Source organism: Euleptes europaea, chromosome 1 (genome assembly GCF_029931775.1).
Source record: "Euleptes europaea isolate rEulEur1 chromosome 1, rEulEur1.hap1, whole genome shotgun sequence".
Classification (NCBI taxonomy): domain Eukaryota; kingdom Metazoa; phylum Chordata; class Lepidosauria; order Squamata; family Sphaerodactylidae; genus Euleptes; species Euleptes europaea.
In genome coordinates, this window is record NC_079312.1 from 20229873 (window position 1) to 20301740 (window position 71868).

General features: G+C 47.9%; 1 protein-coding gene across 1 annotated transcript; it reads right to left on the minus strand.

The window, feature by feature from the left end:
* Positions 1-35897: 35897 nt before the first annotated feature.
* Positions 35898-38668, minus strand: LOC130493519 (regulator of G-protein signaling 4-like). Its single transcript, XM_056867278.1, has 3 exons — positions 38564-38668; positions 36781-36947; positions 35898-36090 (listed from the first exon to the last, which is right to left on the minus strand). Exons 2-3 carry the CDS (start codon positions 36880-36882, stop codon positions 35899-35901), a joined length of 294 nt encoding a protein of 97 aa, XP_056723256.1. The 5' UTR covers positions 36883-36947; positions 38564-38668; the 3' UTR covers position 35898.
* Positions 38669-71868: the final 33200 nt, after the last annotated feature.

Consider the following 71868-nt stretch of genomic DNA (forward strand, 5'->3'; position numbering starts at 1 on the left):
TTGTTACTGTTCCTTTGCACAACGTGACTAGTTAGTGTAGGTGCTTCCTCCTATTAAACCTCCAGGTAGTGGCTGGAGATCTCCTGCTATTATAACTGATCTCCAGCCGATAGAGATCAGTTCCCCTGGAGAAAAGGGCCGCTTTGGTAACTGGACTCCATGGCACTGAAGTCCCTCCCCTCCCCAAACCCCGCCCTCCTCAGGCTCCGCCCCAAAAAACCTCCCACCAGTGGCGAAGAGGAACCTGGCAACCCCACACATATTCCGTATACCATATACCAAGCTCCATCCCATAAGCTGCTGGGTTGCTGGGAGCCTGGCTTCGCCAGGTTGATATCTGCACTCAAAATATACGAGAGACTTATACTAACCAGTACTACAACAACAACCCAATATACCAGTTGTTTGAATAATTGAGAATAAACTTTACAACGTATTCACTTACCTGGTTGGGTTTTAAACTGTTTGTATTTGCATTTGTTCACATCATTGTATTTCTATATATGTGTGCAGACTTAAGAAAAGGTTTTAACTAACCACTGATGAAGGCCCCAGAGACCGAAACACGTTTGGGGTTGTGGTTATAGATATCAACCTAAGTTTTGCCATTGTGCTATTTTAATGCTTTTAAAGAAATTTAAATTTTGCATAGCGCTTCTAATAAATTATATTTGTGATATTTCTACATAGACTTATATAAATCTTCCTCTCACCCAACCTCGGGTACCCACATCCTGAGTTACAAATAGTATGTATGTTTCTTGAGAATTTCAAGGGAACTTCCGCAGTATGTGGCATAAATGGATGACAAAACAGCCTCCCATATGTCCAGGATTATGAAAATGATGGGTAGAGGCAGGTTTAGAATAAACAACTTCAGATTGGATTTGGTTAAAATCTAGTTAAAGGTCACAGGTGGGAGAGGATGAAAGCGTCTGGGACGCACTAAAGCCTAGAGTAGTTACGAAGAAGTTATTGGTTATGGGGCTGAAACTTTTTTCTCGGTGAGGCCCTCACTGACCCACTAAAGGGTCAATAAAGGAAGCCACAGCCTTCAGTTTGCAAGATCTGAGCAAGGCTGTCAAAGATAGGACATTTTGGAGGACTTTCATTCATAGGGTCGCCATGAGTCGGAAGCGATTTGACGGCACTTAACACACACAGACACCTCATTGACCCACTTATACGGGTTCCTGTTTTTCTCTCGGCGTTCATACTGAGCCTTTAACAGCAACTGGATATGCAGAAATTAGGGAAGTGAAGCTCTGCGTGACGTAGCAATGACTGATGCAAAATGCAGTGTGGTGTAGTGGTTAGAGTATGAACTGAGGCAACCCGGGTTCCGATTTCTTCTCTGCTATCAAGTTTGAAGGGAGTCTTTGGCCAGATGCCTTGCAGGTTGTTGTGAGGATATAATGGGGGAGAGAATGACGTTAGCCACTCTGGGTCCCCGTTGCTTGGGTTGCTGACCTCCAGGTACTAGCTGGAGATCTCCTGCTATTACAACTGATCCCCAGACGATAGAGATCAGTTTACCGGGAGAAAATGGCTGCTTTGGCAATTGGACTCTACGGCATTATACCCCATTGAAGTCTCTCCCCATACCCCACCCTCACCAGGCTCCACCCCCAAAATCGACAAGGATTTTCCCAACCTGGAGCTGGCAACCCTACCAACTGGGCATAAAGGGGGGGTATAAAAGAAGTAAATAAATCTGAACAATTATATAGGTAAATTTTATACACACCAAGTACAACAACATAAAGATCACAATAATGAAGATGTACAAAACAAAACCATCCAACATAACTGCCACATAATAATAAAGATAATTATAAATAAGAACAATGTAATAATAATAATATAATATTGATAAAATTAATACAATGACAAGAAAAATGGTTTATTCATACAAGTAGAGAACAACAAAAAGAACATAAATATCAACATTTGTACAAAAAAGGTGAGGTCCCGGGTATGACTCATTGAAGTACCAATTGTAGTATCTTCTTCAGTTTGAACAATAAAATGTCTTCCTACATCCAAATTGTGAGGAGAGAAAAAAATAACCAACATCCTGTACAGGTAGGGTTGCCAGGTCCCTCTTCGCCACCAGCGGGAGGTTTTGGGGCGGAGCCTGAGGAGGGCGGGGTTTGGGGAAGGGAGGGACTTCAGTGCCATAGAGCCCAATTGCCAAGGCAGCCATTTTCTCCAGGCGAACTGATCTCTGTTGGCTGGAGATCAGTGATAATAGCAGGAGATCTTAAACTAGTACCTGGAGGTTGTCAACCCTACGCAGAGGTGTGGCAGTTTCTTTGTTATAGATCTTACGGGAGCAGAAGACCAAATATTAAAAAGCTAGGGCAGGTTCAACAGACTTGCGACGCCATCGACTCATTCCAGTAATAATATGGAATTATCTGCCGTATGGGAAAAAAAACCCAACATGTCCTCTGACCTCTCAGTCAAGGTTAAACAAATTTGTGGCCAACCCATTTGGGACTTTCTAGGCGTGGGGGAAGAAAAGCTCTGGGCAAGAGAAGGGGAAAGCAGCCCCATCATGACGAAAACAATAAATCCCCCACTACCGGGAGGGGAGTTCCCCAAAGATTTGAAAGAGGCCATTGAACAGCTTGGAACGGGGCAGGGAAGTGAGTGGTAAAGACTTACTCCAGAGGGATGGGCTAGTAACTTCTCGTCCGCAGACATTTTGGGATCAATTGGTAGCTGCGATTTTTTTGTTGAATAGTTGATGTTTCCTTCAGATGAAGGAAAGAAAAAGAGATGTAGCGATTGTTCTAATTTAGAGACACATCCTTATACGTAGGATGCATACACATCCTTAAAAGTATAAATCCTGTGTATTTAACAGGGTTGCCAACCTCCAGGTACTAGATGAAGATCTCCTGCTATTACAACTGATCTCCAGCCGATAGAGATCAAGTCCCCTGGAGAAAATGGCTGCTTTGGCCATTGGACTGTATAGCATTGAAGCCCCCTCAAACCCCACCCTCCTTAGGCTCCGCCCCCAAAACTTCCCACCGGTGGCGAAGACAGACCTAGCAACCCTAGTCTTTAATAGTGGTTTCATGTGTGGAAATGGGCAGGTGAAACTTCTCATGGTATGGAGGAAAGTGATATCAACTGGTGAACCACATCCTATTAAGCCTCTATGAAAGGGACAGGATGCTTTTCTCCATGCTGTTGGCGATGGAACATAGGGGGATATACTTGCTACTTGAGATGGCTGGGAGGAATCCCCTTCTACACCCATGCCATGGCAGGACACCTCCTGCCTGGCAGTCCTGGTTGCTTGCCACCCCTCCGTAGAGTGGGGTGGTGGTAGTAATGGGGAGGAATAGATGTTGACATCACCTCTGGCATGGACCCGGAAAGGGTGTCATCACATTGAAGCAACACTCAGGTTTCCAGCCAAACTCCTTAGTAAACCAATTGTTTGGGGAATCATAAAGCATTCTGCCAACATAGGGACATCTGTTCTGGATATGGCTGCCAACCTCCAGGTGGTGGCTGGAGATCTCCTGCTATTACAACTCATCTCCAGGTAGGTTTGCCAACCACCAGGTAGTGGCTGGAGATCTCCCACTATTACAACTGATCTCCAGTTGATAGAGATCAGTTCCCCTGGAGAAAATGGCTGCTTTGGAAGGTGGACTCTATGCATTATATTCCATTGAAGTCCCTCCTCGCCCCAAACCCCACCCCTCCTCAGGCTCCACCCCCCAAATCTCCAGGTATTTCCCAACCCAGAGCTGGCAACCCTTTCTCCAGGTGACAGAGATAAGTTCACAGGGAGAAAATGGCTGCTTTGGAAGGTGGACTCTATGGCATTATACCTCATTGAAGTCCCTCCCCTCCTTAAACCCCACCCTCTTCAGGCTCTGGACTCTCTCAGCCCCACCTACTTCACAAGGTGTCTGTTGTGGGGTGGGGAAGGGAAGGCAATTGCAAGCCGCTTTGAGACACCTTAAAGGTAAAGGTCCCCTGTGCAAGCACCGGGTCATTCCTGACCCACGGGGTGATGTCACATCCCGACGTTTCCAAGGCAGACTTTGTTTGCGGGGTGGTTTGCCAGTGCCTTCCCAAGTCGTCTTCCCTTTACCCCCAGCAAGCTGGGTCCTCATTTTACCGACCTCGGAAGGATGGAAGGCTGAGTCAACCTTGAGCCAGCTACCTGAAACCAACTTCCGTTGGGATCGAACTCAGGTCGTGGTCAGAGCTTGGACTGCAGTACTGCAGTTTAACACTCTGCGCCACGGGGCTCCTATGAGACGCCTTAAAGGTGTATAAAAACCCCCAACTCTACTTCAAAACAATTAAACAAATGTGCATTGAATGACACAGCATTTGATCAAGTAGAAGGACTAAGTGCCTTCCCTCATTCCTCTTTCACCAATATTCTTATAGTTTCTCAGGCTCAGGATGTCCTGGTCTCCCAGCCCAGCTCTGCCCAAGGCACTGAAGGCGGCTCCGTCACGTTGCATTGCTCTTACAACTCTACCTCCAAGCCAAAGGTTGGTAGCTTCTGGTGGGTGAAGGATCCGGGCCTTCAGGTCAAAAACACCACCCCAGAATTCATGGGGAGGGTGAACTGCTCCTCCGACCAGCACTTCCTCTTGGACAGGAGAGCAGATGTAGAGATACGGGATCTGAGACATTACGACTCGGGGATATACCGATGTGTGGTGATGGTGAAGAACTTGAGTCTTCGGGAAGCCACAGGGAACGGGACTCAACTTCGAGTGGTGAGAGCAGCGGCAGGTAAGATGGTCGGGTCCGGCAGAAGGAGAACAATTGGTCAGAGTAAAGGAAGGAGCTGGAGAACCAATGCGGCGTAGTGGTTAAGGGTGTCAGGTTAGGCTCTGGAAGACCCAGGTTCAAATCCCCACTCTGCCATGGAAGTCACGCACTCTCAGCCTTACCGACCTCACAGGGTTGTTGTGAGGATAATGGAGGAGAGGAGAACGATGTCAGCTGCTTTGAGCCCTTTTCCGCATGCTCGAGTTCCGCATGGCTCCTGATTTCCTTGGGAGCCAGTCCACAAGCATTGGGATCGGGTTGGGCAGGGTCCTTCCGCACGTCTGCCCTCCTATGCATTTTTCACTGTTGCGGAGTCAGTTTATTTTCTTCCGCATGTGGGTTAAATAATGAGGGTTTTCAAGGGGGGGTGCTGTTGTCATCGGTGTCCTTGTTTGTGGCGTCACACAGCACACAATGGAATGACGTCGCTTCCAAACTGGTCCTACTGCTCTAAGAGTGTTACTTATGCCCCCTCTCTAGAGATCTGTTAATGGCAGGTAGACCCGACCCTGCTAGGGTTGCCAGCTTCAGATTGGGAAATACCTGGAGATTTTGGGGATGGGGCCTGAGGAGAGCAGGGTTTGAGAAGGGGAGGGACTTAAATGGGGTATAATGCCATTGAGTTAGGGCTGCCAGTTCCCTTTGCTCCACCGACGGGAGCTTTGTGGGAGTGTGGCTAGGGGCGTGTGTCACACGTGCGCGCCCTATGAGATGACCGCCCGAACCCTGCATGATTTACCCGGAAGTGATGCCGGCGCTCTAGCAATCTCCATCAAAACTCTATGGTTTTCATAGAGTTACTGTGGAGATTGGTAGAGCGTCTGCAGTGTTTCTGGGTAAACCTGGAAGCAATGCCGGTGCATCACGTGGGTTGCATGCACGCACCTCGCGCGCCTCCCCCTCCCCATGGCTGTCCTTTGCCCGCTGACCCTCAGCTGGTCCGTGGGCAGCCTGGGGATTGGTAGGGTTTTGCCCGCCCCCCAACGGGCAATTGACAAGCCTACACAGAGTCCGCCTTCCAAAGCAGCCATTTTCTCCAGGTGAACTGATCTCTGTCACCTGGAGATCAGCTGTAATAGCAGGAGATCTCCAGCCATCACCTGGAGGTTTGGAAACTGGCAAGGGAAGAAATCAGTACAATAATGCAAAATGTGTATATTGTGTTTCAAAACATTTCAACAAGTACAATGGACTACAACAAGTGACAATAAACAATATATACAAAATATACAAAACGTGTTTGATGCAGTCTATGAATAGTACAGTCTATAAATAGTAGAATCTTCTTAGTATATAGAAAAGTATTTTAAAAGTCCATCAGGTACATGTATAAATGATCACAGAGTCTTCATTAAGCATGATGGGTGGGAGTATCCTACGGGAACTGGTGAACTGGCTTCATGATGATATATAGAATCTAATTAAGCTTGGATACTTGATTGGAAATGGGGCTGAAGAAATTTTGAAACGGCCGTCCCCCACCCATCATGCTTATTGAAGACTCTGTGATCATTTATACATGTACCTGATGGACTTTTAAAATACTTTTCTATATACTAAGAAGATTCTACTATTTATAGACTGTACTATTCATAGACTGCATCAAACACGTTTTGTATATTTTGTATATATTGTTTATTGTCACTTGTTGTAGTCCATTGTACTTGTTGAAATGTTTTGAAACACAATAGACACATTTTGTATCATTGTACTGATTTCTTCCCGTGCCAGTTTCCAAACCTGACGGTAATAGCACGGAGGTGCTCTTTTCTTGTTTTGCTAATCACCTGGAGGTTGGCAACCTTAGACCCAGCCCTTAGAAGCCTCGGCTAGAGGAACCTTTAGCCTGATCCCACCGTTCTTATATGATTGTGTTCCCTTTCTTAATTTTTTCTCTCCCGTGTTTGGGATTGCTCAGGGCCCAGAGATGAGCAGCTTGGAGACAACAACATGATTCTCGTATGGCTCTTCCTGCGTGGCTTTCTTTATACCGTGGGGATCGCCGTAGTGGCTTTGTTGACGCGTCTGCATTACAGAAAGACAAGTAAGCCTCCAGACCCCCTCTGGCTCCTTCAGTGATGGAGAAGCCAGCGTCTTCCAACCCAGAAACTCTTGGGAGGGGAAGAGAACAAGACTTCCAAAATCAGCCCTCAACCTCTAAATAGCAATGAAGTGCGGTTGTCAAGTCACCACTGACTTGCGGCGGTTCCTCCTGGGGTTTGCAAGGCGAGAGAGAAACAGAGATAAGAACATAAGAAAGGCCCTGCTGGATCAGACCAAGGCCCATCAAGTCCAGCAGTCTGTTCACACAGTGGTCAACCAGGTGCCTCTAGGAAGCCACAAACAAGACGAGTGCAGCAGCACCATCCAGCCTGTGCTCCACAGCACCTAAGATAATAGGCATGCTCCTCTGATACTAGAGAGAATAGGTATGCAGCATGACTAGTATCCATTCTAACTAACAGCCACGAATACCCCTCTCCTCCATGAATATGTCCACTCCCCTCTTAAAGCCCTCCAAGCTGGCAGCCATCACCACATCCTGGGGCAGGGAGTTCCACAACTCTGCCATTTCTTGCCTCTGTGTAGCAACCCTGGGCTTTCTTGGCGGTCTCCCATCCAAGCACGGACCAAGGCTGACCTGCTTAGCTTCTTACCGGTGATGAGTTCAGGCTAGACTGGGCTATTCAGGCTTAGGGTTGCCAGGTCCCTCTTTGTCACTGGCGGGAGGTATTCAGGGTGGAGCCTGAGGGAGACGGGGTTTGGGGGAAGGGAGGGACTTCAATGCCCTAGAGTTGAATTGCCAAAGTGGCCATTTTCTCTAGGTGAACTGATCTCTGTCGCCTGGAGATCAGTTGTAATAGCGGGAGATCTCCAACTAGTACTTGGAGGTTGGCAACCCTATAGGTGACCCTGGAGATCCCTTCCAACGCTATGATTCTATGATTTAGGAAGGAACTACTGGCTCATACCTCTCTCTCTCTCTCTCTCTCCTTCCTTATTCTAGTTCCCCAGGAAGTCCGGAAGAGGCAAAGTAATTATACAGAGAACGAATATAGAACAGCAACTGGGAACTACACCAGCAACCTCCGCTCGAGCAGGTGCACCCAGAAACCTCAGCTCCCCACTCCGAAGGCCCGAACTAGACGAGACCTTGCGAGCTCCGTACCTGGAGCGCCCTCAATACCTTTTAAATGTAATGATCAGGTGCCGCAGGGGGCCCAGTTCGACCTAGGACTGTGGCGTGATGAGAGCAGGGGCTTAAGCTTCTCGCCGGGTTCTTTCCCCAATCTAAAACGGCCACAGTGAGCTGCCGTTCGCCCCAATGGACCTGATAATTGAATTTTTAAAAGCATTGGCGCTCTCGACAGGTCTCTAATTTGGCAATAAGCCTCTTTCTCCTGTGAAGAGCTGAGGAATCCAGCCTTCACGCAGGAAGCTTTTATTAAGAAAAGACTCTGAATTATTTGAGTTGTGGGGATGTGATGGAAAGCATGTGGTGATCAAACCCCCGGCAATTGCCCCCTCTGCCCGCCGACCGCCTGAGCGTTGGTGGGCAAACGTGCACGCATGCGTGCATACCGCTCGCCGCACTTCCAGTTTAGAAGCGAAAGTTCCCCTTTTACCTCTTAGTCTGAGTGGCAAAGGGTTTACCACTCAAACTAGTTTACCACTCAAACTAAGAGGTTGCGAGGCGGCACTTCTGGTTCTAAACTGGAAGTGTCGTGCGTGCGTCGGCACACGCACGTGCACGCGTGCACACGCTTAAACACGAAAGCCTCCCGCCAGAGGAAAAGAGGGACCTGGCAACCTGACTACTTCACCAGGTTGATATCTGCACACAAAATATACGAGAGACTTATACTAACCAGACAACATATTCACTTACCCGGCTGGGTTTTAAACTGTTTGTATTTGCATTTGTTTACATCATTGTATTTCTATATATGTGTGCAGACTTAAGAAAAGGTTTTAACTAACCACTGATGAAGGCCCTAGAGGCTGAAATGCATTTGGCTTTGTGGTTATAGATATCAACCTAAGTTTTGCCATTGTGCTATTTTAATGCTTTTGAAGAATTTTAAATTTTGCATAGCGCTTCTAATAAATTATATTTGTAATATTTCTACACAGACTTATATAAATCTTCCTCTCACCCAACCTCGGGTACCCAACCCTAAAAGCATGCCATCAGCCATCTTTTCAACAGTTCAGTAAATGTCAACTTGTTGTCTCCCCCCCTCCCCTTTCCAGGTGCCAACGCAATAAAATAACCAACAAGCACGCAGTACTTTATTTAAAAATTTCATACCGTTACGTTTTATTTCATTAGTACTCTGTGCAACCGAATGCTTTTCGAACGCATGAGGTCATTTAACTAAAGGGCTGCCTATCGCCACTGAAACCTGCCAGGCAGTTAAGACCTTGTTTAGAAACCCATCCCTGAATGCCCCCACCTTGGGTAAGAGGTGGCTACCAGGGGCAGGGCCTTCTCTGCGGTGGTGCCTCATCTGTGAAACTCGCTCTCTCCCCATGCTCATTTGTTTGATGACCTGTCAATGCCATTTTCTTGGTCACCTTGTGGAACGGAACTGGTTTGACTGCTCTTTTCAATTGCTGGTAGTTGTGCTCAGTTTTGATTTGCCGTTTTCTCTTACACATATTTTCATTGTTTGTTTTATTCCATTTCTATCCCGTCCTTTCCTGACCACGGTTAGGCTCAGGGCGGCTAACATGAGAAACGCAGACCTTCATTAAACAGACTATTAAAACCTACTGAAAATAAAACCATCAAAACCATCTATTTGTAGGTTTGCATTGGTTGGTAAATCGGCTTACGAACTATACTTAGTAGGCAGGATGCAAATGTTTCTAAATAAATACCTAGGTTTGTGATTCCGGCTGTTCCGTACTGATGATTTCCCCTCCTCCCTTCTGGTATGTTGTGCAGTTTCCTCACCACAACATTTCTAGCTATGGATCTACGATAGACAGAAAAGGAACTATTTTGCATAGCAGAGAACATGCAGCCAGGGTGGGACCGGTGGAGTTCTGCCACTCTCGAAGCACCCTTTTGGCTTGAATGTGTAAAGTGCCATCAAGTGACAGGCCTTTTGTGCAGGGGCCTTTCCCCGTGGTCGCCCCCACCAGCTGCTTCGGGGCTTCCTTTTGATTATGCACCCCTTTCCTGACCATCAGAGGTCGCCTCTCTCCCCCCGTGCATTTCGCCCGTGTTTTCCGGATGCTGTTTTAGCCAGAATCTGGAAAATCTGGGCAAAACGCGCCGGAAGAGCAATCTCTGACGGTCGGGAAAGGCATGCTGCCATGGGAGGCAAAGTCATATATACACACAGAGAGGAAGTCCAAATGCAGGGGAGAAGAGGGGTAATTTTAAAAATACACTGGGAAAGAGAAGCGAGAGTGAGAATAACAGCAACAGTGGGTCAGCAGCCGCTGAGGCAAAGTTATATTTCTCTGCACAGCCAATCAGATCTCCTGGTTCCAACCTGTTTCTACCCACTCTCTTCAAACACTTTGTTGGGTACCAGGTAGGTGTTGGCAGGTGCCATTGCGCCCACCAGCATCACATGGAGGACCCATGCTACTGGGGCAGGATGAAACAGGAGTAAGCAAAGATGCTCTCAACTCTGCCTGCAGCCTACAACAAGAGAAGAAAAAGGCAAGAGAATTTTTGGAGTGTGAGTCACAAGGACAAAACCTTGGTTTACGTGTAGGGTTTTACAGATATCGAGGACCTCCAAAAAGACAAGCAAGGGGTCCTAGATCAAATCAAGCCTGAACTGTCCCTCGAAGCTAGAATGACTAAACTGAGGCTATTGTACTGGGGTCACATCATGAGAAGACAAGAGGTACCCAGTAGGCTTCATGAGGAGGAATGGGGAATCGAACCCAGTTCTCCAGATTACGCTCCACCGCTCTTAACCACTACACCACGCTGTTTCTCTACATTTTCCTTACTTCTCTTCTTTATCTGTTGGGTTTGGTTTTTTTCTCTTCTCCCTTTTTATTCTTCGGCTTTATATATTTACCCCAGATGTTTGTGTACACTTCCCCCGGACAAAGAACAGCAGAGTTTTGGGGTAGTTTGGAGGACCCTTTTCTGGTCGAAAGGCAGACTGAAACATGAAAACCAACTTGCGTCGGGACCAGGCCGGTCACGAACGATAGCAAAGGCCTCTGCACATCCCCTCCCTAGCGGCATCACGTCACCCTCGCCGTCCCACCGCTTCTTGAATTCAAATTGCAAAACCTTTCCGGTTCTGTTTTCTTGAAGTAAAAAAAAGAAAAAGCGAAGGGTCGGCTTTCCTTCCATCAACCTGCCTCCGAGGAGAGAGAAGAGGCGAGGCAACCAGTCCCTAACCACTGCAGCCAACAAGGCTTCCGAGTCAAAAGCTGGGGGTTCGAGCACCCCCGTTTCGAGGGGCAGAGCTGTGGCTCAGGGGTAGAACACACAATTTGCATGCCAGGGGGCTTAAGTTCAGTCACTCTTCTCTCGAGCGTCCAGTGATGAAATCTCAGTTAGCAGAAGGCCGCTTCCTTGCCTCTGGCCCTGGAGAGCTGCTGATGCAAGGGTCTGACTTGTAGAAGGTGGTTCCATTTTTTCATGCAAAAAGTGTCACCATCGTAGAAAATGCAAACACCTTGGCCCTCCACCGCCATTGTAGCTAGCCCGCCCAAGGAGTGCTTCCTCCACCCTTGGAGGCTTTTAACAGCTGCAGGGCAGACGGAAATGCCCCAGGCGACATTTTTCGAACATAACACCTTTTATAGGGGAAAAACTCATGCCAGGTTAAAGTTTCTGCCACCTCAGAAAGGTGAAAGCAGGAAGGGTTGCATCAGTGTCTGGCTCTTGTGGCCCTTTCTTACATGCCCGGGGTTGTGCTGATTGCCACTTTGGGGTAGGGTTGCCAACCTCCAGGTACTGAATTAATTGATACGTGCGCTGTATAAACACTAGTTGAAGAAAATAGCAGCACCAAGGCTCTCATACTAAACACAATATTTATATGAACAACAATAGATCATAAGCAATGAAAAACAAAGATACAGACTAAGGTAAGTACTTAACCTGCTTGTAACGTTCCAAATTGGTTACAAGGACATCAAACTAATCCACATAAGCATGAATGAAAAGTCCCAGTGCCCGGTTACTCCACCTGTCAGCACATGATGTTGTAGTTAAGCACAAGGTCCTTTGTGAAAATCCAATTCCACAGTCCAGTTGGTTCAATATAGGTACCCTATACAAAATATCGAGACGGAAAAATATAAACTAAGAGGTGACAATAATCAACTGAAGAAGCAACCGGATTGCGAAACGCACACGAATCCGGAAGTGTTGTTTTGATTTTGTGATTTTTGTTCTTTAGAATTGACTTTTGGTCTTGACTTATTCTTGAATATATTGGACCTTGGATTGGCTTTGGAATTGATTTATATTGAACCAACTGGACTGTGGAATTGGATTTAACTACAACTTAACTACAACATCATGTGCTGACAGGTGGAGTAACCGGGCACTGGGACTTTTCATTCATGCTTATATGGATTAGTTTGATGTCCTTGTAACCAATTTGGAACGTTACAAGCAAGTTAAGTACTTACCTTAGTCTGTATCTTTGTTTTTCATTGCTTATGATCTATTGTTGTTCATATAAATATTGTGTTTAGTTTGAGAGCCTTGGTGCTGCTATTTTCTTCAGCCTCCAGGTACTAGCTGGAGATCTCCCGCTATTACAGCCGACCTCCAGCCAATAGAGATCAGTTCACCCGGAGAAAATGGCTACCTTGGCAATTGGACTCTGTGACACTGAAGTCCCTCCAATACCCAAACACCGTCCTCCTCAGATTCCACCTCAAAAACCTCCCGCTGGTGGCAAAAAGGGATCTGGCAACCCTACTTTGGGGTCAGGAAGCAATTTTCCACCAGGCAAGATTGGCTAGGGATCCTGGAGGTTTTTTTTTTGCTCTCTTCTGGGCATGGAGCTGGGGTTACTGGAGGTGTGGGGGGGAGGTAGTTGTGAATTTCCTGCCTTGTGCAGGGGGTTGGACTAGATGACCCTGGTGGTCCCTTCCAACTTCCAACTATGACTGCCACGGTGCCACCCACCTTCAGCTTAAATCCACCCCAGAGTATTTCCTGCCATTCCTAGATATATCACGCAGTCCCCCTTTGAGGGTAAAAGCCAGGGTTGCAAAAAATTATGTCCCGGGGTGTTTTTGGACATGTGGAAAACCCCTTGGCCTGTATCCAACCAGGTACACAAGACAGAGTTTTCACCAGGGCCGGTCTTCACTCCCACGCTTAGCCACACTGTTTGACCAGGATCCTTTTGACTGTGGTTACCAACTCTGGGCTGGGAAATTCCTGGAGATTTGGGGTGGAGCCTTGAGAGGGAGCTCAGCAGGGATGTGATGCCCTCTGAAGTGCCCATTTTCTTCAGGGGAATTGATCTCTGTAGTTTAGAGATCAGTTGTAATTCCTGGAGAGCTCACAGCTCCCTTCTTCAGATATTGATAAGTAATCTCTCAGCCTGACCCACCTCACTGGGCTGTTCTGAGGGTAAACCAGAGAAGAGAAGAACTATGGATAGAGCTCTATGGAAAGTGGGAGGTAATAATAGATAGGAAAATATCGAAAAAGAGATATTTCTTCTAGCTTTACATCTCTGGATTTTGGCAGATGGTCCACGTGTGCGTGTGTGTTAAGTGCTGTCAAGTCGCTTCCGACTCATGGCGACCCTATGAATGAAAGTCCTCCAAAATGTCCTATCTTTGATAGCCTTGCTCAGATCTTGCAATCTGAAGGCTGTGGCTTCCTTTATTGATGGTCCACACAGGATGTAAATTCTGGCTGGGTTCGTCAAATTGAAGCTTATTTTCTAAGCTTCGATCCTGTGACCCCCTCCTCTTTACGAAGCAAGGAGCTCTGGTCCGCTTTGTTCTTGGAGGAGCCGCGATTTGGCCCCTTCCTCCTTGCACCGCTGTGGGTGATGTGGTTGTCTGGCCCAGTGGAGCAGAACATTCATCCTGCCAGGTGCGGGACCACAAACTCTGGCCTTGTGAGCGCCTCCCTGCTTAACTTCCGTCCTGCGAGATCTCAGCTTGTAGAAGCGCAGGATCCTGCCCTCCCACACCTCCTCCTCCATTTTCTAAACCCCACAGCACTGCCCAGCTCACATATTCTGAAGGATTTCATTGGGGTGGGGTGGGAGATTGACATTTTTCAGGGTGTGGTTGCCAACCTCCAGATGGGGTCTGGGGATCTCCCAGAACTATAAGGGATGTCTGGACTCCAGAGATCAGTTCCCTTGGAGTAGATGGCTGCTTTGGAGGGCGGACTTTGGAGGTCGCCGGCTTCCAGGTGGTTTCTACAGAAATCACAGCCTCTATGGCCATACAATACAGACAAAAGAAATTATTATTATGTGAAGTTCAAGTCCATAAAGCAGTCTTACGTTTGTGTTCAACGTTTATATAATTTTATTAACCTATCTAGATCCCTATTAAGCTAGCCTAACTAATATCAAAACCATACAGGTGGTGGCAGGTGATCTCCCGCTAATTTACAACTGATCTCCTAGCGACAGAGATCAGTTCACCTGGAGGAAATGGCCACTTTGGAAGGTATGGCATTCTACCCCCATTGAAGCCCATCCGAGGTCGCCTCGCTCTCCCCCTGCATTTCCCTGCGCTTTGTCTGCATTTTGAAATTAGAGATAAAACAGGTCCCTGAAAACACAGGCAAAAAGCGGGGAAATGCAGGGGGAGAGCGAGGCTTTCCTCTGATGGTCGGAAACGGCATGTATAATCAACACAAAGACCTGAAGTTGTCAGAGGGGTGACGGCGAAGGAAACAGCCATGCCCCAAAGGCCGTAATTTCACAGGTATACTTCTAAGATAGCTAAAGTTGGCTGTGGGCTGCCTGCTAAGCATACTTTGGCAAGCTAGCCTGAGTTTGTTGCTGTATGATGTATGAAATGCCCCTTAACATAGTCAAGTTGGTGGGCAATCCAGTGGCATATATGCATGTGTGAACTAAAATTTCAGAATGGCTACCTGTATGTGGTGATGAGCATCCAAATGCATGTCATCTAGATCAAACCAATGAAGCCACCCACTTTCCCCTGGGGCCGTCATTCAAACAAAACAGGACCAATATTAACCCAGTTTCCACCCTGCTCCGGCTCACGACTTCAGAACGAAACCTGCGTTACAGCGGAGATAGCATTCAGGCTCTTGTGGCTGGGCCCCCGGCATAGGGTCGCCAGGTCCCTCTTCGCCGCCGGTGGGAGGTTTTTGGGGCGGATCCTGAGGAGGGTGGGGTTTGGGGAGGGGAGGGACTTCAATGCCATAGAGTCCAATTGCCGAAGAAGCCCTTTCCTCCAGGTGAACTGATCTCTGTCGCCTGGAGATCAGTTGTAATAGCAGGAGATCTCCAGCTACTACCTGCAGGTTAGCAACCCTACGTTTTCAGCCCCAGTTCTTTAACACTTGTGGTTGAATGGAAACAACTGCTGTTTCATTTCTGGGTTGAGCGACGGGCCTGAATTTCCTGGTGGAAGCAGAAGTTGCCGCTCACTGTTTGTTGGCTGATGTCTGAGAGCAGAGGGTCTCAGAGCAAAAAGGGAAGACGGACCGCGGAGGACGGATGCCTGGGAACGGGGTAAGGCGAAGGCACCGATAAGCCTGCCTATTGCTTGGGGGTCCAAAAGCTGAAGAAGGTGAGAACTCTCCGTGCAGAGAATGCTTAAGGTTGGCCTCAATTAAGATATATTAGCAGGATGTAGTAAAGATTATGCCGTTAAGTTCTTCATGTTTGTTGATGTTATGCACATCCTAAAATGCTGGACACCATACACAAGGTCAATTGTAATTGGAAATTTTGGATAGTTCTAAGGAATGGGAGGGTTGTTAAAGAAAGAATTCTTTTATGGGTATGATGACTTAGGTTTTATTTTATTTTTAATTATTTCAACCCAAATGTGAGCCATGAGCCATGTTTTAAGGCACATGGACAAACTATTTTAACATAAAGCCACACAGAATATAAGGTAAACATGTAATTTCATTTTTTTTAAAAAAAATTAAAATAATTTTTGGTTATATTATTTATTAAGGTAATACTAATTAATTTTACCCCTCTGTTTTCTCTTTCCAAAAGGTTTTAATATATATATATATATATTTACCTTGTACAACATATGAGTCAGGGTGTGCATTGTAAAATTGTGTATGTATGACCACTGAGGAAGTCCTGCAAAAGGCCGAAATGTATCTGGTCATTTTATGGTCATTTTATGTACTAACATCAACCGTTTCGTGTTGGTAACACTTGTTACTATGTTTGTGCTTTTAGGAAGCCTGTATACTAGGCTCTGTGTTTTTAAATACAATTGCGCACAATATATAATAAATATAGTTTTAGTGGTTGCTATATTAGATAGTTTCTATTGACCCTGGGACCTGCCTGGAGCAACTATGCTGAGAAGGGTGGAGAGGGCGGGAAAGTGGGAAAGGCGAAAAGAGACATACTCCTGAATTTATATATATATATTTATATGATTTTTATATGAATTTTTATTTATTTATTTATTCATACTTTGAATTCAAGCAACAGAGAAGGGGGAAGGACTGATTACTCTTTAACTGGTCCTCAGTTTACACCAGCTTCTCCTGGTGACTTCACTCCCCTTGAAGTATAAATTTAGCTGCTTTGGATGGGCAATCCGATGCACTAGATGAAGTGAGTTCTGACCTGCGAGAGATCATTACGCAGCTATAAATTTTGTTAGTCTTCAAGGTATTGTTGGACTTCTGTTTAATTTTATGCTGAATGTCCTCCTGGTGGGGGCAAAGAAATTGACTCCTGTGTCAAAAGATTGTCTGAACAGTAGTACAGGGGAAGAAAAGCATGCCCTTCTTAAGCACCTTTCATAGCCTAGAAAACGGGACATATGGGATTTTCAAGACCATATGAGGAAAGGTTGAAGGAGCTGGGTATGTTTAGCCTGAAGAGGAGAAGACTGAGAGGGGATATGATAACCATCTTCAAGTTCTTGAAGGGCTGTCACATAGAGGATGGTGCCGAGTTGTTCTCTGTTGCCCAAGAAGGTCGGACCAGAACCAACGAGTTGAAATTAAATCAAAAGAGTTTCCGTCTAGACATTCGGAAGAATTTTCTAACCGTTAGAGTGTTTCCTCAGTGGAACAGGCTTCCTCGGGAGGTGGTGAGCTCTCCTTCCCTGGAGGTTTTTAAGAAGAGGCTAGATGGCCATCTGTCAGCAATGCTGATTCTGTAACCTTAAGCAGATGATGAGAGGGAGGGCATCTTGGCCATTTTCTGGGCATGAAGTATGGGTCACTGGGGTGTGGGGGGAGGTAGTTCAGAATTTCCTGCATTGTGCAGGGGGTTGGACTAGATGACCCTGGTGGTCCCTTCCAGCTCTATGATTCTATGAAAACTGTACATACACGATGCAGATTTGTGTAGCATCAGAGAGATGCAGGGATTTTTAAAAAGCTAGAACTGCCATCCTAAGCAGAGTTGTATCTTTCGAAGTCCACTGAATTCAATGGGCCTAGAAGGGGATAACCCTACTTAGGACTGCACTATAAATGTGTAAACAGGGCGTGGGTGGGTAAAACAGTATGTCGCTAACTATCCAGGTGACCACAGATGAGGTATTGTTCTCTCAGGACCTGCGCTCCTGCAGGCTGCAATAGGAAGATAACACTATCGGCCTGCCTAACAGGGCTGTTGTAATGCTTTGCTGAGCAAACCCACGTGAAAAGCTTTGAACGTTGTTCTTCAAACTGAGGAGCCTTGGTTCTTCAATAAGGTCATCAGTCAAGGCGGACGTGGTTTCCTGACTGACGGCCACCACTCCTGATCTCCCCCAGGAACAGTTATGGGGGGGATTCTCTCTTGTGTTCTCAGAGGTACGCTCAGTACGCACAGAGGGTAACGGGGCAGCCCAGAACACCTGCAAGGATGTGCCTGGTATTCCATGGGAAAGTGGCAGCATACTTTATTCAACCTCATTCCTTTGCCGTGTGGCAGTTTTCTATGTGTGGCAGATCCTCAGCCTCGAGAAGATGGTAAGGCAATACTTCTCCACTGGAAGAACATCTGAAAACCAATTGCACTGTACGTAAACACGAACTGTTGTTAGAAAAGGGCCTTAGACTTCTTTCCTTCTGTTTATTAGGTTTTGATTCCAGATCATCTCATCTCTAACGTCGGCAATGGTTCTTAGTCGATGTTACTACGGTAGCCCTAATGGAAATAAATATAACCGAGGTAGGTAAAACAAGTCAATATTTCAGCCCTTTGTGTGACGCATTGACATCTAGATTAGACTGCTGATATGCGCTGCATGTTGGGGTTGCCCTTGTAGAGTGTCCAGAAGCTGCGACCCGTATAGACGACAGAGATCAGTTCACCTGGAAAAAATGGCCGCTTTGGCCATTGGACTCTATGGCATTGAAGTCCCTCCCCTCCCCCAATACAGTTCAAATTATAAAAATCAATTAAAAACACATAAACAAAACACTAGAAGGAGGACCAATAACTGTTATTGGGGGGTATACCAGAGTACCAGACCAAACCCAAAAAGTCTTTACCTGCTGGTGGAAGACACCAATAGAGTGACGAATCTCCCTGGGGAGGGAATCCCAAAGTGAATATCCCTGACAAGTCGGTACCCGGCCAGTACTTAAAGACCTCCAGTGACTAAGAATCCACCTCCTTGTGAGGGAGACTGTTTCAATACTGAGCACCCTTCACCATCAAGAAATCCCTCCTTAAATGTAGACGAAACGTCCTTTGCTGTAGTTTATACCCATTTGTCCGAGTTCTGTCATCCAACATGAACCAGAGTTAGGCTACCAACCGTGGCCTTTTATGCATGGCTGTTTCCTTCACGGTCACCCCTCCGACGTGTGTGTGTCTTTGTTTTGATTATACCTGCCATTCCCGACCGTCAGAGGTCGCCTCGCTCTCCCCCCGCATTTTCAGGGACCTGTTTTATCTCAAATTTGAACACGTGGCCAAAATTCAGGGAAATGCAGGGGGAGAGCGAGACGACCTCCGGGAACGGCTGGCATAATCAAAACAAAGACCCCAAAGTCATTGGAGAGGTGACCGCAAGGGAAACAACCATGCATAAAAGGCCTGTGTGTGTGTGTGTTGGCGGGGGTCATGATGAATGTGGTAATGGGAAATGACGGATCCGGAGTGTACAACCCAGGCCTGATGCTGCAACATCTCATTGCAGAGGATGAAAACGAGTCTGGCTTTTGCGTCGCAGTATGGCAACTGGGCGCCGCAGCAGCTCTTGGCTTCGTAATGCTGGTGACGATACTTATTCTCAGCATATGTCTTTGCCGGGTCTGCAAAAGAGGTGAGTAGAATTGTGGAACTCCCTGCCCCAGGATGTGGTGATGGCTGCCAGCTTGGAGGGGAGTGGACACATTCATGGAGGAGAGGGGTATTCATGGCTGTTAGTTAGAATGGATACTAGTCATGCTGCATACCTATTCTCTCTAGTATCAGAGGAGCAGGCCTATTATTTTGGGTGCGGTGGAACACGGGCAGGATGGTGCTGCTGCAGTCGTCTTGTTTGGGGGCTTCCTAGAGGCCCCTGGTTGGCCACAGTGTGAACAGACTGCTGGACTTGATGGGCCTGGGTCTGATCCAGCAGGGCCTTGCTTATGTTCTTATGCTGTTGAAGGGGGGGTGTTATAACGAAAGGCAAAATGTGAACCCGTTTCAGCGAGGGTCAATTAGTGGGGCGAAGCATCTCGAAATGAGGGGCTTACCCCTTTCTGCTTTGAAAACGGAATAGACATTTTTAACGGAGAGTTGTGCGAGGCATATGCATCACGGTTGGAAGATGTCTCGATCAAGGGGACATTCCAGTATGAGAAATGTTCTGAAGTCAGTCACGTTTCTGAACAATTGTGTCTATTAAGGTGGCTGACCTTCAGGTGGGACCTGGCATTCTCTTGGAATTATAATGTATCTCCAGACCACAAAGATAAGTAATCCCCAATCTAAAACCTCCCGACGGTGGTGAAGAGGGACCTGGCAACCCTATGGACAGCACAGCACCCTGTCCTGATAGGGAGGTTGCTACATGCTAGGTTTATTAGCGCAACTCCCTCCTGAACTGAAGCAGCCGCTGCCTGGGTTCCACGTATACCACCACTCTGTATCTGCCAGTGACTTGAAATCAGCCGTCATGCTACCAGGAGTCATGAGACTAGTCCTTATGAAGGCAGTGCCTGGAGAATGCATCACGATATTGTACTCTAGCTTTCAGGAAAGGTGATATTCCTGTACCAGAAATGCCACCGGAGCAAGATATGGGAAGACAGTATGCTGACCAAAGGAAAACGCAGGCATATTTAATTCACCAACAAGTCACCATCACAGAAATACCACCTGGGTTCTCAGCTGAATTGTACATTTCCCCATTGCCTTTAGTCCTGTGATATGATTCCTTTTGTTTCCTTCGCAGCAAAGAAGCGGAAACTGTCAGGGGTAAGTAGGATGTGATTGAAATCAAGTTGGCAGAAGATGGTGTACTAGTTACCAGACCATGCCTGGCAGTGGGTGGGGAGATGTGTGTGTGTGTGTGTGTGTGTGTGTGCATAGGTGTGTGAGCCGTGACATCACTTCTAGAGAAAACCAGAAGTGATGTCATGTTGCTCTAGGAATCACTCCAGCAATTCCTACGGCTATGTTACATCATTTCTGTTTTTCCCTGGACATCGTAGAGCACAAAATGCCAAAGTTTAATTTTTTTTTTTCCTGCTGCCACTTGGTAGGCAACACAAGGTACTGGTGGGAAACCTCCCACCATAGCTGGAGGCCTGTCAACCCTAATACTGGCAGGGAGAGAAGGATTATAAATCCAACGTAGAACAGCAAAACCCTGAATACAAGACATTTCGATGTGTTTGTATTATTTACCTAAATAATTTTAATTAGAATTAACTTTAATAATGTTTAAATAGCAAGCACCAGGTAGGAAAATAAATGCCCAGGTGACCACAACCAAGCTGCTCAGGAAAATAATCTGTTCTCAGACTAGCCCTAAAAACTGTGTCCACAATTTTGGGCTCCACAATTTTGGGCTCCACAATTTAAGAAGGATGTTGACAAGTTGGAGCGTGTCCAGAGGAGGGTGACCAGAATGGTCAGAGGTCTGGAATCCATGAGCTATGAGGAGAGACTTAGGAAGTTGGGTTTGTTTAGTTTGGAGAAGAGAAGGTTGAGGGGAGACATGATAGCCATGTTTAAATATTTGAAAGGATGTCATGTTGATGAGGGAACTAGCTTGTTCTCTGTTGCTCCAGAGACTAGGACACGGAGTAATGGATTTAAACTAATAGAAAAGCGATTCCACCTAAACATAAGGAAGAACTTTCTGACGGTGAGGGCTGCTTGACGGTGGAATGTGCTGCCTTGGAGGGTGGTGGAGTCCCCGTCTTTGGAGGTCTTTAAGCAGAGGCTAGGTGGCCATCTGTCGGGAGCGCTTTGATGGTGGGATCCTGCATGGCGGTGGGAGGGTTGGGGTCACCGGGGATGTGGGGGGGAGGTAGTTGTGAATTTCCTGCATTGTGCAGGGGGTTGGACTAGATGACCCTGGTGGTCCCTTCCAACTCTATGATTCTATTATTCGAAACCTGAAAAATAACATAGGATAAAGCCAGTATGCTAGAGCGCTTTGGAAACGTGGCTTGAAAGCTGGGCTCAAATGTGGATTCACTCTGCAGTTTTAGGGAAATTATTGTGTATAAAATTGGAAGGATAATGTAACTAGCCTAGTAGGGTTATTTTGAAGGTGACCTCCCTCTCCATAGGAAACCACTTTGCACATAAAACGGGTGATAAAATAATAGCCCTATATTGTATTATTCTTGTTGTGGGGAAGCCTCTGCCTCTGATTGGCTGTGCTGGCGTTATGTCATGGAATGTTAAGCTGCTCAGGGAGCTCAGCAGTTTGAAGTCATCGGTTCTGCTCAGATTAAAGTGATAACAGGGCCAGGTGAGGACCAGGAAGAGGTCTTAGGAGGTAGCGAAGCTAACGGACAGGGAAGAAGAAGAATAGTTGATTTGTATACCCAGCTTTTTTCTCTACCTTTAAGGAGTCTCAAAGCGACTTACAATCCCCTTCCCTTCCCCTCCCTACAACAGACACCTTGTGAGGTAGGTGGGGCTGAGATAGTTCTGAGAGAACTGTGACTAGCCCAAGGTCACCCAGCAAGCTTCATGTGGAGGAGTGGGGAATCAAACCCGGTTCAGATGATCAGAGTCCACCGCTCATGTGGAGGAGTGGGGAAATCACACCCAGGAGTTAAGAGTCCAGGCCGAAGGAAAACGTCAAGGTTGCGGGGAGGTTGGCTGAGAAAGAACAACTGGGATGAGGCCTCGGAAAAAAGACACAGTAGTTTGATGGGATTTTTTTAAAGGACATTCATTGATTTAATCCCTTATACACATATGTTAATAAGACACAAACATGGCTTTGCATGAAAATTGTAAGATTAGATAATATAAGAATTTGTTAATCGAAATATAAGAGGATTAGTATTGTTCGCAAAGGTATACACAATTTATTCTAAGATAGAAGAGAGTGAGGGGGAAGTCAACTTTTTCTTTTCCTATTGTTATTTTTAATAATGTTACATGTTTTTAATTGCTTTATATTAACTTTAGTATTATTTATTTACATGTTACTATATTAACTGAAAAACAATAAAAATTTATTTTAAAAAAAGGAAAAAAAGACACAGCAGACAGGGAACTGAGGGGAAAAGGGAGGCGGCTGAACGCTGTGTATTGAGCTGAACTAATCATCTGATTCTTGGGCTGCAGTCTTCCAGTACTTAATAACCTCTTGCTCAATCCTTTCCCATTACCAGGTTATCACCGAGAATCCCCAGGAAGCCGAACTGCATTACGCTGAATTGCAGAACCTTCCAGATTCCGGTAGGGGCCAGTGCGACGGAGGGGCCTGCCCCGCACCTCCTGCAAGCCAGATCAGCGACTACGCAACTGTGGCCGAGTTACAGGGATGCAACGGGGAGGGCGGCTGCAGCCAGGTGGAAAACGAGGACAGTGGACTGGGTGACGGGCAAAGGGAAAATGACCCACTTATGGAACAGGAGTGAGCTTCTATTGGATTGGGGTGGGGGAATCAGCCAGCGGGAAGGAGCGTCAATACCCAGGACTGTGTGCTGAAATTCTGTAACCTAGGAAGCAAAATTCTGCAACCCAACAGCAATGTTCAAATCCAGTAGATCTGAATATATCTTAGCTTTTTTTTTTTGGTGTGTATTTTATTCTGTTTCCCATCATTAGGGTTGCCGGGTGGCTTGGAACCCATCGGCCGGTGCACAGCAAGGATTGTGAGTGTGCGCCGCCACGAGCAACACAATCTTGTCACGTCCGGTTTACTTCCGGAAGTGCTGCAGCGTGAAGGGACGATTTACCACTCAAATGGTAATTTTATATGTGATCCCCACCCCCAAAATCTCCTGCCGGATGAGAGTGGGGACCTGGTAACCCTAAAGGTAAAGGTAAAGGTCTCCTGTGCGAGCAGTGGGTCATTCCTCACCCATGGGATGACGTCACATCCTGACGTTTACTAGGCAGTTTGCGGGGCGATTTGTCAGTGCCTTCCCCAGTCAGCGTCCCTATACCCCCAGCAAGCTGGCTACTCATTTTACCGACCTGGGAAGGATGGAAGGCTGAGTCAACCTTGAGCCGGCTACCTGCAACCAACTTCCGTCGGGATCAAACTCAGGTTGTGAGCAGAGTTTGTGAGCAGTACTGCAGCTTACCACTCTGCACCACTACCGGGCTCATCTGGTAACCCTACCCATCATATAAATTTTCACACAGTTTGTATTCTTTTCAAAAGAGAAGGGAGCGCAACGTAGAGAAAGTGTGGAGCTACTTTGCACAGGCAGTGGATGGCATGGTGAGCTTTTCTCTGTTGACAGTTTTCTTTTTCTTAAAAAAAGTTTGGCCTGACAAAGAATCTGGTTACATGTCTGTGGTACAAAACCTGCAACTTATATGTTGTGATGACCTCGCCCCTTACTCACTGGTAACTGGGGGCTTACTGAGGTCGTTGTCTTCGTAAATACCTAGATGCCACCTCCTATTACTATGAAGTCTTGACCTTCCAAGCACTCATAAGCCTTTAATTAGCAAACTTAGAAAAAGATTTGCAAAAAAAAAGCTTATAAAACAACAATGTGCAAGATATTTACAAACAAGTCTCCTCAACTCTTCCTCACCACCGATCTTGAGGACAGCTTCCAGCTTGACAGCTACAGCCAGCTCTCTTCAGCAGCTCAGCCTTGAGATAAAATTCCTTGCCTGATTTAGTCCAAAAGGTAGTTCTTACAACTCCTCTGGTTCTCCAGGCCTCTTTCTGGATAACCACACCAAGTGTGATCCCAGCCAGCATCCCAGGCTAAGCCAAGACCAAGCTCTCTCTTTCTGCTGTGATCCTACTCTTTATATACACCTGGCCCTATTGTTAATTACCCACTAATTACTTAATTACTTTCTTGATAAGTTAACAAGCTTAGGCCAACCTTCAATCTAGATCACCAACTGTCAAACATTTGTTACCATTGACACCATGTAGATCTTGGGGGTTACTGCACTTGTATTCCCAGCAATGTATTAAGAGTTTGAAAACGTTATAAAAAATACTGTTCGCACTTTGTTTGGCCCCTTTAGCTGTGAAGACGTCTTCCAACCATTAACAAGCTGTGGTATCCAAAAACCCTGGCTGTTACCACACTAGGTATTCCCAGCGATGTATTAAGAGTTTGAAAATGTTATAAAAAACATCGCTTTAAAAGGGTTTTTGGATGCCATGGCTAAAAAATGGTTGGAAGACATCTTCACAGCTAAAGGGGCCAAACAAAGTGCGAACAGTATTTTTTATAACATTTTCAAACTCTTAATATATTCCTGGGAATACCTAGTGTGGTAACAGCCCCTTTTAAAGCAATGTTTTTAAAAACATTTTCAAACTCTTAATACATCGCTGGAAATACAAAGTGCGGTAACCCCCCTTCTCCTGTCAAAGTAACATTCTGACAGTTCCCAGCTGAATTACTTGAGGCTAGAACTAACATACAGGTGCCTAATTATGCTCCCTAAGGACAGATCCTGAGACACTTACATACAGGATTTTAACTCAGAATTACAATATAATCTCTTGACATAGGCCTTCAGCAACATTTTACTATCCTGAATGATTCTCAGTGGGGGTGGAATGGAGCACAGTGGTGTGCACTTGGATGCATGAGCAAGCACGTCCCTACAGTCAAGATGTATCTGGCCCATCGCTTCGGAGATTTTTCTAGAGACCCATGCAAGGAGCAGAAACTCTAGTAGAATGCGCAGAATCTCTCCCATGGGTGAAAATAGGAGCAGTGACCAGATGCCAGAAAATAAATCTCCAGGAATTACCCAACTTGGAGTTGGCAACCCGAGCAGTTAGTGAAGCTGTGATTCAAATCAACTATCTGCCTTGGGTCTATATCTCTATGGGCTTCTGCATGTTGAATGGGTTCCTGATGCCAACGTATTGTTCATAACCCATCACTTCAAACTCTCATTCTTATCTACACTTTCCAAAACCCATTCAAAGGCTCAAATTTGAACTTTTACTAGTTCCTAAAATGTCGTGACTTAAGAGATCAAGATTTGGGGAAGGAAGATGGGTGGTTGACCCTTGTCAGGCACTGTGTGGCTTGAATCAGGAACTAAGTTGTTTATTTAGGGTATCTCGAAGTTGCCTTTCCACATACAGTGGTCAGCCCTCATGCAGCTTCAGGTGTGGCGGCCGAGACAAAGCTGAAGAAACTAACTGGGGGCCAGACTAGAATTAACGTTTTTCGGTGAATTGTGTCTGGGTTCCCCTGGTCCAACTTGTGCTCCCTGCAATCACACAGCAGCTGCAGGAAACGCCTTCTTAAAGATCAGAGAGGGCTTTTCTCGGCTTGGAACAGTGGTGCTGCAGCTGGAGGGTGAGAGATTCAAAACAGATAAAAGGAAGTATTTCTTCACACAGTCATCTTGTTTGTGGCTTCCTAGAGACACTTGGTTGGCCACTGTGTGAACAGACTGCTGGACATGATGGGCCTTGGTCTGATCCAGCAGGGCCGTTCTTATGTTCTTAAGGCTGAGTCAACTTTGACCCGGCTACCTGAAACCGACTTTCACGAGGATCAAACTCAGGTCAGGAGCAGAGCTTTGACTGCAGTACTGCAGCTTACCACTTTGTGCCACAGGGCTTCTCAAAATGAATACCTAGGTCAGTGATGGCGAACCTTTCAGAGACTGAGTGCCCAAACTGCAACCCAAAACCCACCTATTTATCACCGAGTGCCAGTGTGGCAATTTAACCTGAATACCACCCCCAGAGGGGGCCCAGAGGGAGAGGCTAGGGTTGCCAAGTTCCTCTTTGTCATGAGTGGGAGGTTTTTGGGGTGGTGCCTGAGAAGGGCAGCGTTTGGGGAAGGACTTCAGTGCCATAGAGTCCAATTGCCAAAGTGGCATTTTTTTCCAGGGGAACTGATCTCTAGTGGTTGGAGATCACTTGTAATAGCAGGAGATCTCCAGCTAGTACCTGGAGATTGGCAACTAGTTGCTTAGTGTTTTCTCTCTACATATCAAGACAAATGGAAAGGTGTTTGGAGGATGGCTTGTGGGCATTTCAAAGGTGGAAAAGGACTGCACACCCCTCCTCCCGCACTGACCCAGAGGGCGCCGAAGAAGCCGCTGGAGGGAAAGAAGGAAGGAAGGAAAGAAGGAAAGGGAGGGGGAAAGGGAAGGGAGGGAGGGAGAGAAAGAAAGAAAAAGAGAAAGGGAGAAAGAAATGGAGCGAGGCAGAGAAAGAAAAGTAGGGAAAGAAAAGAACGGAGAAAGAAAGAGGCCACTCAAGCATGGGAGGTTTTGCCTTGGATTTGCCACTCTCCAGATGCACATTTTCCCCCATCCGGGGCAGGGCAGAGCCGGAAAGGCCAGCGGCTTGGAGGAACCGCACGTGCCGGCAGAGAGGGCTACGCGTGCCGGAAGTGGCACCCGTGCCATAGGTTCGCCAACACGGTCCTAGGTGAAGCAAAATGGCTCTGCCGTCTCCTGCCCCTCTCCCCCTGTTATCTGCCACCACCTTATTTCCAGGATTTCCAGAAGCCATGTTGGTAGAAACAGAGTTTGGTGATAAAGAAAATTAGGTGGCAGAGGGTCCAGCTCCCTTTGTCCACACACCCCTTTCGATGTTTAAGCGAGACCCCCTCATCTCTGTTTTACTTATGAACAAGAGACAAAAAACAAACAACCATGGACCCGATATGGTGAAATAAAATGGCTGCCGTCCTCATGTCTAGTTTGGCCCTCAGGTCACACCTGGAAGAACTGTGCTGTGATTGCAAGGGAAGGCAGTGGTTGGAAAGATACAGCCATCGGGATTCTCAAGAACAAATCAGCAAGTGAATAGAGTCTAGTCAGGAGGAAACAATTACTGTTGAAATGTTCAAGATAATCCACCAGTCATAGAGAAGGAACTTCTGTCCTTTTCTTGGTAAGCTGCTTGTCACCTCACCCTTACGAAGAAAAACTCTTCACTTTTTTAAAAGGAAACTTCTGCATTTCCCTTCTCTTCCTCAATACAAGCAACTTTTGGTTATTTTTTTTAAAAAGAAGGAACCTTTCTGCTCCTCATTGTTCACTCTCCCCCCACGCAAAGTCGCTAAAAAGAGCCCTCGATGAATCAATTGTTGATGGTCTAGAAGGGATACAACTGTTGCTTCCTCCCCACTACCCATCAGCAGCCAGTAACCCCCATAGCTAAATGGAACCTCAATGTTCAGAGGCAGTGTATCTTTGAACACCAGTTGCTGAGGGGATGGGCAACAAGAGGGAGATGCTTTGTGGCCTGCTGGTAGGCCTTACCCAGGCACCTGGTGGACCAATGGGGCAAATACCAGGCAGACATGGACCATTGGTCTGATCTAGCAAGACTGTTCTGAACCATACAATGGAGCAAACAGGGAAGTGCCAAAACCTCACTCCCACCCCAAGAAATCCCATGCTTAGCAAAACCTCCTTTGAGTTTTCTTGAAATCCCCTCGAGTCGTCATTGCCCTCGAAGTTCCCCTGCCTCGCTTTGTTGCTGATGGAGGCACAAAATGCAAAGAGGGGGAAGGGCCGTGGCTCAGTGGCAGAGCATCTGCTTGGCATGCAGAAGGTCCCAGGTTCAATCCCTGGCATCTCCCGTTAAAGGGGATTAGGCAGGTAGGTGATGTGAAAGACCCCTGCCTGAGACCCTGGACTGGAGAGCTGCTGCCGGTCTGAGTAGACAAGGCTGACTTCGATGGATCAAATGTCTGAATCGGTATAAGGCAGCTTCATGTGTATATCATGGGTCCTGTTTCTCATCACGTCACTGGGAAGCAGGAGGAGAAGCCACAGCGTGTCCATTTTCAATACCGGCCCGCTGTCAGCAGCCTGAGGTTGGCAGATTGGTGGAATCTGCCAACCTCAGGTGCTCAACTGCTGGATTCTTTTACTCCCAGTTGGAGGAGGAGGAGACGGCAAAGGCAGCAGGGGAGCGGATGAGAGGGCAACGATAACGAAGAAAGGGGAGAAAAATACCCATCTTGAGCAACTTGCTGCAGGACGTCTTTTTCTCCGGAAAACAAAATAACACAAGACTACAATGTATGGTGAAGTAATGATGTATGATAACACGAATCATATGTACACATGGAACACCTCAAAATCTCAAGTGAGTGTTCTCAGATAAGAACTCACAGGGAAGTATACAAAATCAAGTTACAAACAATCACAACAGTCGTGTACGTATAATTGGTGTTTTTATAAGAACATAAGAAAAGCCCTGCTGGATCAGACCAAGGCCCATCAAGTCCAGCAGTCTGTTCACACAGTGGCCAACCAGGGGCCTCTAGGAAGCCACTAACAAGACGACTGCAGCAGCACCATCCTGCCTGTGCTCCACAGCACCTAAGATAATAGGCATGCTCCTCTGATCCTGGAGAGAATAGGTATGCATCAAGACTAGTATCCATTTTAACTAGTAGCCATGAATATCCCTTTCCTCCATGAACATGTCCACTCCCCTCTTAAAGCCCTCCAAGTTGGCAGCCATCACCACATTTTGGGGCAGGGAGTTCCACAATTTAAGTATGCGTTGTGTGAAAAAATGCTTCCTTTTATCTGTTTTGAATCTCTCACCCTCCAGCTTCAGCAGATGACCCCGTGTTTTAGTATTATGGGAGAGGGAGAAAAACTTCTCCCTGTCCACTCTCCAAACCATGCATAATTTTATAGACCTCTATCATGTCTCCCCTCAGCCACCTTCTTTCCAAGCTAAACAGCCCTAAGCGTCCTAACCGCTCCCCATAGGACAGTTGCTCTAGTCCCTTAATCATTTTGGTTTCTCTTTTCTGCACCTTCTCAAGCTCAGTAATATCCTTTTTTAGGTGTGGTGACCAGAACTGTACACAGTATTCCAAGTGTGGTCTCACCATAGATTTGTACAAGGGCAGTATAATATCAGCAGTTTTATTCTCTATTCCTTGTCTAATTATGGCCAGCATGGAATTTGCCTTTTTTACAGCAGCCCCACACTGGGTTGACATCTTCATGGAGGTATCCACTACCACCCCAAGATCCCTTTCTTGGTCTGTTGCTGCCAGCACAGATCCCATCAGTGTATATGTGAAGTTGGGATTTTTTGCCCCAATATGCATCACTTTACACTTACTCACATTGAACCTCATTTGCCATTTTAATGCCCATTCTTCCAGTTTGTAGAGATCCTTTTGGAGCTCTTCACAGTCCGATTTTGTTTTAACCACCCTAAATAATTGGGTGTCATCTGCAAACTTGGCTACTTCGCTGTTCAACCCCAACTCCAGGTCATTGATGAAAAGGTTGAAAAGCACCGGTCCCAACACAGATCCCTGAGGCACCCCACTGCTCACATCCCGCCATTGTGAGAACTGACCATTGATTCCTACTCTCTCTTTATACATCATTAGTTCCCCATACATTGTGGTCTTTCTATGTTATTTTGTTTTCCTGCCATTACAGTTTAGCATAGAGGTGCTTCTTTTTTACTCTGACATCTTTTTCTCAACAGAAGTAACAGTCGCTGTGGCATACACCAGCGTTCCTTTTTCCTGACGCGCTACAGTCCAATGTATTTCCAAAAGAGAAGTCAAAGCACATTCTCAGTGTGGCGAGTCTCCTTGTAATGTGATTTGGTGGTAACAAGGGGCGTGAGACCTCTCCGGTGACTCACCAGCTGTTCGAAATTCTTTGTTCTGCTGCAGACTTAACACCTCAGCGGGCAGGGAATGTGCCAGGAAGATGCTTAGCGTCACTAATGTATATGGTTTCAACACTTGAGATTATAGCCAAAAATGGGATAGAAAATTACCTCCACAGCAGGACTTGATGAATGCTAGCTAGCCAACAGAGCCAGCGTCAGCGTAGTGTAGCGGTTAAGAGCGGCGGACTCTAATGTGGAGAACTGGGCTCGATTCCCTACTCCTTTGCATGAAGCCTGGTACGTGAATTTGGGCCAGCCACACTTCTCAGTCCACGCAGAGGCAGGCAATGGCAAACCACCTCCGAACGTCTCTTGCCTTGAAAACTCTACGACAGGGGTGTCAAACTCAATTGTTACGAGGGCCGGATATGACACAAATGTCACTTGGTCAGGCTGGGCCATGCCTCGCCAGCCCAGATTGAGAGTGGGTGGTGGTGGTTGCCTCGGCTGGCTCGTGAGCCGGATAAAAGCTCTCAAGGGGCCAGATCCGACCCACGGGGCTTATTTTTGACACCCCTGCTCTAGGGCATCGTCATAAGTCAGCTGTGACCTGAGGGCACTTTACACATGCACAGCTAGTCAATGCTGGAGCAATGTCTGTGCGGCCCAGTCGCTGTCCTTGGTCCTGGAGACCCTGCAGTTCTTTCCTCTTGTTCTGGTACTAAGATGCCTTGGGATTACTGTGCCATGAGAGCCAGGGTTAGTGCCTTTCAGCTCAAACAGAGAACCTAGAATCATAGAGTTGGACCACCAGGGTCATCTGGTCCAACCCCATGCATAAGGCTGAGGGAGTTGGGAATGTTTAGTCTGGAGAAGAGGAGGTTGAGGAGGGGCATGATTGCTCTCTTTAAGTATTTGAAGGGCTGTCACTTAGAGGAGGGCAGGGATCTGTCTTGTTGGCAGCAGAGGATAGGACTCACAATAATGGGTTTAAATTGCAGGCAGAGAGGTACCGGCTGGATATTAGGGAATTTTTTTTTAATACAGTAACAGTGGTTTGACAGTGGAATCAGCTACCTAGGGAGGTGGTGAGCTCCCCTTCACAGGCAGTCTTTAAGCAGAGGCTGGACAAACACTTGTCAGGGATGCTCTAGGCTGATCCTGCATTGAGCAGGGGGTTGGACTAGATAGCCTGTATGGCCCCTTCCAGCTCTATGAGTCTATGATTCTATAATGCAGGAAATTCACAACCACCTCCCTCCAAACACATCCCAGTGACCCCCCACTCTACGCCCAGAAGATGGTAAAAACAAAACCAAGACAACAACAACAACAAAAAAGCCCTCCGGGATCCTCTGCAGGCCTAACCACTGAACAGGATGTAGGAAGCTTTGACAGCTTATGCAAATCGAATAAAGCTATGTTTAGTTCTTTTAAATTTAACCGGGGTATTTTTTTTCCCCACTGGAAAAGGCAATCATGCTAGCAAAAGGCAGCAGAAAAAGAGGAAGACCCAACATGAGATGGATTGACTCCATTGAGGAAGCCACGGCCCTCAGTTTGCAAGACCTGAGCAAGGCTGTTAATGATAGGATGTTTTGGAGGACGTTGATTCATTGGGTCGCCACGAGCCGGAAGCAACTTGACAGCACTTAACACACACACAAACACACACTTTTTTTTTCAGGACAACCACTGAGCACTTAAGAAACATCTGCATACAGAGGTGCAGAATAATTAGGCTTGGGCAGAAAATCCAGGTGCTCTTCTTTATCCACAACAGATATTTCCTGAGCTCTGGCAGGGGCAGTCTTAAAGGAAATTAGAACTGCAAAGAGCCAGCTGGTGAATTCTGAAGTTGATGGGGCAATGCTACAGTTGCAGGCCTGTGGTCTAAACTTGCCACAGTCCCTCCCAATGTACGTTGATTTCCTACAATCCCGCGATACAGACCATTATTATTTATGTTGGCTAGACTGAGTGCCATCCCATCAGGGGAGTTAATAGGTCATTTAAATAGGGTACCGTACTGTGACAGTGTATGTCAATGTGGTTCTGGCAAAATAGACACTTCAGCATTCCTTGTTGAGCTGCAACCTGCTCAACAAGGCTAGAGACAGATGGATAAAGCCTTTTATTCGGGAAGCTGTCTCTAAATTGGATAAGCTGAGGGTTCTTTTAGCAGGGGTGGATTTTAATATTTCATTGGCAGTTGCCCAATTTCTTTCCCAATTAAGATTTTAAAAAATCTAATTTCCTTATGGGCTATTTAGATAGTTCCTTTTTTCTTTCATTTTATTTTGATCTCAGTGTGACCTTGTTCAGGGCTGAACTGGCCATATGAACAATATCATTAAAGTAAAAGGTAAGTTGCAGGCCTGTTACAGGTATGTGGGTGCTATAGCTCACCTGTACAGTTTCCTTTTCTTTGCCTACCCACATTTAAGAACATAAGAAAGGCCCTGCTGGATCAGACCAAGACCCATCAAGTCCAGCAGTCTGTTCACACAGGTACCTCTAGGAAGCCCACAAGCAAGATGACTGCAGCAGCACCATCCTGCCTGTGTTCCACATGCCTGTTTTGCCCCTTTCAGTGACTAATCTCAGCCATCCCTATGCCCCAGTTCACCAAATGAGCAGCAATACCAACATTTTCAGGAATTTTTCAGGGAGAGTGCCTTGGAACATTTCCGGAGGGAATCTCCTGCCTCAGTTCAGACAAAACGGAGGTACGGTTGGACAACCGTACAGCTAGTTAGGGAGTGACGAGGCAGCGTGTCCTGGATCGGTGCTTGTAAATCTCTGTCTGCAGATAGCTGCTCAAGAAAGCAACGCCTTTCACCCACTGAAGTTGGTTTGCCGGCTGGGGTTCTTCCTTCGCAAACCACGATCTGCTCACTCATAATTATCCACACTCTGATCACATGCAGATTAGACTACTGCAATGTGCTCTTTGCAGGGCTGCCTCTGAAGACCGTTCGGCAACTTTACGTGGGTTCAAAATTCAGAACCAAGGTCCAGTTTATAGGGAACGCATCTGGTCAGTGACACAAGATGACACCGGCTGACAGTTTCAAAGTGTTGGTTCGTACCTTAAGAACGCTAAAGCAGTCTGAGAATTGAGAACCTTGAGCATGGCCTGCTCCCTTATGAATAACTTCCATAGAGTCTCTTTCCAACAGTTTGCTATAATTAGGGTTAGGATTATAAATGAAATTGCTGTCCTTTCCGGATTTCACACTTCCTACCCTATTGATTTAGTTATCCATAGAGTCTCTGCTCTGCCATCCTCCACTTTGAAAGGCAAGGGGTGTGGTGTGTGTGTGTGTGTGGGATTACCATAGACCAGTGGTGGCGAACCTATGGCACGAGTGCCAGAGGGGGCACTCTCTGTGGGCACGTATGCCGTCGCCCCAGCACAGAGTTCGCCTGAGTTCGTTACTAGAAAGCCAGAGGGATGCGGGGCCGGGCTGCTCCCCTACCTCTCTCCATGCGCGCCTGAGGGCATTCCTCCCATCATCCGCCCCTCTGCCCAGCAGCCCAATGGGAGCGCTTCCTCCCTCCCCTGTCACATGCGGCAGGGTGGCTCACATGCGGCGTGAGAGTGCGGTGCAGACGACAGCCAGTTGAGTCTGTGGCAAAAGTGATTCCCGTGGTGGGGTTGGAGAGGAGCTAGGTTGGAGGGGAGCATAGCTCACAGTGTGGCATAGCTGAAGGGGAGCAGAGCGCTCGAGCCACAGCGCGCGCTTTGCGGAGCCTCCCCCCTTTCAGTGAAATCCCCTACCAAAAGAGGAACACCCACTTACCCAGAATGTAATTAACCTGTGGAACTCCTTGCCACAGGATGTGGTGATGGCATCTAGCCTAGACGCCTTTAAGAGGGGACTGGACAAATTTCTGGAGGAAAAGTCCATCACGGGTTACTAGCCCTGATGGGTATGTGCTATACATTAATTGTTCAAAAGCATGCCAAATGCAAACTTTTACCTTTCAATAAAAAGTTGTTTGTATCATTGAAAGCTCTGTTATTGTGTTTTTCTTTTAAGACAGAAGATGTTAATGTATGAGTTGTTTTTTCTAAACTAAAACCTCAGTATTCAGGTTAAACTGCTGTGTTGGCACTTTGCGATAAATAAGTGGGTTTTGGGTTGCAGTCTGGGCACTCGGTCTCTAAAAGGTTCGCCATCACTGCCATAGACAAAGCCTTTTGGGTGGTGCTGCTTTGGCTCTAAAAGTCCCTTCCTGCTCAGCTTGCCTGGTGCCAGACTAAGTGCCAGGTACAACCACCTTTACTTTTGCCAATCTTTTAGATTGCTGTCCCTGGCTGTTTTCATGCCTACTCCCCTTTGATATTGACTTCAAGCAACCTGCTGTCGATCGCTTTCCCAATTACATGGTTATGGTTATGGTTTTGATTCCTTCCGTTTTTGCCACTGCATTTTTTAGTGTTGGCCTTAACTTTGCGACACTGCCTTCCATTGCTCTTACCGTTTGCACCATTGTTTTGAAATGACATAAACAACTCCCCAAGGTTTACGGATCGAGGGGTACAGATGTTTCAAAAGAATAAATAAATACACAAGCTTTTAAGGGATTCTTTGTATACACATGAATGTCATCCACAGGAAACATCAGTGTACATGGTGCGGTGCGCATGCAGAATCCATGTCCGCTGTGCACCTTGCCCAGAGAGACAGACAAGGAGAGGTCAAGAGAGAGAGAGACAGACGTCCTGGTGACGGCTATTGCTTCAAAAGCCCAGGATGAGCTTAAGCAGTAGACACACAGCGCCTCCTGGTGGCGTAGTGAAGAATGACGTTTCCAACCCAGTGCATGCTATAAAGTAAACATTTTGAGAGGGAAGATCACCGGGGGAAATTATCCAATGAAGGACTACATTTTGCAAAAACAAACCCTAGCAGAGTTTCAACCGTTAGCTGGGTTCATCTTAGGGCAAGGCTGAGTCTATGGGTAGCTATACCCCAACTTAAAGCTGTTGTGGATGCGTCCCCCAGTTCAGGGTCAGTTGCTGCCATTGCGGGGGGCGGGGGGGCTTGGAGCCCAGCGTGCAGCAAGCTGAAGGCACTGCTTTGTCGACCGGCAGAAGGCAGGAGACTTGGCTCCTAGCATTTACACCAGGCCTGGCCAATCCAGAACCTTGGTGCCATCTGCCGATCACGAGGACCGATGTTGCACATTGCCGTTCACACCTCAACAGGGTGCCACAAACACTCCTGGGTAGCTCTCTAAGGCGGGTTCCATGCCATTCATAGTCGCAGCTGCTCTGTCCCTGATATCACCGCGCCAAGGGCTGAGGTGGGTCAAAGGGCTTGGAGACTCGGCAAGATACAGCTTCTCTTCTTCTGCAGCGCCTTCCTTCTCTCAGCAGGGAAGCATCCCAGAATGCGAAACTGCATGCGTAACACCGCATTTCGTGTTTGTAACGTGTGATCACGGAAGCGCCAATTGTCCTCTGCGATGTCTGATTCTATAATTCTAATTTTTTTTTTTAAAAAAAAGATTGATCCACAAAAATCTGCCCGCTCCAAACTTTCCGCACGCTAATTTTGCTTTAGGTTGCTTTTCTGCCCAGCGTTGGTCACGGGCCTCAGAACCAGCTCCGTCTGTCTTTTTGGGTGCGCACAGTCAAAAGGTCCCAGCACCAGCCTGAGAAAGGGCCCCTTTTCAGGTCTCTCCGTTCCTAGACGGTGGGGTTTACATGGCTCCGTTGGGCTCCCGACCGTTTGGCTGCACCAGAGCTTGATAAACGGGGGAACGGAGGAATCTGGGGTACGAGTCCTTCTCCATCAGGCCGAAGATACGCCTTTGGGCCTGTTCAAAGCAACAGCGGGTGGGGAGCAAAATGTTCCTGTTGGTGACATCTCTGGTCTGGGAATCCAGGTTCACCTGCAAGAAGGAGACGTAGGTGATCATGTCTGCAGGTGGGAGACTCATCGCTAGCGCAGTGACCAGCAATCGTGTGTAATTAAAGAGCCAAACCATGGCCTTTTATGCACGGGTTGTTTCCCTGGCGCTCAACCCCCCGACAACTTGGGGGCTTCATTTTCATTATGCACGTCTTTCCAATCTTTAGAAGTCACTTAGCCACATCTTTCCAATCTTTAGAAGCTCCCTCCCCATATTTCCCCCGTGATTTCTGGATGCTCTATCTCCCGCTATTACAACTTATCTCTAGACCACGGGTGTTGAACTAAATTGTTACAGGGGACAGATATGACGTCAATGTCACTTGGTCGGGCCCAGGCCATGCCTCGCCGGCCCAGATAGGGAGTGCGGGGCGGGGGGGGGGACTGCCTCAGCTGGCTTGTGAGCCGGATAAGAGCTCTCAAGGGGCCAGATCCGGCCCTCGGGCCTTATGTTTGACACCCCTGCTCTAGACAATAGAAATCAGTTCTCCTGGAGAAAACGGCCACTTTGGCAATTGGACTCTATGGCACTGAAATCCGTCCCCTCTCCAAACCCCACCCTTCTCTGACTCCGCACTCCGGGTATTTCCCAAACTGGAGCTGGAAACCCTAATTGTGGATGGCCCTTCTGTAAGTCCAGCATGCAGCTGAGGCCCAAAGGTTTCCTTACCTCTTTGGGGGCCTGGATGGTGACATATTGGTCATAGATTTTTCTGGCATTGTCCTGAAGCTTGTCGCAGCCTCGGAGCTTCCGGTAGTCTTCGCACGCCATCCAGAAGTCCAGGTTCTCTTCACTGAATTCTGATTCCAGGAAAGCACGAAAAGCACGCCGACCGTCTGAAGATGAGATGGGTTAAGCAAAAAATGAATCACATAGATGACAAATGCTTGTAGCATCACAGATCGGGGTGGGGGCAGGGTGCATGTATATGTGTGGCGCTTCTGAGCTCCTTTCCTTTCATGGGCAGAGCCATCACTTCTTTGCCCGTAAAAGAATCAAATTTGTTTTTGTGGAATAAATTACATAAAGTAATGCACACAAGGCTGCACCTTTCCCCTTTCAACTCTGCAACGAAAAGAACTAGCAAGCTACTTTAAAAAAATGAAAGCTGGGAATTAGCACATTGTTGCGATAGATCCTTATGATGTTGTAGTACATCAATGCCAATTACTGATTTTTTAAAAAAAAGCCCCCTCAAATAAGACTACTAGTGGGAGGGGGATGGCAGACAGGGAAGCCAGAGGCAAGGAAGGTGCTGGGGAAACTGCTGTGCAGACTCTGGGTTGCCACTGTGAGTGCCACTAAATTTGCGGCACCAATGAGAGCTACTTCAGAATCATCTTCAGGTGGATGTAGCTCATCTAAGGATCTCAACATGATAATCCATCAGGAGGTTACTTTCAGTGCTGGTGAAACACACACATAAGAACACAAGAAAGGCCCTGCTGGATCAGACCAAGGCCCAACAAGTCCAGCAGTCTGTTCACACAGTGGCCGACAAGGAGCCTCTAGGAAGCCCCCAAACAAGACGACTGCAGTAGCATTGTCCTGCCTGTGTCCCAAAGCACCAAATATAACAGGCATGCTCCTCTGATAGTAGAGAGAATAGGCATGCATCATGAATCATAACAGAATAGGAACCACATTAAGGATCTCTAGACATAGGAAACAAAGGAAGGGGAATTTTTTTTATCATGATCTCATCCTTTGAAACAGGTTACTAAAAGCTTCTTCATGCAACAGCCTTTTTTAAAAAACGCGGTCCTCCCACCTTACCTTCTTGTTCCCTAGCAAAGCAGAGATCTGTGCAACCGTTTGCAGATGGGAGCACTAAGCTAACACCGGCTTTAGGGGGAAGTCCCGAGGTCTCCTTATATCTCACACTGGGGGACACTCTTACACCAATACAGCAGCTCTTTCAAGATGGGAGTATAAGAAGAAAAGAAAGGCCATGCTGGATCAGACCAAGGCTCATGAAGTCCAGCAGTCTGTTCACTCAGCGGCCAACCAGGGGCCTCTAGGAAGCCCACAAGCAAGACGAGTCGACTGCAGCAGCACCATCCTTCTTGTGTTCCACAGCACCTAATATAATGGCCATGCTCCTCTGGTACTGGAAAGAATAGCATCATGACTAATATTCATTTTGACTAGTAGCCATGGAGAGCCCTCTTCTCCATGAACATGTCCATTCCCCTCTTAAAGCCTTCCATAAGTGTCTCTGTCCAGACACAACGTCTCTCTGTTGCCCTGATGCCAGCTGCATGACCTGCTGCTCCTTCACTCTCCACCAGTCCCTGGAAGACTTTTGAGGACCAAATGAAGAAGGGAAAGCTATATACTCTGAGGGCCTTGGTGAAAGAGTTTGGATAAAAACGCACTAGACAGATCTTGCTGCCGGTCGAGCTGTAGATGGACTAACCCCTTTTAACCCCTGATGCACCGGCGCACTTACACGGATGGAGCAATAGTTTTTCCAGAGATTCAGCCCATTCCTGGGCCTCTTCCAGAGTTGGCCTGAAAGACGAAAAACAGAAATAGCTCAAAGATCTCCAAGCAGCTGGAGATTATGACAGGCCTGACCCTGGGACCGGGGGCTCTGTTTCATTTAATAGAAGTGCCTGGGAAACACGGGGGTAGTTGACTCCCCCCGCCCCTTGAGGGAGGTTAGTAAACAGTGCTGGTTTGCTGGGCCCTTAGCAAGGGTGCATGGCTCTCCTCCAAGGCCGCTGCAGCTTCTAGACCTCACAGCCAGGGCTGAGTTTGTAGCTTGTGCTCTCACGTGTAGCTATGCATTCCCAGCTTCCCCAAGCAGCAGCCAGCTCCAGGAGCAGTGGGAACGGGCTCTGTTGGGTGGCCATGTTGGTCTCCATTAGAAGAAGAAGAAGAAGAAAGAAGAAGAAGAAAGAAGAAGAAAGAAGAAGAAAGAAGAAGAAAGAAGAAGAAGAGTTGGGTTTTATATGCCAACTTTCTCTACCACCGGCTCACGATTGCCTTCCCTTCCCCACAACAGATACCCGGTGAGGTGGGGGGGGGGCCGAGAGAGCTCTAAGAGAGCTGTGACTAGCCCATGGTCACCCAGCTGGCTTCGTGTGGAGGAGTGGGGGGAAACAAATCCAGTTCACCAGATTAGCGTCCGCCGCTCATGTGGAGGAGCGGGGGGATCAAACCCGGTTCCAACCACGTTGGCTCTCTAGAAGAGCTAGATTCGAATCCAGTGGCACCTTAGAGACCAACAAGATTGTGGGTGGGGCGGGTACAAGCTTATGAGAGCTGAAGTACCTTTCATCAGCTTTGACTCTTGAAAACGGACACCCTGGAAATCTTGTTGGGTCGCTAAGGTGCTACTGGGATTCAATCTAGCTCTTTGATTGAGAGAGACTTGCACTGTTCCGGCTTTATTTTAAAATACGTAAGTCAGGGGTCCCCAGCCTTTTTGCGCCTTTGGGCACCTCTGGAATTTTGCAGGTGCAGCCACAAAATGGCTGCCGCAGGAGGTGGAGCTAGCCACAAAATGGCTGCCGCATAGGGTTGCCAGGTCCTTTTTCGCTATCGGTGGGAGTTTTTTAGGGCGGAGCCTGAGGAGGGCGGGGTTTGGGAGGGGAGGGACTTCAATGCCATAGAGTCCAATTGCCAAAGTGGCCGTTTTCTCCAGGGGAACTGATCTCTATCGGCTGGAGATCAGTTGTAATAGCAGGAGATCTTCTGCTATTACCTGGAGGGTTGATAGGAAAGAACACCTTTGCTGTAAACTATGTGGCTAGCAAAATTAAACAGCAAGGACTCAACTCTATTCAAAATATTATTCTATATTCTACAAAATGCAATGTACAATTACAATTTAATGACTAAGTGCTCACCACGTGTTACCAAGTGTTAACCAAACACACAATTACACATAACATACATAACAACATTTACATACATCCAATTATCTATAGCACAAACTGTGTTTACAAAATTGGAACAGAGTTCTCCAACACTTTGCAGGATTATGGAATGAAACTCAAAGTTCATGGGTGGATAGTGCATCAGAAAGCAATTTCTCCTTAGTGCCTTGCGGCTTGCGTTGAATAAACGTGGCTTCATGCCAAAATCTTCACAGCCAGAACATATGATCAAGAAGGAACGTTTTCCGGATTAATTTCAAAACGTTTTCGCCCACCGCTAGGGGGCTTCTTCAGCCTGAAATTCTTATAACATTTTCATTCACGTAGCCTCGTAGGCTTCATATTTCAGCAATGCCTCTAAGGGCTGTGGTTTTTCTTACAGATGGAATCTTAAATTACTTGGAGGTTGGCAACCCTACTGCCGCAGGAGGGGGAGCTAGCCCCAAAATGGCTTCTGCAGCTTACTTGAAGTCACACTGTGAAGATCCTTGTGCTGTGGTGGCAGCTGCTGCCAAAGCAGTGGTTTTAAAAATCTGCACAACCAATCAAAATCTGCAATGGCCAATCAGAAGCCATACTCTGCAAAAATCCCACCTGGCCCCACCCACTTTCTTACAACACCTTGCAGGTGCAGGAAAGGTGTTAGCGGGCGCCCAGGCGCCCACAGGCACTGTTTTGGGGACCTCTGGTTTAAGTAGAGCCCAAAGTAGAGCTTCACCCCCTGGCCACTCATAACTACACCTTGCTTTCTGCCCGTCCCCATTTGCAAGCGACTGCACCCTCTGCCAAATGCTTGGGACCCCCACCCCACCCCGGCCCCGCAGGCAGATTATCCATTCCGGAGATCAATCATCCTTAGCCAACACATTAACATTCTTCGCTCAGATTTTGGATTCTAACCAGGAGGTACTTTCAGGTCCCTTCCCCACTCCAAAAGAGATACTCTGCAAATCCACACCACCTCCCCCCCCTCTCCAAAAAGGCCTGGCCCCAAACCAGATCCAAATGGCCTGCGTCCCTTCCAGGAAAAGATGATCTATGGACAGGTTAATGAGAACGATTAAAAATGAAAAGCCTGCAAGGTGGTTCGGTCGTTTAGCTGTTCACATATTACAAAGGTATTCCCCTTCACTGACACATGTTTTCGTTTCCCTCTTAGACTAAAAGGGGGGGGGAACCCCCACACATTTGCAATTTCCATCCAGACCATCTCCATTAGCATCATGAAAAGGTAACGTTTATGCCTTTACTTAAGAGTCATTAGCCCTCCGCAGATGTTCTCCATCCAGGTACGATCAACGCAGGGTCCACTCAGCGAACAAACATTATCAACAGAGCAAGAGCACGTAGATGGGAGTTTACATAGGTCTTTTGTTCATGGCTGTTTCCCTCGCCGTTACCCCTCCGGTGACTTCGGGCCTTTGCTTTGATTATCCATGCCGTTTCCGACCATCACAGGTCGCCTCGCTCGCCCCCCCGCCCGGGCGTTTCCCCGCGCTTTGCCCGCGTTTTCAGGGACCTGTTTTACCTTAAATTTGAAAACGCAAGCAAAACGCGGGGAAACGCCGGGGGAGAGCAAGGCAACCTCTGATGGTCGGAAATGGCATGCGTAATCCAAACAAAGACCCAAAGTTGTTGGAGGGGTGACGGTGAGGGAAACGGCCGTGCATAAAAGACCAGGGGCCCCATTGTTGGTGATCTCGGACCCCCGCTGCTTCCCAAAGTCCTGGAGTGCATGGACTATGGACACAAGGGCCGATCAATGTGTACCAATTGGGGGACCCAATCCACAAGTACCAGTTATGGGGCTGGGCCGTCAAGTGCAACAATCCTGATCTCCACAACACAGGCATGGATTGCAGCGACATTCAGAAATGCCACACAGGGCTTCGATACCCTCATAACTCCTTCAGACTCTCAACCAGGGCTGCTGGGGGAGGGGGGAGCAAGATTTCAAGGGAAGAAGAAGAAGAAGAAGAAGAGGAGGAGGAGGAGGAGGAGGAAGAGGAGGAGGAGGAGTTGGTTTTCATATGTCGACTTTCTCCACCACTTAAGGAAGACTCAAACCGGCTTACAATCACCTTCCCTTCCTGTCCCCACAACAGACACCCTGTGAGGTAGGTGAGGCTGAGAGAGCTGTGACTAGCCCAAGGTCACCCAGCTGGCTTCATGTGGAGGGGTGGGGAAACAAATCCAGTTCACCAGATTAGCCTCTGCCGCTCATGTGGAGGAGTGGGGAATCAAGCCCTGTTCTCCAGATCAGACTCCACCGCTCCAAACCACCGCTCTTAACCACTACACCATGCTGGCTAGAGTTGCCAACTCTGGGTTGGGAAATTCCTGGAGGTTTGAGGGTGGAGCCTGGGGAGGGCAGGTTTGGGAAGGAAGGGACCTTAGCAGGGTAGAGCCCACCTCAAAAGCCCCCATTTTCTTCAGGGGAACTGTTTCTGGTTGTTGGAAGATAAGCTGTAATTCCAGGGGGTCTCCTAAGGGACACCCAGGTCACTCTGGGGGCCTGTGCAACGAGGCAAGTCATGGGTTCGATGAGGCCAACTTTTCCATTTAATCTTAACCCCATTCTCCCCACCTTAGCACAACCTACATCGAGCGTGGCTTTCGTTCATGAAGGTCCCACAGCCCAGAGCCTCGGTCCATCAAAGTCGGTATTGTCTACTCTGACCGGCAGCGGCTCTCCAGGGTCTCAGGCAGGGGTCTTTCACATCCCTTTGAGCTTGCCTAGTCCCTTTAACTGGAGCTGCTGGGGATTGAACCTGGGACCTTCTTAATGCTAAGCAGATGCTCTACCACTGAGCCATGTCCCCTCCCCTTGGTTTTCATGTGATTTAGGTTGGGTCCATGTTGCGAGAGGGGAGGATAGTACGAGGGAATCGTTCTCTGGGGACCTGTGGTGGCTCTCATCGGCCCTATTCTCAGCTTTCCCTCCCCCTCCTAGCTGCTTAGAAACGTGAGTGACACTGTCCATAAATTCCTCTGCTTTCCATAAATTCCTCTGTTTCATTCCACTGCTTCTACAACAGGCACGCATACAGCTCTTTAGCAGCTACAACCCTTTGGCAAAGTCACTTATTTCCAGTCAAACCACACATCCCCCAGTTCCCTGTGGTCAGGGAGTTATCAAAACTATCCAATAAACAACCACACACATCCCCCTTCACGAGCTGAGCATCTCTTAAATCCTAGAACTGAATAGGATTCCATGTTTATAGTCATTTCTGCTGCTTGGCATGAGATCTCCGGGCATTTCTCCAGGAAGAGCTAATGAAAGTTCAAGTCCAAACCGTCTCCCAGTGGCAAGTTGCGGGAAGAATTCCCTTTCTGCTGCTCCTGAACTGATTCAAGGTCACGTTTTTCTTGGTCCCGATTGTTGACTTAAAAGCCTGCCGCAAGATGTTATCTAGGGACATTCTGCTGGATCAGCTCTCCACTCAAATCAGTTGCCAGGAATACCCCTGTTCTGTCCATCATCCCAATCAGACATTCAGGGTATGGATCTCAGACTGAAGCAGAGAAGCGTCCAGATTTACCTGGACCTCATCATTGCAGGCTTTTAGATTACTTCCCCTGGAGGCAGCTGCTAGCTTCATGGGCTTGGTCCTATCTCATAAGGGAAAAAAACCCACTAAAATGAAGAAGAAGAAGAAGAAGAAGAAGAAGAAGAAGAAGAAGAAGAAGAAGAAGAAGAAGAGGAGTAGGAGTAGGAGTAGGAGTTGGGTTTTATTTGCTGATTTTCTCTACCTTTTGTGTGTGTGTTAAGTGCTGTCAAGTCGCTTCCGACTCATGGCGACCCTATGAATGAAAGTCCTCCAAAATGTCCTATCTTTGACAGCCTTGCCCAGGTCTTGCAAACTGAGGGCCGTGGCTTCCTTTATTGAGTCCATCCATCTCTTGTTGGGTCTTCCTCTTTTCCTGCTGCCCTCAACTTTTCCTAGCATGACTGTCTTTTCTAGTGACTCTTGCCTTCTCATAATGTGACCAAAATACGACAGCCTCAGTTTAGTCATTTTAGCTTCTAGGGTCAGTTCAGGCTTGATTTGATCTATAACCCAATGATTTGTTTTTTTGGCAGTCCACAGTATCAGTAACACTCTTCCAACACCACATTTCAAAGGAGTCTACTTTCTTCCTGTCAGCTTTCTTAATCGTCCAGCTTTCACACCCATACAAAGGAGAATCAAACCGGCTTACAACCACCTTCCCTTCCCCTCCCAGACACCTTGTGAGGTAGGTGGGGCTGGGAGAGCTCTAAGAGAGCTGTCACTAGCCCATGCATTTCCCAACCATCAGAGGTCGCCTCACTCTCCCTGCATGTTTTTCCTGGATTTTCTGGATGCTGGCTAAACACTACAGTTGCCAACTTCCAGGTACTGGCAACCCTACTAAACACAAATCCAGAAAACGCGGGCAAAATGTGCGGAAACGTGAGGGGAGAGCGAGGCGACCTCTGACAGTCGGAAAATGCATGCATAATCAAGGCAAAGCCCCGATGTAGTCAGGCGGGGTGTCTGCGAGGAAACAGCCACGCATAAATGGGCGAAGTTGGATCCATCCTAGTGATGTCACTGGGCCATTCCACAGAACAGTGGTGTGGGGCAAAGAGGAGCGGTGACATGTTTGTATTAGAATAAGCATTAGAATTCAAACGTACCTTAGAGATTGGCCTTCTGGACACCCTGAGCTCCACAACCTCAAGAAGTTTCTTTTATTTCGCCTGCTTTGAAGAAAAGAAAATTGAAGGTTATGTAGAACGTCCAAAACCATACTGAACATGCACACAAAAATCAAAGACCTGGAACCCCATAGGGCAGTGATGGCGAACCTTTTAGAGACCGAGTGCCCAAACTGCAACCAAAAACCCACTTATTTATCGCCGAGTGCCAATGCGGCAATGTAACCTGAATACCACCCCCAGAGGGGGCCCAGAGGGAGAGGCTAGGGTTGCCAAGTTCCTCTTCGCCATGAGTGGGAGGTTTTTGGGGTGGCGCCTGAGGAGGGCAGGGTTTGGGGAAGGACTTCAGTGCCATAGAGTCCAATTGCCAAAGTGGCAATTTTTTCCAGGGGAACTGATCTCTATTGGTTGGAGATCACCTGTAATAGCAGATCTCCAGCTAGTACCTGGAGATTGGCAACTAGTTCCTTAGTGTTTTCTCTCTACATATCAAGACAAATGGAAAGGTGTTTGGAGGATAGCTTGTGGGCACTTCAAAGGTGGAATAGGACTGCACGCCCCTCCGCCCGCACAGACCCAGAAGGCACCGGAGAAGCCGCTGGAGGGAAAGAAGGAAGGAAGGAAGGAAAGGAGGGAAGGGAGGGGGAAAGGGAAGGGAGAGAGAGAAAGAAAGAAAGAGAAAGGGAGAAAGAAATGGAGCAAGGGAGAGAAAGAAAAGGACAGAGGGAGACAGAAAAAGAAAGAGGCCATTTATGCATGGGAGGTTTTGCCTTGGATTTGCCACTCAGTGGGGCGCGGCGGCAGGCTTGTGAGAGGCGAGCAGGGTGGGGCAGAGGGCGCCTCCTTCGCACCCACCGACCAGCCATGCCCCTCCGCCCGACAGGCCCAGAGGGCACCGGAGAAGCCGCTGGCCATGCCGAGTGTGAGCGCTCGGCTTCTGTTCCCCGCTCTCCCACCCGCCTGGCTGGCCGCGCACGCTCCAGCGGCGGCAATGGCGGCAGCTTCTGTGGGAGAGTCCTGGGGCCACCGCCAATGATGTCGGAGGTTCCCCATCCCTGGGCTACAGCCTCCCCCATCCGGGGTGGGGCAGAGCCGGAAAGGCCAGCGGCTTGGAGGAACCGTGCGTGCCGGCAGAAAGGGCTATGCGTGCCGGAAGTGGCACCCGTGCCATAGGTTCGCCAACACGGCCATAGGGGAAGGAAGGGCAATTGGAGCAGGAAAACAGCAGGGATGAGCCCCCCTTCCTGTCTTGCATTCGTCTGCTCTCAATGGCTGCCCTTAAAGCCCTTAAGGCAGGGGTGTCGAACATAAGGCCCGCGGGCCAGATCCGGCCCCTTGAGAGCTCTTATCCGGCCCGCGAGCCAGCCGAGGAAGCCACACACCCTCATTCTCGATCTGGGCTGGCGAGGTATGGCCCGGCCTGACCAAGTGGCATTTATGTCATCTCCAGCCCTCATGACAACGGAGTCTGACACCCCTGCCTTAAGGGAAAGGGGGGCTCGGGGGCTAGAGTTACACAGATTTGTACACAGATACTGTGCCGTTTGAATTCAGCGCTGCCAGCTCTGGGTTCGGAAATGGCTAGCGATTTGGGGGTAGAGGCTGGGGAGGATGGGGTCTGAGGAGAGGAGGGTCCTCAGCAGGGTAGAATGCCGTAGAGTCCCCCCCCCTCCAAAGGAGCCATTTCCTCCAAGGGAACTGACTGGTCTCTGTCGTCTAGAGATCAGCTGCAATTCCAGGAAACCTCTAGGCCTCGCCTGGAGGTTTTCAAACACGTAATATCAACTGTATAATGTGGCAGTATTCAAGGACACAGTTGTAGGCTATAAGAATACAAATAAATCAATTTTATGTTATATTATATTTCATATAACATATGGTATGAAAACAACAATCGCTGCTATATATACATTATTAATCACATAATGTATAATGTAACATAAGTACAAGGTGTCAACAGAAATAAAAATAGGCATAGGTACTGCACATATTCTTCTTTAGATAAGTATCTTGGCTGTTATCCGTTTGGTAGTGGTACAGGATGCTGGTAAATGCCTGTTTCAATTCTTCTTCAGCCACCCCAATAAATCACGGAAGCCTTATTCAGTGTCTGGGTTGTGTATAAATTCCTCAGAACGCTAAACTGTTAATTACAAATGCCATCATTATTAAATGTATATAATTAAAAATATATAAGTAAAGATATAACTTCTTGGGCAATATACACAATATTAAATAACAAGTTTATTGTTTAACAACAAGCAATGTATAATCACATTATGTGATTAATAATGTATATATAGCAGAGATTGTTGTTTTCATACCATATGTTATATGAAATATAATATAACATAAAATTGATTTATTTGTATTTTTATAGCCTGCAACTGTGTCCTTGAATATTCGCCCGGAGGTTGGCAATCCTACGTGGCAGGGAAAGGGTTAAGAAGCCAAATGGAAATGAGGCATATTTCCCCCATCTTTCACCATCAATATTACTATTATCTATATGTTTCTCCAGCTCCACCATGTTCAGCCATCTGAAGAAATGCAGCTCCCTCAAGCCACTCCGCCCGTCCTCACTTACTGCCCCTTATGCCTGGAACTGCCTCCTAGAAGGCCTGTGGGACCCTCCCCTTCTCCCTTCCTCCAAACCCAACTTTTCCCGGGAGCCTTCCACACAACTCTGTAGAACTCACTCCTAAGGTTGCCATCCTCCAGGTGGTGGCTGGAGCTCTTCTGGGATTGCAAGTAACTTCCAGGCAACAGCGATCAGTTCAGCTGGAGAAAATAGCCACTTTGGGAGGTGGACTCTATTGCGTTATACGACATCGAAGTCCCTCCCTTCCCCAAACACCGCCCTCCTCAAGCTCTGCCCCCAAAACTTCCAGGTATTTCCCAACCTGGAGCTGGCAACCCTACTCACTCCCTTCAGACACCAAGAGCCAGCGTGGTGTCGTGGTTAAGAGCGGTGGTTTGGAGCGGTGGAGTCTGATCTGGAGAACCGGGCTTGATTCCCCACTCCTCCACATGAGCGGCGGAGGCTAATCTGGTGAACTGGATTTCTTTCCCCCACTCCTGCATATGAAGCCAGCTGAGTGTCCTTGGGCAAGTTACAGCTCTGTTAGAGCTCTCTCAGCCCCACCTACCTCACTGGGTGTCTGTTGTGGGGAGGGGAAGGGAAGGTGATTGTAAGCTGGTTTGAGTCTCCCTTAACTGGTAGAGGAAGTCGACGTATAAAAAACCAACTCTTCTTCTTCTTCTTCTTCTTCTTCTTCTTCTTCTTCTTCTTCTTCTTCTTCTTCTTCTTCTAAGTATACACAGGGGCATTCTCAGGTGGGGTGCAGACAGATGTTCTGAGTTCTGCCCTTCCCGTGGGTATGTGAGCCCCATTTGGGTTGGCACTGCAGTACATGGAAAGCGGGCCTTAGACACCCCCGGGCCATTTTCCCTAACCCGAAATGGCTGCGGGGAATATGATTTGCCCTGTTTTTTTGGGGGGGCTGCACCTGTACTAATGAGCTATATGCTACATTTCCACGAGGAGCAAATAATACCTCCCCCACCCTCAGCTATTTCAGTTCAGAAAAAAATGGCACAGGGGAGAAGGTTTCACCCAGTTCTGTGTGCACACCATGGTCCTGATCCAAAGCAAGACCCCACACACCTGGGAAGCCCAAAAACTTGAAATGTTGCATCTCTATCCTACATGGGAATACCCTACATTATGAGAATAATGAAACGTGTATTTAGGCCTTATATATCAGTCAGCATCACTGGAATCAATACACGTTCTTCCCCTGTTTATCCCCAGCCCCGCTTCCCTCCCTTTGTTATTTGCATAGTGGCCCATTTTAGACTGTTTGCTCCTCGGGGCAGGGGCCTACCTTCTTGTCCTCTGCAAAAAGCCATTCATGCTTATGAAACTATATGAATGCATGGCATTTCTGAGTATTCAAAGCACTTAATATACATTATACATCCCATCTGTATAAGACAGATCAATATTATTATTGCTGTAGTACAGAGGAGCTGAGAGAGAGAGAGAGAGAGAGAGAGAGAGAGAGAGAGTTTTGCCAAAGACCACTTAGTCAGTTCACAGCAGAAGGGGAGACTACCCAGTCCAAATTGCCTAAAAGTACTATGACCACTAATAAGACATATATTTATATAGTCTGTTCCCCTAAATGCTCAAGAGAATTGCAAATACTTTGTCTTAATAATCTTTACAACAACCCTGTCGAGTAGGACAGTTTTATGATTCGCATATTACAGTTGAGGGCGCCTGAGACAGTGGGTTTCCTAAAGCTACCCAGAGAAGAAGAAGAAGAAGAAAAAGAAGAGTTGGTTTTTATATGCCGACTTTCTCTACCACTTAAGGGAGAATCAAACTGGCTTACAATTCCCTTCCCTTCCCCTCCCCACAACAGACACTCTGTGAGGTGGGGCTGAGAGATCTAACAGAACTGTGACTAGCCCAAGGTTACCCAGCTGGCTTCATGTGTAGGAGTGGGAAAACCAACCCAGCTCACCAGATTAGAGTCCGCCGCTCATGTGGAGGAGTGGGGAATCCAAGTGAGCCCAAGTTTGAGTTGAGTTTTGAACTAGGGATCTGGTGGCTTTTAGCACCGTGTTCTATGCAGCGTAGTCCGTCAGCGGTGTGAAGTGTTGGCGTGCATGACCCAGTGGGACCCAGGTTCAAATCCTCCCTTAGCCATGAAACTCACTAAGTCATCCCAGGTCTTTCTCTCAGCTAAAACCGCCTCACAGTGTTGTTGTAAGGAAAAAAGTGGGAAGGAGATCATTCCTGAGCGGCCCTGAGCGTCTCAGAGGAATGGTGGGGAAGAAACGTGCTGGGCGGTTTGCACAGGGGTGAGGATTCGCCGCTCTGCATTCACTGCTGTTGCAAATGCAAAAGCATGCCTCTGGGCCCTGGGGTATCCACAGTGGAATATTCTGCATACTTCCTCTGTCAGTCGCCATTTCCCCTACCTTTTGTGCCTTGCTGTGGTACTGGAAGACTTTTCGAGGGATATAAAAAAAAAAATCAGTAAAAACTGGATTTTTTTAAAGCCCTCAAATAGCCCTCTGGTGGCGAGCCAAGGGAAAAGGTGCCCACAAGGAGATGACGGAAGGCAAATGGCGCCGGATGTGGGCCCCGGGCCTTCAACAACGCTTGCCATTCTTTTCCAGACAGCGTGCCAACCCTGCTTCGACTTTCAGAAGAAGAAGAGTTCATTTTTATACGTTGACTTTCTCCACCACTTAAGGCAGAATCAAACCGGCTTACAATCGCCTTCCCTTCCCCTCCCCACAACAGACGCCCTGTGAGGTAGGTGTGGGCTGAGAGAGCTGTGACTAGCCCAAGGTCACCCAGGTGGCTTTGTGTGGAGGAGTGGGGAAACCAACCCGGTTCACCAGATTAGCGTCCGCCGCTCATGTGGAGGGGTGGGGAATCGAACCTGGTTCTCCAGATCAAACTCCACCACTCCAAACCACCCCTCTTAACAACTACACCACGCTGGCTCTCTAGATCACAGTAAACCAGGTTTGGGAAAGAGTGTGCAGAGGACAGGGGAAACCTGGACAGAGGGAGATTAGAGGACACCATGGGGCTGAGGCTCCTCAAAACAGCAGTCTGGTTTGGATGCTCTTAACAAATCCCACCAGCGCACTCACCGGCACTGTTTTTGCCTTGAGCGTGCTTGGCGGCTGCTGTCACAATCCGACCCCAAGTTCGATTCCACGCTGGATCCCAGAGACTGAAAGAGAGAAACAAAAGAAACACATGAAGCTGCCTTATACTGAACCTGACCCTCGGTCCATCTAAGCCAGTATTGTCTACTCAGACTGGCAGTGGCTCTCCAGGGTCTCCGGCAGAGGCCTTTCACATCACCTGCTTGCCTAGTCCCTTTAACTGGAGATGCCGGGGATTGAACCTGGGACCTTCTGCATGCCAAACAGTTGCTCTGCCACTGAGCCACGCTGGCTCTCTTTAGACACTTTACTTAGACCAAAACGTTCAGAATATTACATGTATGTGTTATTTCACTCCCATCCATGCTCAGTGTGCAAGCAAGATGCGGTAACCAAGGAAAAGGAAACGGTTCCTCCGCACTCTTAGAATAGGTCCTGACGGAGGTTTCGAGTTTCTCTTTGTACATAGACTTCCACTAGACACCATTCTTGAGTCCAGAAAACTCAGGACTACGTTTGTGTCGCCAAGTCACAGCTGACTTACGGTGGCCCATACCGAAAGGGCTGCTTCTCTGCCCTTCCTCCACTCTCTGAGCCAGGGAAGACAGTGAGCCAATACACTGCCCGCTATTGCTCCAGATCTTGGCCCACCAGCTTCCCGGTATCATCTCCTGGACTCTGCTTTTGCTCCGGAGGACCCAGGCGTCTCGGATCCCAGGCCCTCTGCCGTAACCCTTTCCTTGATAATTAATTATTGGTTTTCCACTTAGCCGCAAGATCCATTTCTCGCTGCAGGAAATTCCAGAGATTAAAACCACCGGGAACAAAGGCCCTAAAATATTTATACAAGCACGAGTTGAAAACAAAACAAAGTTTCTGGGCTTGTGTTTCTCACGGAAAGAAAGAAAAAAGAGTGAGGGAGAGAGAAAACTTAGGCAGGCAACCGGTAGCAAAGGACTATATTGTGGCACTGGGTTAGGAAAAGGTGGCCGGCTCACTCACTTTATTTGATCCTCCAAAAAGGTTCTTCAGGTGCTCTTTCGCTGCGGCGACTCTCCCTCCGGGGTGTCGTTCCTTCCTCAGAGATTTGGGGGATGGCAAACTCCACCCGCTTCCCGTTTGCTCCCCCAACTCCGTGTCCCCTTGCGAGGGCGCCTGGTTCTGGTCCAGACGTCCCTCGCTGCGGCTTCGCCACACCCCTCCGGGGTCCTGAAGCGGGGGCTGGAGGCCGTGGTCCGAGTCCGGAGCCTCTAGGCGGATGCTCGGGGGGCACGGCTTCTCCTCGCTCCGATCCTCTCGTCCGTCCCCCGGCTCGGGCTCCTCGCAACTTGAGTGACGCTTGCGGAGGCCGCTCCGGTGCCAGGGTAGAAAGTCACAGTCTAAGAGGCATCCTTCGGAGCCACATTTCTGGAGGGGGCTAAGCATCTGCGTGAGGGGCGGGAAAGGGTAATTTCAATTAAACACATTTGTGCTGAACGTGGGGGCAGCCAGAAACTAATTTTTCACAAGGTCCTAGAAGGTGGTCGGGGGGTAATTGAGGATGCAGAGGAACCCTGCTGAGGAACCCTGCGGCAGGATATAAATGTTGATCTTTAAAGCCCTTCATGACCTGGGACCCACACATGAGAACATAAGAAAAGCCCTGCTGGATCAGACCAAGGTCCATCAAGTCCAGCAGTCTGTTCACACAGTGGCCAACCTTTAGGAAGCCCACAAACAAGATGACTGCAGCAGCACCATCCTTCCTGTGTTCCAAAGCACCTAATATAATAGGCATGCTCCTCTGATACCGTAGAGAAAAAGTATGCATCATGACTAGTATCCATTTCGACTGGTAGCCATAGTTAGCCTTTTCCTCCGTGAACATGTACACCCTTCTCTTAAAACCTTCCAAGTTGGCAGCCATCCCCACATCCTGGGGCAGGGAGTTCCACAATTTAACTATGCGTTGTGTGAAGAAATACTTCCTTTTTTCATCTCTCACCCTCCAGCTTCAGCAGATGACCCCACGCTCTGGTATTATGAGAGAGGGAGGAAGGCTTCTCCCTGCCCACCACTCTCTTCATACCATGCATACTTTTATAGACCTCTGTCATGTCTCCCCTTAGCTGCCTTCTTTCTAAGCTAAACGACCATCTCCTTCCATTTGCCCGTGCCCAACTACAGGCAGCCCCAAATCTCTCCCCCCTTCAAAGATGCCTGCCATTCAAACCCCTCAAAAGCCCTGGCAAACAGGCAGGGATTGCAGCACCTCTTCAGGGAGCCCAATCCACAGAGCTGGGGCCACGATGGAGAAGGCCAGGGCTCTGGTGGTTGCTAGACAGAGAGTGGTAGGCCAGCAGGGGGCTGCCTGACGCCTATAGTTGGATTACCAACTTCCAGGGGAGGCCTGGAGACTTCCTGGAATTACAGCTGATCTCCAGACTACAAAAATAGTCCCCCTGGAGAAAATGGACCCCTGGAGGGTGGACTCGATGGCATTATGCCCCGCTGAGGTTCCTCCCCTCCTGAACCCATCCTTGCCAGCCAACGCCTCCAAATCTCCAGGAATGTCCTAATCCAGAGTGGGCAGCCCTACACGGCGGGGCCCTAACTGGCTGGTTGACTTCCATTCTCGTCTGCCTTTCGCCCTGAAACTCAAGGCAGATTCATTCCCACCTCGTTCTCCAACACTTAGGGTTGCCAGGTCCCTCCTCACCACTGGCGGGAGATTTTGGGGGCGGAGGCTGAGAAGGGCGGGGTTTGGGGAGGGGAGGGACTTCAATGCCATAGAGTCCAATTGCCAAAGCGGCCATTTTCTCCAGGTGAACTGATCTCTGTTAGCTGGAGATCAGTTGTAACAGCGGGAGATCTCATAGATTAGAAAGAAAGTACAGAAAATAGGCAATGTTATAACAATATAACAAAAGTGTAATGAGTTCAAAATACATATAATATACAAGTGCCTAAATACATATACAGTAACATTCAATCCAAGTAGAAGTCTTGAAAGAAGAAGGGGTGGAATAGGGATACGATAGTTTCAAGTCTCAAGTCTTCCTCAGTCCTGGCATCACTTTGGAAAACAAACAAGATCCCAAAACTTCAAACATGGTTAGACAAGTCCCTAGAATATATTACTATGGCACAATTAACAGAATACATGAAAGATAATGCACAAGAACAGAATCATGAGAGATGGAAATCCTTTTATGAATATATTAAAAGCACCAGACAAAAGAGCTAGTCAAATCAAATTACTATTAAGTTAAGAAAATATGGACGACGGTATTATAAAGAGGGGTAGAGATTGTTAGATACCAACAAAATGATATGTAAATAATATTAATTTCCCTTTCCCTGTTTTTCCCCTCTGTATATCTTCTAATTAATGATAAAATAAAATAAAAATGTAATAAAAAAGTCTTCCTCAGTCCTGTTCCTGTATGTGAAAAATTCATTTTACATATTGACTACTAAGCCTAATGGTTATAAAACAAATTAAACATATTTTTCACATACAGGAACGGGACTGAGGAAGACTTGAGACTGGAAACGATTGTATCCCTATTCCACCCCTTCTTCTTTTCAAGACTTCTACTTGGATTGAATGTTACTGTATATGTATTTAGGCACTTGTATATTATATGTATTTTGAACTCATCATACTTTTGTTATATTGTTATAACATTGTCTATTTTCTGTATTACCTGGAGGTTGGCAACCCTACCAACACACGTTCTAATAATCCAGGAGCAGAATGAAGAAGAATAGGCTGTACCATGTCAGGCTATAGTGGGGGGGGGGATCTCATTTTTACTGCTTCCACACAAATAGAAAATTGGCACATCGGGGTCCACGTGTCTGGTCCTGTCCTTTGCCTGCTCTGTGCCTTTTTATTTGCGCGGAATTTTTCACGTTGGGGAGCATTAAAAAATTGCGATCTCCTCCCGCCGCCATAGTCTGAAGTGGTTCAATGCATCGTACCCTCTCAGAGAGCGGCATGCCTCATAAGCTTCCGAGGGGAAGAAAAAGAGGTTAAAACGGTCAACGAGACTCGAGTTCACATATTGATTTTGTCTGCATGACTGTAGTTGCGTGGTCTTTAATCTTTCTGCCTTCAAAGAATTCTCTTCGACATCAGGATTTCTTCCAGTAAATGCCGTTAGGGTTGCTAACTTGGCCCTGCAGATCTCCTGGAATTAAAACTGATCTCCAGACTACAGAGATCAGTTCCCTTTAGGGTTGCCAACCTCCAGGTGGTACTGCAAGAAAAACTCAAACCCACTGTTAATATGAAGTGGTAAGAACCAAACAGGGTAGGCTCAAAGTATCAATATAACAACAATATTATGCAAAGTTCAACAATGCAATTATATACAAATACAACAAATACTAAACGAATGTGCCACTATACAGCAAAGTTCAATAAATACAACAAGATTCAATAAATAGATAGCCATTGGGCTTTTGTTGTATTTATTGAACTTTGTTGTATAGTGGCACATTCGTTTAGTATTTGTTGTATTTGTATATAATTGCATTGTTGAACTTTGAATAATATTGTTGTTATATTGATACTTTGAGCCTACCCTGTTTGGTTCTTACCACAACCTCCAGGTGGTGGCTGGAGATCTCCCGCTATTACAACTGATCTCCAGGCGATAGAAATCAGTTCCCCTTAGGGGTGCCAACCTCCAGGTACAGCCTATTCTTCTTCTTCATTCTGCTCCTGGATTATTAGAACATGTGTTGGTAGGGTTGCCAACCTCCAGGTAATAGCTGGAGATCTCCCGCTGTTACAACTGATCTCCAGCTAACAGAGATCAGTTCACCTGGAGAAAATGGCCGCTTTGGCAATTGGACTCTATGGCATTGAAGTCCCTCCCTTCTCCCGCTGTTACAACTGATCTCCAGCTGATAGAGATCAGTTCACCTGGAGAAAATGGACGCTTTGGCAATTGGACTCTATGGCATTAAAGTCCCTCTCCTCTCCAAACCCTGCCCTCCTCAGGCTCCGCCCCAAAAACCTCCCACCAGTGGTGAAGAGGTACCTGGGAACCTTAGTTCCCCAGGAGAAAATGGCTGCTTGGGCAGTTGGACTCTATGGCATTGCAGTCTCTGCAAACTGTGCCCTCCTCAGATTCCACCCCCAAAATCTCTAGGTATTTCCCAACCCGGATCTGGCAACCCCTTGGGAAAAAATGGCTGATTTGGAGGGTGGACTCTATGGCGTTGTACCCTGCAGAGGTCCCGCCCTTCCCTAAACGCCCCCCTCCTCAGGCTCTACTCCCAAATCTCCAGGAATTTTCCAACCCAGAGATGGCAGCCATCCCCTTCATGGTTGCCGTGGCACTAGGGTTGCCAGGTCCCTCTTCGCAACCGGCGGGAGATTTTGGGGGCGGGGCCTGAAGAGGGCAGGGTTTGGGGAGGGGCTTCAATGCCATAGAGTCCAATTGCCAAAGCGGCCATTTTTCTCCAGGTGATCTGATCTCGATCGGCTGGAGATCAGGTTGAATTAGCAGGAGATCTCCTGCTACTACCTGGCAGTTGGCAACCCTACATGGCACCTAGAGGCTTCTTGGAAATGTTCTAGAGCAAACTGCGGTTTATGCAGAGCCCTAAGCAGGACTTTTGGGTTACAAGGTTTCCCTCTGAGGTCTGAAGGTCTTCCCCAGAGCTGCATATTTTAAGGGGAGGATCCGTAGCGTAGGGTGGCAGACATCCTTCTAGGGATTCAGAACCCTTGAGGAACGCGATCTGAAAAACCACTGCTGTAGGGCCGGGTTCCTTCTGGCGTGCAGCTGGGCACATTTTTGTGCGGGATAAAAATAAACCGTGTGGCGACACGTGGAATTTAATAAGGAGCTGGGTTTCGACTGAAAAAATAAATAGACGAGAAAAAGGAAGATAAACAGAAAAGGGAGATGGGCCTGGCTCCCCCTCCGCCGTTTCCCCTCCCTCCCTCCCTTCTTTCTTTCCTTTCTTGTCCTCTGTCATTTTCCTTTCTTCTTTCCTTCACTGGCTTGAGATATTTGGCCACTCCAAGGGCCTCTCCCCGCCTGTGCTGCCCTCAACTGTATACTATATATATAAGGTTGCCAGATCCGGGTTGGGAAATACCAGGATATTTTGGGGGCGGAGCCTGAGGACGGCGGGGTTTGGGGAGGGGCTTCAATGCCATAGAGCCCAATGGCCAAAGCGGCCACTTTCTCCAGGGGAACTGCTCTCTATCAGCTGGAGAGCAGTTGTAATAGCAGGAGATCTGCTGCTGCTACCTGGAGGTTAAACCAAAATTCACACAGGAAACAAATATTCCAAGCAATTTCAATATAATTCCAATATTACCATCATAATGCAAAAGTCATATCCAAGCACAGGTCATAAATTACAAAGTCACAAGCAGGTGCATGCAAACAGGTAAGTGTATAATCCTGGTTTTAAATATAGGTAAGTAAACACATCACCATGTATATAATAATTCTAACAATATTTTTTCTTCTTCTTTAGCAACAATATATTCATCAGAAGTCAGACAGGTGAGGAAGACGGCCGTTTCGTTGTTCATCAGTTCCTCAGCCTTAATCTTTTCACTTAGTATGTATTTCTTTTTTTAACTTATAAGCACAAGTTTGAACTCCCCGTGGGTAGAAGACTGATCCTTCTGCCTAACCAGGCTAGTATACTCAGTCCATTTCAGAGGTTCCCAGAAAGGATACCTGGAGGTTGGCAACCCTAGTAGAGTCTGAGGAGGACAAAGTTTGGGGAGGGGAGGGACTTCAATGCCATAGAGTCCAGTTGCCAAAGCTGCCATTTTCTCCAGGGGAACTGATCTCTATCGGCTGGAGGTCAGTTGTAATAGCGGGAGATCTCCAGCCACCACCTGGAGGTTGGCAAGCCGACAACAGGCACCATGCTCAACCGTCCCCTCCTCCCACATGGCTGCCAATGCGGTTCCCATAAGGCCACAGGAATTGCTTGGGCAGTTAAACCAGCCCTGCCTGCCTGCTTTCTTCCTTCCTTCTTTCCGCTCAGAAAAAGGGCAAGTATCTGTGGGCCAAAAGCGGGGAACCCAGTTTCAATGAGACAAATTGAATGAGACTTGAAAGGTGAAATCCCCTCGGCCTTTTCCACATGGCCTCAATCCAAATCACGGCTATACAGGCACATCATTTACTTTTAACAGACTTAGGTCATTTATGCATGGTTGCTTTACCCTCCTTTATTTCCCGTTTCAGCCAGGATCAATATTTTCAGTATGCACAAATTCCTTGGAAGCTCAACGCTGTTTCAACGCAAAATGAGCCCGGATTTTCCCATTCCTCTTCTGGCCCGAATTAAACGGTTGATCCTGGCTCATTCCGGAGTCACATAGCGTGCATACTCCAAAACCCCTCTTCAAGGCAGCATGCACACAGCCAAACAGGGGAAGCACAGAAGGTTGGCTTCTCTCGCAGCCAGTCACGAAGCAGTGTGTAAAGAGGCAGGGATTCAAGGGCTTCCTGCTTCCTCGGAGCACTTTCTGAGCAAAAGAAAGGCTTTTTAAAAACGAGGCTTGGATTTCTCCTCCCCTGTCTTTCAGATTGCTCCGTTTTTTGTCCTTAAAATGCTTTTTTTTGTTTGTTCTTAAAATGCTTTTTTTTGGGTCTGGGGGAAGGAAATCTCTCAGGGTGAGTACTGCGAAGTCAGCCAATTACAGAGCAGCATTTAAAGGGGTGGGACTTGATTTGAATTTGGGAGGCTGCTTTTCTGTATTCATACCTCCATTAGCATGCAGTTTCGTCCCTGATCATTCCAGCCAATGCATACAGTTTCCCCCAACTCGCGTTACTTTGATCCTGGCTGAAATGGGGAATAAAGGAGGTTAAAGCGACCATGTATAAATGACCTTAGAGAGATCCACGAAGAATTTCTAAAATGAAGGATGTCAGAGGCAGAGAGGGTAGGGTACTAGCTGGAGATCTCCTGCTATTTCAACTGATCTCCAGTCGATAGAGATCCATTCGCCTGGACAAAACGACTGCTTTGACCGCTGGACTATATGGCATTGAGGTCCCTCCCCTCCCCAAACCCTGCCCTCCTCAATCTCTGCCCCCAAAAACCTCTTGCAGGTGGCAAAGAGGGACTTGGTAACCCAGAGAGAGAGAGAGAGAGAGAGAGAGAGAGAGAGAGAGAGAGAGAGAGAGAGAGAGAGAGAGAACTTAAATGCACTCTGTACATGTCCAGAAGCATTCATGCCTTTTTTTTTTGCCAGTGCCTGACTCCAGGATAAGGCCTGGATCAAATTAAGCTGGAACAATCGGAGCCATGCAAGCTCCCTAGCTCAGGGTTCATGCCTTCCATAGACTCAGACAATGGCCTGAAAGCCTACCCATTTGTGTTCCCGCTGGGAATCCATCCAACTTAGAAAATATTTGAGAGAAACTCATTAAAAAATTATCTGGCCAACTCCTTGGCTCAAAAGGCTGAAAAGAATGCAGAGAGGAATTGTATTCATCTGTCCATCCATTCACCCCTCTCATCCATTACTGCAATTGCCTGCAGGACTCTGCAGAGCTCCGATTACTTTTTCTTACTTCTGTAGGCAACCACCGACCCATGGCGTGAGTGAGTGCAGTGGTTCTCAACCGGTGGGACATGAACCACCAGTAGGGTTGCCAACCCCCAGGTGGTGGCTGGAGATCTCCTGCTATTGCAACTGATCTCCAGGCGACAGAGATCAGTTCACCTGGAGAAAATGGCCACTTTGGAAGGTGGATTCTGTGGCATTATACCCCAATGAAAGTCTCTCCCTACCCAAACCCTGCCCTCCTCAGGCTCCACCCTCAAAATCTCCAGGTATTTCCCAAGCCGAAGCTGGCAACCCTAACCACCAGCGGGACGCAGAGGTGATCTAGGTGTTACGTAGGCCTTTCATAATGAATAATTCATTCTCCCTCAGGTCCATCTTGTAAGTGCATTATGCAGACTCCTGCCGACTCTATGTGCTATGGATTATCCACCTGCAACCTTTTGGCGCGCCAGTGGTTGGACGCCCGTGGTTTCTCCTACTTGCCCATTCCCTCTGCCCACCAGCAAGTGTCTGATGTACCACTTCCTGCCAGCCTTACCAGCTACATAGCGTCTACTCTGCTTCTGCGGTTTTTCATGCCCTTAACATTTACTGTGATCAATAAAACAAAGGAATGCCTCCGAGCACATCCATGTCCTTCTTGGGAAAGGGGGGATTTTTGTTTCTGTCATGGTGGGACTGCAGGACTACGCCAGCATGGTGTAGTGGTTAAGAGCAGTGGTTTGAAGTGGTGGACTCTGATCTGGAGAACCGGGTTTGATTCCCCACTATTCGGCAAACCAGAAATTTGCCGTATTTGCCGAATCGAGAGCCCTAGCCCTACCTTCAAGTAGTTGAAGGGCTGTTGTATATACTAAGTTACTAAGTAACTAAGTTACTAAGTAACTTAGTAACTTTAGTAAAATCCATTTTTGCCAGTTTATCCCAATAACATATTGGGATAAAGTGGCAAAAATGGATTTTGCTAAGTTACTTAGTGAGTTATAGAAACTAGTTTTTTCTTAACATCTTTATATTTTAATGGGTAAATTTTCAAAACTGTCAGACACTTCTGCGGAGGTCGGGTGATGGGTCACTGTTGGTGGGTGGAGGGTTTAGGGGGTATCATATTAGATTTTATAGTTGTATAATCAAGAATGTATTAATGAGTTTATATAGATACTCATGAGTTTTTTAATGGTTTTTTTTTACTGTTATTTTTTTATTATTGAAGGGCTGTTGTATAGAGGAGGGGGCCGAACCAGAAATTTGCCGAATTTGCCAAATCGACAGCCCTATTCTCCACTCCTCCAAATGAGCGGCGGAGGCTCATCTGGTGAACTGGATTTGTTTCCCCCACTCCTCCACACCAAGCCAGCTAGGTGACCTTGGGCTAGTCACACCCTCTCAGCCCTGCCCACCTCACAGGGTGTCTGTTGTGGGGAGGGGAAGGGAAGGTGATTGAAGGTCGGGTTGAGTCATCCTTAAGTAGAGAAAGTTGGCATATAAAAGCCAACTCTTCTTCTTCAACAGAGTGATCGGTGGGATGTAAGATATGAAAGGTTGAAAACCACTCAATTAGAACATTGAATCTTAATGCATCTCGCTCCCCCCACCCCACCACAGTGGAGGTGATTTACAAATGGGGGGGGGGGCTTTCAGAACTCTTGGGCCATTTATTCATGGAAGGTTTTGCATTGGATTTGCCACTATAGATGCACATTTTCCCCATCTGAATTCTCAAAACTCTGCATGGCGGCTTATTGTTGAGTTTTGAGAATATGGATGGGGGAAAAGTGCATCTAAAGAGTGGCAAATCCAATGCAAAACCTTCCATGAATAAATGGCCTTGGAGGCAAGTGGGAATTGGGATTTCAGGCATCCCCTTCTCCTAGGGTTGCCACCTCCAGGTTGGGAATTACAGGGAGATTTTGGGGGTGGAGCCTGAGGAGGGCGGGGTTTGGAGAGGGGAGGGACTTCAATGCCATAGAGTCCAATGGCCAAAGCGGCCATTTTTTTCCAGGGGAACTGACTTCTATTGCCTGGAGATCAGTTGTAATAGCAGGAGATCTCCAGCCACCACCTGGAGGTTGACAACCCTAGGGGTACCCATAGCCCAAACAACCCCCCAACACTCCTCTTGTCTCTTTTACTGTTGGTTTGCCAGGTCACTCTTCGCCAACAGCAGGAGTTTTTTGGGCGGAGCCTGAGGAGGGCGGGGTTCGGGAAGTGGAGGGACTTCAATGCCATAGGGTCTAATTGCCAAAGTGGCCATCTTCTCCAGGTGAACTGATCTCTGTTGCCTGGAGATCAGTAGCACTAGCAGAAGATCTCCAGCCACCATCTGGAGGTTGGCAACCCTACTTTCTCCCCATGTCCTGTGGCTACTGGCAGCCAATGGAACTGAGCAGTTTTATACAATTTACCCCACCCTGCCTACACAATCTCAGATGTTGTTTCTCTCCCTCGGGCCTTTAAAAACGTGGCAGAAAGCACACGGGAACCAAGCCTGATATTAAAGTGTTGGCTGGTCGCCATTAGGCACAAGGGTCTGATTGAAGGTATGCCAGAGATTGGTAGGTATCTACCACAAATATACCTATATAAATAAAGTTGCTTTATCTGGAGTTGCTTTATCTGGAGTGCTGTTTTTAATGTCCTCATTTTTAACTTGCAGCTTGGCCAGCGTTTGATGATAACGTTGAGTACTCAGAGAGCGGCAGTGGATTTAAAAGCTAAGAACCGCTGGGTTAGACTGAGAGAGTGTGACCGGCTCAACAGTTCCCAGTGGCTGAGGTGGGATTTGAACTCGGGACTCTGGCATCCAAGTCCAGCACTTTAACTGCTACTCCACACTGGCTTTCCACGCACAACAGTCAAACCATTCGGGAGGTCAGACTGAGAAAGAAGGGGAAGTGACCACTCTCCGAAGGTGCCGTTTTCTCCAGGGGAATTGATCTCTGTAGTCTGGGGATGAGTTGTAAATCCTGGAGAACTACCGACCACACCTGGGGGTTGGTGACAGGGATGCCAGCTCCAGCTTGGGAAATACCTGGAGATTTACTGTGAGAGAAAAGTCGTCCCCCCCATGGAAACCCGTGATGTGAAAAAAAGCATTTAAAAAAACAGCTGTCTAAAAGAAACGGGGCGGTGTGTGTGTGTGGGGGAGAAACCTAAGCCTCGTATTTTAAATCCTTTCTTCTGCTCAGAAAGAACTCAGAGGAAACAGGAAGCATTTGAATCCCCACCCCTTGACACGCTGCTTTGACATCGGCTGTAGTGCTTTCTGTGAGAGAAATGTCACTCCCCCAAGCGTCCATGTCCTACACTTAGCCTTATGCAATGGGATTTCACCCCGCTGGATCTCAGATTGAAGAATCAAGTTAATAGAGGAATGGGAAGAACCGGGATTTGTGAGGGCTGGACGCAACGTCATCTCTAATGGATGGAAAACTCATGCATAACTCCAAGGAACAACTGAGACAGACCGGGGGCGAACGTGAGTGAAAGTACCCATGCATAAATTACAAAAGTTCCATTGAGAACTGAGCTTCCTATAACCAGTAGCCACAAAAGGAAGAAGACAACATCTAGCTGGAACTAAGATACATGTGCTAAGGTAGCATCTGTTTGCATTTTTCTCTCATGTGTTACAATTTTGCTTATAGAAAACTACAGTATTTATAACTTTTAAATTCCACAAACATGTCAGATATTGCAATTGTATATGCTAAATGAGTTGTAAATGATTTATTTTATGTTGTTAAAGCGGTAAAACTAGTTTAGGTTTGATAGGACAGCAAGTACTGCATGTATTTCAATTTCTCCTAAAACTTCCTTTTAAAAAATCTGGGTGTTTTTTTTTTTTTTTGCCGTGGCTTCAAAATTTCTAGAAATTTTACATCTCTAAGCAGAACAGGGTGCTGGAATACTGGAGGTCGAATGGACGGCGGCAATCCTGACTTCAGGTGGGGTCTTTAGAATGCTTTCTAACATTTTAAAAAATAATTCACCGCAGACAGAAAACAAGCAGACAAAGTAGACTGTCTCTAGCCAGCTCTCCCTGCAGTGCTGTTCTCCAATTGGCGGGAAGCTTTTAAAGTATGGGAGCTTTCTAAAATGGGATTCCCCCCATCTGTTCCCTGATGGGGCTACATTCTACCATCTTATTCTGCAGCATGCTTGATTTATGTAGGATTCAGGCCTCGTGGAAAATCCTTACTCTTGTAAGCGCCACACACGCACTTAGTCATGCTTAAATGTGCCCATGAAGTGCGCTGGCCCATTCAGATGTAGCCCAGATGTGGTACACGCAGCAAGCCATTGATAGCTGGCATGCTACATAAAGCAAATAAATGGGCCAGTGAACGGAATAAGTGCACTTAAACATGACCAGGCGTAAGTGGAAAGTATGCTGGGTTTTTTTCAGTGGCCTGCATAAATCAAGTCTAAAGCCTAGTTTACCCACATCGAAGAATGAGCTGGTAGAACATTGAGGAGCCAGAATGGAATGCACCATTGCCACTGGCGAGAGGTTTTGGGGGTGAAGCCTGAGGAGGGCGGGGTTTGGGGAGGGACTTCAATGCCATAGAGTCCAATGGCCAAAGCGGCCATTTTCTCCAGGGGAACTGATCTCTATCGGCTGGAGATCAGCTGTAATAGCAGGAGATCTCCAGCTAGTACCTGGAGATTAAATCTAATACCAGCACAGGCTCAACACAATTATATGTTTACTATTAATATCTTTTTACTGTAAGTAGTTCTTCAAATGTAACTCATTCATTTTAAACATCAATACACAATCAAGCAATAAGCCATTCCTAAGGAACCTATAAAGAATATTCAATAATTATGCCGGTTACCTCACCAGCAAGCATAAAGTCCCAAATGAGTCCCCGGTGCAAAAAATATATAAGGCTAGTTTCCAAATGTTCCCCAATTCTCTTTCAAGGCTCCAGGTCGTGGTACATTCTCCACGTTGAATTCCAGGGTAAGTTCCAAAAAGTCAATCAGCAATTCGTTCTTAACCAATGATTCCTGAGCTCAAAAATGAAAGGCAAAACTCCAAGGTTCCAGTCATGCACAGTTAACTTCAACTTCAAAACTTCAAAACGACACTTCCGGATACGTGTTCGTTTCGCCAATAAGCTTCATCAGTTGCAATTACATAAGTAGCTTCATACAATTTTTATAGGGTCCACGATCTCATTTTTGACCAGCGGACCTAACTAGTGCCCAACTTACTCTGAAGGCTGGTCTAAGGAGAGAACACCCTCCTACAGCCTGCCTCCGTTTCCTTTGGAAGATTTACTGGGTGAGAAGTTGGTTTCCATTGGGGGGGCTGTCTGTCGGTTACGCTGGGGGTGGGGGAAGAGTTTCTACCTCCTTTAGCTGGGCTGGTGGGTCTGATTCAGCAGCTTGGCCTGTGTCTCATCTGACACCAACGACCTGTGTCAACTTCCTCCCAGCGTCTTCCCTTTTTGTGGCATGAGACCGTAGCTCAGTAATAAAGCACAGGCCTGGCATGTAGAATAGGGTTGCCAAGCTCCGGGTTGGGGAATACCTGGAGATTTTGGGGGCGGAGCCTGAGGAGGGCAGGGTTTGGGGAGGGGAGGGTCTTCAATGCCATAGAGTCCAATGGCCAAAGCGGCCATTTTCTCCAGGTGAAGTCGGCTGGAGATCAGTTGTAATAGCAGGAGATCTCCAGCTAGTACCTGGAGGCTGGCAACCCTAATGTCGAAAGGTCTGCGACTCAAATTGTAGCACCAGGATGACGTCACAGTTAGGGGGTTACCGCACTTTGTATTCCCAGCGATGTATTAAGAGTTTGAAAATGTTGTAAAAAACATCGCTTTAAAAGGGTTTTTGGATACCACGGCTTATAAATGGTTGGAAGACGTCTTCACAGCTAAAGGGGCCAAGCAAAGTGCGAACAGTATTTTTTATAACATTTTCAAACTCTTAATACATTGGTTCTTGTAGGCTATCCGGGCTGTGTGACCGCGGTCTTGGTATTTTCTTTCCTGACGTTTCGCCAGCAGCTGTGGCCGGCATTAATACATTGGTGGGAATACATAGAAAGTGCGAACAGTATTTTTTATAACATTTTCAAACTCTTAATACATCGCTGGGAATACAAGTGCGGTAGCCCCCTTAGAGTACTGGACTGGGACCTGGGAGACCCAGGGTCGAATCGCTACTCTGGCAAGGAAGCTTGCTGGGTGAACTTGGGCCAGTCGCTCGCTCCCAGCCTCACCTGCCTCACAGGGTTGTTGTGAGGATAAAAGGGGGAGGACGAGAAAACCATGCGCCCCACCCTGAGGGCCTTGGGAGGTGTTCATGGTTCCTTTGCAAGTGTAAACAGAGGGTAAAAATGTACTAAAAGAATCAATACATCTGATTTAAAAGGAAGCTGGACATTACTAAGCAAGATGGACCCATGGAAGAAGAAAAGTTGGTTTTTATACGTTCACCAGATTATCATGTGGAGGAGTGGGGAATCAAACCCGGTTCTCCAGATCAGAGTCCACCGCTCCAAACCACCACTCTTAACCACTACACCACACTGGCTCTCTAGCTAGTGTCAATGTAAGGCAGCTTCATAGCTATGTAGATCCAGGCAGGAGGGGGGAGTTTCTGGCCTGACTAACTTGCGCAAGACATCTGGAGAGATTCCCCCTCTCCCTGCAGGGCACCTGTTCGCTGCTTGTGGTTTGGCACCTTTTTGGAAGGGAAAGGGCTTCAGTCAGGACAGGTGTGGGGGTAGCCTGGATGATCTTCTGAGATCTTCCAAACGTGTGATTCAAGTATAATTTGTGACAGCAGCCCTGACAGCCCAGACAAGGCCGATCTCATCAGATCTCAGCAGCTCGGAAGCGAAGCAAGGTCAGCCCTCGATAGTATTTGGATGGGATACCAGCCAGGAAGTTCAGTGGCAAACCACTTCTGAACACCTCTTGCCTTGAAAACCCCATGAGGTGGGACCTCATGAGGTCTCCACGGGTCGGCTGCGACTCCACAACACACTTTGCCTTATAATCTGTGATCGGCGCATTTATACCCCATTCGGGATGTTCCCAAACTGGGCATTGTGAGCCCTTTCCCCTTACAACAGATTCCTTTGAAATGTGGTGTTGGAGGAGAGAGTTACGGTAACCTGTGCGGCCAGAAAAAAAACAAATCAGTGGGTTCTAGATCAAATCAAGCCGGAACTGGCCCTAGAAGCTAGAATGACTGAGGCTGTTGTACTTTGGTCCCATTATGAGAAGATAAGGGTCACTGGAAAAGACAATCATGCTAGGAAAAGTGGAAGGCAGCAGGAAAAGAGGAAGACCCAACAAGAGGTGGATGGACTCTATGAAGGAAACCACAGCCCTCAATTTGCAAGACTTGAACAAGGCTGTTAAGGATAGGACGGTTTTGGAGGACACCGATTCATAGGGTCGCCATGAGTCGGAAGCGACTTGACGGCACTTAACACACACACACAAATCCCCTCTGGCTGCCTGCGAGGCTGCAGCTACCAGGGAAAAGGAGGGTTAAATCCTCTCCAAATAGTGTTTGCACCCCAAGGGAGAGCAAAAGGTCAGGGACTAAGTTTCTGGCTTATGTCTCCTGGGAGATGTAAATCATGTGCCTGCAGAAAGGGAAAGGGGGGGAGAGGCTGGGCTGATGCCCCACAAGAGTGTCTCACCCCTCTCCTCTTTCCCCCTCCCGTACCCACAACACAAATGCACCCTTGGCCGCCAAGCTCCCTTGCCCATCACCGCCATCCTGGGTGGGCACCACTCAAACCCGGGCGCAGCCTTTCCGGCTCAAGCCCCCGTGTCCCTCTGTCCTCCCATCCTTGAGGCTCAGGAATGCCCAGAGCATAAACACCACCAGAAAAGGGGCCTTTCTGAGGGACCGGATTAGCCGAGCATCCATGGGGGGGGGGAGATGGAGGGGCAGATCCGCAGGCTGAGAAAGGGGTAAGGGGGCCGGCGGGGAAGGGCCTGAGAAACGCAGAGCCCCTGCCTGGGGGAGGCAAAGGGGAGACGGATCTGTGGCTGGATGGGCCGCTGGTGGCCATGCTCCTGGTGGAGACAGATGCCATTGATGCGCGAGAAGTTTCGCCTTGGATTTGCCGCGCATTAGATGCACATTTCCCCTGTCCGGATTCTCAAAACTCTGCATGGGGGCATTTTGAGCATTTGGAAGGGGGAAAACGTGCATCTAGAGAAGGGCAGATCCAAGGCGAAGCCTGATCTCTCTGCCTGCTGTTCTATTCCTGCTCCGACAGGGAACAGCAGAATATCGGACAGGGCAGAAACAGTCAAGGGAATCTGATCCACACCCGAAAGACCGATTTGTTGTGTCCCTTTCGTGGACTAGAACCCATTTCATCAGATGCCAACAAGGTTTATACCACCACACCACCGATCCGCCTGTCTCTGAGATGCCACAGGACTCTCAGTTGGTTACCCCCCCCCAAAAAAAAAATTTGGGCTCATTTCCTAGAATTTGTCTAAGGAAAGAAGCTCGCAAGCTAACCATGGATGGGGGGAGGATATAAAATAGGAATTAGACAGGCAAGAGAGAGAGGACGTTTAGGCAGGGGAGTTTTTGCCTTGGATTTGCTGCTGTCTAGACGCACATTTCCCCCATCTGAATTCTCGGCACTCCAAAACCAGAGTTGTGAGAATCCGGATGGGGAAAAGGGGCATCTAGAGAGGGGCAAATCCAAGGCAAAGCCTCCTGTGCCCGAGAAAGGAAGGAAAGGGCTGGGCGAGGGGGTCAACCAGATCAAGACAGCAAGGGAGAGAAGGGGGCGAGGAAACAGACTGCAGAATCACAGAGTTGGAAGGGACCCCAGGGTCATCTAGTCCAACCCCCTGCGCAAGGCAGGGGATTCTGAACTACCTCCCCCCCCACCCCTCCGGCGACCCCTACCCCGTGCCCAGAAGATGGCCAAGGTGCCCTCCCTCTCATGATCTGCCCATGATCTGTAGATCGGCCGCAGAGAGTGCGATGAAGTCCGGGGGGGGGGGGGAGCACAGGGAGGAAAATCAAAGGAGGCAGACAAACCAGATCGAAGATCATTCCCAGTGGGTCGCCGTGTTAGTCTGTCTGCAGTAGCAGAAAAGGGCCAGAGTCCAGCAGCACCTTAAAGACTAACAAAAATATTTTCTGATCTGGTATGAGCTTTCCTTAAAGCACCTTAAAGACTAACAAGAATATTTTCTGGCAGGGGATGAGCTTTCCTTAAAGCACCTTAAAGACTACCAAGAATATTTTCTGGTAGGGGATGAGCTTTCCTTAAAGCACCTTAAAGACTACCAAGAATATTTTCTGGCAGGGTAGGAGCTTTCCTTAAAGCACCTTAAAGACTAACAAAAATATTTTCTGATCGGGTATGAGCTTTCCTTAAAGCACCTTAACTAACAAGAATATTTTCTGGCAGGGTAGGAGCTTTCCTTAAAGCACCTTAAAGACTAACAAAAATATTTTCTGATCGGGTATGAGCTTTCCTTAAAGCACCTTAAAGACTAACAAGAATATTTTCTGGCAGGGTGTGAGCTTTCGTGAGCCACAGCCCACTTCTTCAGATCCTCTTCTTCAGATCATGAAAGCTCCTACCCGATCCGAAAATATTTTTCTTAGTCTTTAAGGTGCTCCTGGGCTCTTGCTCTTTTCTACTACTGCAGATCGAAGGCAGGAAGGGGACGGGAGCTGCCCGACCAAGCCCAGCCTGGAGCTTCTTACCTTTGCGCCGCCTTTCTGGGGGGGGGGGGGTCTCTCCCCTCGCCTTGCAGGGGGTCCGGCGGGCGGGCGGGGGGCTCCTGCCGGCGCCTCCCCGGGGGGTTCCTCCTCCCTTCCCCTCCGCAGGAGCGGCGGATCTGCCTGCTCGGAGGAGTCCGGCAGCCCCGGCCGGTGCCGCCCCGCCGCCTCCGAGGGAGTGGCCGAGGGGAGCGGCCGCCAGCGCGCCGCGCTCCCCGGGAGGCTCGCCCGCCCGCCGCTCCCTGCGCAGCACCGGTTGGATTGCGTCCTGTTGCCCCCTTCAATGGCCTCGCCCTCTCGACCATAATTTCGGGGCATCCGATGTGGGTGATGAAGTCATGCCATTTAGGTCGGAGTCCTGCTTGGAACCAGGGTCAACGAAAAGCCAGGTCTGCCTAGGGTTTCTAAGCTATAGGTTCATAGAAGCTATATAGGTTAATAGAATTGGTTCTTTCTTAAGCCAAACTAATATAAAAGATATGCATATAAAAAGGTTCTCGCCACCCAAGGCGCTGGGGGAGGGGGATGCAGACCCCTTGGTCCATCAAAGTCCGTGTTGTCTACTCAGACCAGCAGCGGCTCTCCAGGGTGTCAGGCAGGGGTCTTTCACATCACCTCCCTTCCTGGTCCTTTTAACTGGAGATGCCGGGGATTGAACCTGGGACCTTCTGCATGCCAGGGTCTCAGGCAGAGATCTTTCACATCACCTACCTTCCTGGTCCCTTTAACTGGAGATGCCGGGGACTGAACCTGGGACCTTCTGCATGCCAGGGTCTCAGGCAGAGGTCTTTTACATCACCTCCCTTCCTGGTCCTTTTAACTGGAGATGCCGGGGATTGAACCTGGGACCTTCTGCATGCCAGGGTCTCAGGCAGAGATCTTTCACATCACCTACCTTCCTGGTCCCTTTAACTGGAGATGCTGGGGACTGAACCTGGGACCTTCTGCATGCCAGGGTCTCAGGCAGAGGTCTTTTACATCACCTCCCTTCCTGGTCCCTTTAACTGGAGATGCTGGGGACTGAACCTGGGACCTTCTGCATGCCAGGGTCTCAGGCAGAGGTCTTTTACATCACCTCCCTTCCTGGTCCCTTTAACTGGAGATGCCGGGGACTGAACCTGGGACCTTCTGCATGCCAGGGTCTCAGGCAGAGGTCTTTTACATCACCTCCCTTCCTGGTCCCTTTAACTGGAGATGCCGGGGACTGAACCTGGGACCTTCTGCATGCCAGGGTCTCAGGCAGAGGTCTTTTACATCACCTCCCTTCCTGGTCCCTTTAACTGGAGATGCCGGGGACTGAACCTGGGACCTTCTGCATGCCAGGGTCTCAGGCAGAGGTCTTTCACATCACCTCCTTGCCTAGTCCCTTTAACTGGAGATGCCGGGGATTGAACCTGGGACCTTCTGCATGCCAGGGTCTCAGGCAGAGATCTTTCACATCACCTACCTTCCTGGTCCCTTTAACTGGAGATGCCGGGAATTGAACCTGGGACCTTCTGCATGCCAGGGTCTCAGGCAGAGATCTTTCACATCACCTACCTGCCTAGTCCCTTTCACTGGAGATGCCGAGGATTGAACCTGGGACCTTCTGCATGCCAAGCAGATGCTCTACCACCACTGAGCCACGGCCCCTCCAAGGTGACCACTTTGCCCGGCTTTTGCTGTCAAAAAGCCACAGGGTGAGCCAGCAGATTTATAGTGGTGAGCGAGGGCAAGGATCACATCCCCCATGGGTTTTCGCCAGGTGAAGCTTCTCAAGTCACAAGGGTGGGGGGTGGGAGGGATAAGAAGAGTTGGTTTTTATATGCCGCCTTTCTCTACCCCTTAAGGGAGAATCAAACTGGCTTACAAGCACCTTCCCCTCCCCACAACAGACACTTTGAGAGGTAGGTGGGGCTGAGAGAGCTGTGACTTGCCCAAGGTCACCCAGCTGGCTTCGTGTGGAGGAGTGGGGAAACCAACCCGGTTCACCAGATTAACGTCCGCCGCTCAAGTGGAGGCGTGGGGAAATCAAATCCGGTTCTCCAGATCAGATCAGAGGCAACCGCTCCAAATCACCGCTCTTAACCACTACACCATCCTGGGGGAAGGGCACTGTCTTGGGTTCATTGATTCAAAACTTTTGAATCCCGCCTTTCCGGTGCTCAAGGTGGCTTCCGTAATCCTAACATTAAAAACAACAACAACCACGTTTCTATCAAATGCTAAAATATTAAAATATCATCTTAGATATGGAGTAAACAGCTGATTGTTTGTTTCTCCTCTGCCCACAAATCAGTCAGAAAAAGCCCTACAGAAAAAAGGCTTTTCTTTAAGGCCCTGAAAAGAAGATGGGAGGAGGGCACTTCGAACACCCAGAACAGAGGTAGCCAACTTTCTGTTGTGAATTTACACCCTGCTCCCTGGAGGTTTTCAGGCGGAGGCTAGATGGCCATCTGTCAGCGATGCCGATTCTATGGCCTTAGGCAGATCATGAGAGGGCAGATCATCTTGGCCATCTTCTGGGATTGGAGTAGGGGTCACTGGGTATGTGTGGGTGGGGGGAGGTAGTTGTGAATTTCCTTCGTTGTGCAAGGGGTTGGACTAGATGACCCTGGTGGTCCCTTCCAAATATATGATTCTATGCTTTCTCTCCCCAGTGGGAACCCAAAGCGACTAGTGGTGTTGGCTCTTCCCTCCGCCATTTTATCCATCACAACAACCTCCCTGTGAGGTAGGTTGGGCTGGGGGAGGGTCAGCGGCCCTAAGTCACTCAGCAAGAGTCCAAGGCAGAATGGAGATTTAAATCCAAGTCTCCCACTCCAACCAGCGCAGCGCCCTGCCTTTCTATGCAACTCAAGCCTGCCCGGGGATTCACATTCTCCGGCTGGATGTCCCGAATGTTATCTCCATTGCTGTCTGGTTGTGGGTACCCGCGGATGAGGGGGAAAGTTCTCGGCATATGCTCAGAGATGCTCTGATTTGTGGTTACTTCGCCTGTCCCATGGCAACGCCCTGGTGTAAAAACAAATCCCAGGCTTAGATTATGCTCTGCGGATGCTCCAGTTTGGGCACAGGACTGGGTCCTGAATGTAAAATTAACTGCAGGGCTGGATCAGGCCAAAGGCCAAAGGCCCGTCTAGTCCAACTTTCTCGTTGTGGCTAGCTAGATGACTCTGGAAGTTCAGAAAGAGAACACAACAGCCCTTCCCTGCCTG

Coding starts and splice junctions, on each gene's coding strand:
- LOC130493519 (XM_056867278.1), bottom strand. CDS start 36,882: ATGGCGTGCGAAGACTACCGGAAGCTCCGAGGCTGCGACAAGCTTCAG. Junction 36,091..36,780: donor CCATCCAGGCCCCCAAAGAG/GTAAGGAAACCT, acceptor TCCTTCTTGCAG/GTGAACCTGGATTCCCAGAC.